The sequence below is a fragment of the Sminthopsis crassicaudata genome, chromosome 2 (genome assembly GCF_048593235.1).
Source record: "Sminthopsis crassicaudata isolate SCR6 chromosome 2, ASM4859323v1, whole genome shotgun sequence".
NCBI lineage: Eukaryota > Metazoa > Chordata > Mammalia > Dasyuromorphia > Dasyuridae > Sminthopsis > Sminthopsis crassicaudata.
In genome coordinates this window covers 360238017-360300354 of record NC_133618.1, presented here as the reverse complement: position 1 = coordinate 360300354, position 62338 = coordinate 360238017, and the positions used below count along the sequence as shown (strand labels likewise).

General features: G+C 36.1%; 1 protein-coding gene and 1 pseudogene across 2 annotated transcripts; one reads left to right on the top strand and one right to left on the bottom strand.

The window, feature by feature from the left end:
* Positions 1 to 3872: 3872 nt before the first annotated feature.
* On the bottom strand, positions 3873 to 35518 carry VDAC1 (voltage dependent anion channel 1). 2 transcript variants are annotated; one of them, XM_074290933.1, is made up of 10 exons: positions 35435 to 35491; positions 27937 to 28043; positions 19926 to 19995; positions 18851 to 18900; positions 14526 to 14678; positions 14377 to 14429; positions 11909 to 12136; positions 8443 to 8593; positions 7243 to 7300; positions 3873 to 4916 (listed from the first exon to the last, which is right to left on the bottom strand). In XM_074290933.1, exons 2-10 carry the CDS (start codon positions 28006 to 28008, stop codon positions 4825 to 4827), a joined length of 927 nt encoding a protein of 308 aa, XP_074147034.1. In that variant the 5' UTR covers positions 28009 to 28043; positions 35435 to 35491; the 3' UTR covers positions 3873 to 4824. The 2 variants fall into 2 exon arrangements, with proteins under 2 accessions (XP_074147034.1, XP_074147035.1); XM_074290934.1 differs by lacking the exon at positions 27937 to 28043 and having other exon boundaries at positions 35435 to 35518.
* On the top strand, positions 35079 to 57906 carry LOC141552845 (rRNA 2'-O-methyltransferase fibrillarin-like; annotated as a pseudogene).
* Positions 57907 to 62338: the final 4432 nt, after the last annotated feature.

Genomic DNA, 62338 nt, shown 5'->3' with positions numbered 1-62338 from the left:
AAATACATTAAAACTTAACAACAAAAAGTATTTATGAAATAATATGTGGAACATATAGAACAGTGCAAAGTGCAGGAATTAGAATTAAGAGAAGACTGAAATCCTGACTTCCACTTCCTGGCTGTCAACAGTAAAAACAACAGTTGTATTGAAAGGAAGCTCTACAAGGAGAAAGTAAAGTGGGAATGAGGGCACTATTAAGCATCAGAGAACACTTGTGTAATTCACTGAGAGGGAATATTGTGTCCTGCTACTAGGCCATTTGGACAAGAACACTGAATTTATAAAAATCATAGGAAATGGACTGGGAAGACAGGAAGCAGCTATATTGTAGGGGCATTTAAATGACAGGCTGAAGAGCTATCCTAGAGGTAAATTGGGAACTACTGAATTTCTAGGTGTGTACCATGATCAGACCTATTAAGGATAATGGTTCCAAGATAATATTAGTAGCTTATAATGTATTTCCAAACATTCAAAGTATTTTTGCATGTTTTCTCATTTGATCTCCATAACAATACTAGGAAATATGAATTACAAATATCCCAATTTTACAGTCAAAGAAACTGAGGCTAATTGGTATAAAATGATCATATGATTAGTAAATGGCATAGCTAAGATTTCATGTTTTACATCTCATAGAATAAACACTAGACACCTGGCACAACACTCACAATGGACCTATCTGGGAAGATTTGACATGTAAATGCTACTAAACATTTAAATGCAGTATGGAATGCTCACATCACAGCAGACTTTGCACTCTGCACAGCAGAACTGTAATAGCACAAAGAAAACATGAGATAGAAAATCTAGAAATATCCATCTCAAATGTGCAAACACTATTTGTGTCTAATCAGTAGAAGAGATCTTACTAAGATCTTACTGATCATTCATAGCTGAACATATTGTATCTTGACCCCAATGTTGAGAAGAGCAATTTACTAAATCAGTCTATACCATTCACAACATTAACTTTGGTCAGCCACAAACTAAGCAAGACCTCAAATCTGGCTAAATGGCCTAGACTCAACCTGGGTAGTTCAGAACAGGGGAGCAAAGTATGGAGTTTGCATTTTTAAACATGAAAAAACTAATTTAAAATGAAAATTTCATTCTTAACTTGTAAACCATATAAAAATAGGCAGCTGACTGCTGGCCCAGAATAGATTGATGGTTGCATAGTCATGGAAGATTCTCAAGTTCCCTTAATATATTCTAGCAATTAAGTACTCCATATTCCTCTTCACTGGAGATTCGGAAATCAATAGTATATTCTGGGGTTAGAACAAAGAAACCTTTCTACTTTCCCTAGGAAAAAAAAATAGCTCAGAGGAAACCAAATCCTATACTTCATCTCACCCCTGAGTAATTGTATGTTCTCATAAGGTAATATAACTGCTGACTGACATCAGGGTTTGGAAAAAATCCTGAGAATATAAGATAGCCTTATTAAAGTTTCCATAGTCCTAACACCAGAGGGGAATACAGAAATAGTTTCTCCTTCCAATTAAGTATATATTATCTATTTCCTATTTATGCCATTACAATATAATGTAAGCTCCTTGAAGGCAGGGACTGTTTTATTATCTTATAACTTGGCACAATGCTTTGGATACAAAAGGCATTTAAACGCTTGAGTTCCAAACTTAAATAACTTGCCCAAATTTATATAGGTAATAATTGGAAGAAACAGGATTTTAACCTAAGTCCAAGGTCAATAATCTTTCAAATATACCAAGAATATACCAAGTATATTCAAGAATATACTCATTTAAAAAATGTTGAATACTGTCACCAAAACCATTTGGTATTGGCTAAGAAATAGACTAGTTGATCAGTGACATTGGTTAGGTTCACAGGGCAAGATAGTGAATAAAAATAGCAATCTATTCTTTGACAAACCCAAAGATCCCAAATTTTGGGATAAGAATTCATTATTTGACAAAAACTGCTGGGAAAACTGGAAATTAGTATGGCAGAAACTATGCATGGACCCACATTTAACACCACATACTAAGATAAGATCAAAATGGGTCCAAGATTTAGGCATAAAGAATGAAATCAGAAATAAATTAGAGGAACATGGGATGGTTTACCTCTCAGACTTGTGGAGGAGGAAGGACTTTGTGTCCAAGGGAGAACTAGAGACCATTATTGATCACAAAATAGAAAATTTTGATTACACCAAATTAAAAAGTTTCTGCACAAATAAAACTAATGCAAACAAGATTAGAAAGGAAATAACAAATTGGGAAAACATTTTTACAGTTAAAGGTTCTGATAAAGGCCTCATCTCCAAAATATATAGAGAATTGACTTTATAAGAAATCAAGCCATTCTCCAATTGATAAATGGTCAAAGGATATGAACAGACAATTTTCAGATGATGTAAATTAAAACTATTTCCACTCATATGAAAGTGTTCCAAATCACTATTGATCAGAGAAATGCAAATTAAGACAACTCTGAGATATCATTACACACCTGTCAGATTGGCTAAGATGACAGGAACAAATAACGATGAATGTTAGAGGGGCTGTGGGAAAACTGGGACACTGATGCATTGTTGGTGGAGTTGTGAAAGAATCCAACCATTCTGGAGAGCAATCTGGAATTATGCCCAAAAAGTTATCAAAATGTGCACACCCTTTGACTCAGCCATACTACTCCTGGGCTTATATCCCAAGGAAATACTAAAGAAGGGAAAGGGACCTGTATGTGCCAAAATGTTTGTGGCAGCCCTTTTCATAGTGGCTAGAAGCTGGAAGATGAATGGATGCCCATCAATTGAAGAATGGTTGGGTAAATTATGGTATATGAAGGTTATGGAATATTATTGTTCTGTAAGAAATGACCAACAGGAGGAATACAGAGAGGCTTGGAGAGACTTACATCAACTGATGCTGAGTGAAACGAGCAGAACTAGGGGACCATTATACACTTCAACAATGATACTGTATGAGGATGTATTCTGATGGAAGTGGATATCTTCAACATAGAGAAGAGCTAATCCAATTCAATGATGGACAGAATCAGCTACATCCAGAAAAGGAACACTGGGAAATGAGTGTAAAATGTGAACATTGTTTTTTTTGTTTTGTTTTGTTTCTCTTCCCAGATTATTTTCACCTTGTGAATACAATCCTTCCTTTGCAACAACAACAAAATTCGGTCCTGCACATATATATTGTACCTAGGATATACTATAAAATATTTAATATGTATGGGAATGCCTGCCATCTAGGAGAGGGGGTAGAGGGAAGGAGGGGAAAAACTCGGAACAGAAGGGAGTACAAGGGATAATGTTGTAAAAAATTACCTATGCATATGTACTGTCAAAGAAAATGTTATAATTATAAAAATTAATTAAAAAAAAAAAAAGTTAAATATCTACTATGTGTAAGGTGTTATATTAACACCCAGGTAGACAAAACTAATATCAATAGTTTTAATAAACAAATCAAATGACTTACAAAGACTTTTCATGTTTATTATTTCATTTGATCCTACCAACAAACAACATGATGAAACCCTCATTTCGAAATCCCTTAAAAGAAAGAAAAAAAAAAAAAAAAAAAAACACAAGCTAGATTTATACCTACATAAACTGAGACATAGACAAATTACAACAAATACTGACATAGGTACTTTTTGATACTTGAGGCAGGACATGCTTTAGAACCAAAGGAAAAGCAGTACTCTTTTTGTCTGAAACCCATTTCAAACACATGTGTTTTTGAGTTTTCTTTTATATGACCTAAGATATATTTATGGAAAAAGGTCAAAAGTATTCAACATGTTTCTAAATCCAGTCACCTTTTTATTTCAGCTATGACATGTTAAATAAATTAATAAATACAAGGGGGAGAGAGGTTTCAATATTTTATTCAAGTTGTATTTTTAAGTGGTGGTAAGTACAGCATTTGGAGGGGAAGGTGTCTAATTCCACACAATATGGAAGACTCTAAAATGTATCCATTAATTGCTAAAAAAAAAAAAAAAAATTAGTGTGAGAATACAACAGAAGTCCAATTTTGATTCCAAGTGATGTCACTATGTGAGCACAATTATACAGACTCTTCCCTGCTTATAGTTCTGTGTCCTGGTAGCCTCTTTGTATGGAACTCAGCCAAAGTGAATGGAACCACAATGAGACTGGGAATTAAGTACTTACATTATTGGCTTAATCACATTAAACTGGCTCCACACCAAAATGGTACAAAGTAGACACCTAAAGGACTCTGCAGACGACTTTTGGCAGAAGTAACTAATCAAGACTGGAACAATTCATGAGAATGTGACTTAAAAAAAAAAAAAAAAAAAAAGAGTCCCCTTTTCATACTAGTTTTCACTCCATTAAGGAATGAGCCTCTTTCTATCCATTTAGGATAGATATGTAACCAAGTTGATTGCAATGGACCATGAATTCTCAGGAAGCCAAGATTTCATTCATTTAATCAGTCCACATTTACTAAATGCCTACATGTCATTGCCTTCCACTAGCAGCTATCTCTAAGATTAAAAAAAAGGTGGCTCAATGCACCCTTTCAATCCTTAGAGAATTCTGAAAGCTGTTGTGGGAATCATCACATATCCCCTCAAAAGCCTGGAGCTGAAAGGACCTTTTTTCTGAGTCGGGTTTCTTCTGTATCTCTGAAAGGATAACACTTTAAAGCTGCGTCATCTTTAACCTGGAGGTCTAACATGATTTGATACATAGCAATACTTGCGTCCCAGACATACAACATGAAAAGGTACACTAATTTCTGAAGGTAGCTATCCTGCAAAATATTTTAAAATTAAGTGATTGTACAACTTCTTTTATGCTTGAAATTCCAGTCCTAGACCAAGCTTGTGGCCACCAGCATTGACATTCTTGCCATCCAGCAAAGCTGATAATGTCAGTTTGATACCTACAAATGCAAACAATTGGTATAAGAAGATTTCATACATGAAAGATTAAATTATTTTGCAAAAATCATAAAAGATTCAGTATCTTTATCTTTTAGGAAGAATTCCAAATAATATCCTAACCAAGTTACACAAATATTTTCTTGTCAACATGTGTATACTACTATGTAATCAAGTGAGGAAGAAAAAAGTGAGAATTTATTTAAAACTTATGACAGGCAATGTCATTGGCATAAGGCAGCAGTTCTCAAAGTGTGGTCCTGGACTCATAGAGATCACCAAAACTCAGGAATTCTAACTAACATATCATTTACCCATTACAATGCCCCTCCTTTTCCCAACTACATTTTACATGAGAAAAGATTTTCTTTATATAGTTCTATCACAACAAAATATCACAAGAGATTGAATAGAGAAAAGGTTAAAAAAAATTAGCTATTTTCTATTAAACAAAAATGTGTAAAATGACTTAATTTTTGTTTTAAAAAGCAGCTGATTTTACACAAAAACTGTTCTTTGCATTAACATGTAATATATTATTTTAATCAATATTTTAAAAACATCAATTTTTATTTCTGATATGGTTTTATCAAGAGATAAAACACATATAAGCAAAAATTCTTTAGCACTCTAAATTTTGAGAGTGAAAAGAGATTTCAAGAACTAAAATTCTGAGAACTCCTTAATATAGGAAACTATAAAAATTCTCTCTATCAGTGCAGGTTTGTATCCTCTCAGGAACCTTAAGTCTTGGACAGTTGCCTACAACACTGAAAGGTTAATTATGTGCCTATGATAGTATATCAGAGATAAGCCTTGAATCTAAGTCTTCCTCTGATTTCAAGGCCAGGTTATATTGATTAAAGTATTATCAAACAAAAAGAAACTGCTGACTACAAATTAATTTAGAAAATCACAAATTAATGTTATCTGTGTTGTACTGTATTTTTATTTATTTTGTCAAACATTTCTCAATTACCTTTTAATCTAGTTTTAGTTGTACTAGAGTAGTGTTGGTCAAAGCTAATAATATTCAAATCAAAGAACGATCTCACTGATGAGGGGAATCCTGGTACAATGCAGATCACATCTTTTTGAAATCTGCACATCTTGTACAATTCTTGTCAAGGTACTATGTTATGTTCAGTACAATAAACTCACATTTGCCTGATACTTTACTATTTATTTGTCACTTAAACTTTCAAGCAGTTCTTTCTCCTCTGAGCTTATTTTCCTGGAATTCCCACTGGAATTTATCTTGCCTGGAACAATTAAGTGCACCAGGGTCCATTACTCCCTCTTCCCGCCTTCCCATGATCTATGTCCCAGAAATACATTTTAAGCAATGAGTATGAAGTATCCTATAACAACTAACTTCATGTTTTTCCCCACTTATTATTCCTTAATATATCTGGCACAGTAGAACTCATTACCAAGTCTTTGGATTTACCCTTATTGAATATGTAGAGGCAAGAACATTTTTAGACTCAGCAGATGTTGGCTCTAGTCTTGTTGCCATTGACTTATCGTGAGATTGAGCCCTCACCATTTCTGAGCCTATACTTCCTCATCTTCAAAAATGAAAGGATTAGACTAAATAATCTCTAAGGTCTTTTCCAACTTTGAATCTATTCCATAAATTTAGCATAAGAAGCAGAAATCAATCACATGTCTAACACTGATCAATTCCTTGAAAGAATTTTAAATGGTTCCTAAATCCAAATGGCTCAGCATTTTGATAATCAAAAAATTTAAGATTTGTACATAGGTAAAAGAAATTGAGTAAGGCTATCTTTTGCATTTCTGTTCTATAATAATGGGGATTACTTTTAGTCTAGTGGTAAAAATCAGAATTTGAAGGTTAGAAAACACAACCTGAAGAGTTGAAAGGGACCTTGGAGGTCAAATGTTATAACCTGAATTTACAATGAGGGCTACACTTTTTGAAACCCTGAAGAGGTGAGTCACAAAAGTAATGAGTATCAGAACCAAAATTCAAACACAATTCTCTGCTTCCAAATTCAGTGCCTTTTCAATTGCTCTATTCTGCCTCTCGAATGTCATTTAGCTTTATTATTATACCAATGGTGAAAATGAGAACCCAAATTGGGAAACAATTTGGCTTTAAGTTTCCCCATGAGTCAAGGGTAGAGTCAAGGGCAGAGCCAGAACTAGAGCCTCATTTTCTTAACTCTTAGCTTAAAGGTCTTTCAAACCAAACCTTAATACAAAATGTTACAGAAAAATCCCACAAGCTACAATATGCAAAATATTCTATAATTTTACGGCTGAGACAAAAAGTGGATTTTATCCACAAATATCTCTTACCTGGCTTTAGAGTCTGGGTGTAACCTAAGCCTATCAGGCTAGAGTTGTTCACTTTAGCCTATTTAGAGGAAAAAGAAAAGGGTTAAAAGTGTTATAAATAAAGTGAACTAAAATTCTTTAATCACCTTTTAATCACAAAACTCTGGGATTCAACATAGAATTGCTTCCTTCCCTCCTATGTTAAAGAACATAAATAATACAGAGTTCATGGAAACTTGAAGTGAATTATTAAGAGTGCAAAATGTATGCAAATGTTATGCTTAAACTGATATATAACAATCTTTGAAGATCTTATTTCCAAGGAAGGAGTCATAAATTTCTTGTTCTTAAAAATATAACTTCTGACAATCACCACATGAAGGATTAACTGTGTTTAAATTACTGTGGCCATTTTAAAAGGTTTAATTCCTTGTCAAAAATTTCTAAGTAGACATAACTTTAGATGGCCCAGGGAGATGATAATTCGTATCCATTCATTCCAAACTTATATACAAAACTAGTCACTTGGTGAAGTATAAAGAATTGATTAGAGGGCATAAGTAGAAGGCTGAAAGAAGGTGGGAAAAGGTATAGAAAGCACAATGACATTTGCTTTCCTTCTCTTTTTCCCTCACCTCCTGCCACCCTGAGGATACATGACTGGAATCATCTCTACTCACTCCAGAGAAGAGAGTTGCAAAGGATAGGAACTGTTAATAATAATGAGACATTTCACTAATAGTGATAAATGGGCAGCTATAAGGCTATCCATCAGAGGAGTGTGCTTTTTAAATACTTAAGGAGGGCTGTCCACTTTATTGGTTGGTTGATTTTGCTTAATTTTTTTCTTTTGTTATTCAGGAAGGTTCATAGGAAATAGAGAAGGTAAATCAAATAATGTGATCCAAAACCAAAACCAAAAATAATTAAATTTATTTTAAAAATAAAAGTGTATATATAAAATATAAAGTGTATATATATATATATATATATATATATATATATATATATATATATATATATATAAAATGAATAAATATATATATATATATAAGTGTATATATATATATATATATATGTGTGTATATATAAAACCCAATGCATGCTGAAGCTCATTATTGAAACCAAAGCACAGTGTTTCTGGAGCCCACAATAGCTAAATTTAAAAACAGCAAAAAGTTCTACATTTCCTTTCAAGCTTGTGAAGACACATGTACTCACAGAGAAAGAGGCATCAGGGTCAATCTGATATTTGGCTGCTATTCCAAAACGAGTGTTGCTATTTCCAGCTGTCCAGGCTAGGTTGACAGCAGTTTCCAACTTCTTGTTCACCTTCTGATAAATAGAGCCCCCAAATTCTGTGCCATCATTCCTAAAATCAAACACAGAAAACAAATAGTAAAATGGCACTGGAAGACAAATTCACAAAATGGAGAAGGCAGCACCACTTTATAAATACATATGAAATTGTATTGAAATTAATTTATTAAAAAGAACTTTTAAATAACATAATCTTTATCATACTTCACTAAAAAGGTATGAAATGATATCCTGCCAAAAACTGGACAGAAACATCAGGGAGGATCAGAGATTAAGAGAACTATTATTTCAGCCACTTGAAGACTGCTAAAGGATAGCAGAAATTTCTATAATGAAGTCAAATAGCCAAATGAACCAAAGCTATTATATAAAATGGTAAATAGTATGGGAGATAATGGGACAAAAGAGACACAAGAATCCTGTCTTGGCTATAGTTGACATTCTGAGGTATTATTTTCAGGTGTAGTGAGATTTCTGAATAGTTTTTAATGTTAGCTGCATGTCACCTCCGAAATAGATAGCTGCAATATGCTTTGAAGAGTGGCAATGAAATTATCTGAGGCTACCACTGAAGTAGTAGCAGTGAAGGAAGAAACTAATTCTTACTCCAAGCTAGTCAACACTTAGGCACAGAAAATGTAAGGGTGTGAATATCCAACCAGGATTTTCCATTTAAATAAGCTCCCACAGTTTTGAGACTCCTATATTTCAGGAATTTTTTGAACTATACTATTTTTCTGCTCTGTAAAACCCAAATGAAACTGGCTGCTGTTTTTAAAAGCCCTCCATAGCCTGATTCAATCTATTATCACCTACTGCTTTCAGAACATCCCTCAAACTTCTTTCCTCATTTTTGTCACACATTTGTTCTTTTTATTCATGTTGCTAAAAACTCACCTGCAAAACCTGCCCCACCCCTTCCTTCATTGATCTAATTTATAAACATTGTTCTATAAATTTCCAAAATTTCAAGAAGTTCATATTTCTAAACCCTTACTGCATTTCTAATTTGTTCTATAACTCATTACTGTTGCCCTTCCCACAAAAACATAGTCTCTACAAGGAGTGATAGAGAATGGCTCAAGATTAGGCTTTACAGCGCAGGACCGAAAATTTAGTACTGGAAGGGATCTTCCAGAACAGTTGTACACCCAACATTCACATTTTAAAGAAGAGAAAACTAAGATGTTAAGTGACTGGCCAAAATCACACAGGTAGTAAAGTGTGCCACAGAGAACCTAGGTCCCCTGACTCCAAATCATTCTTTCCACTGCTGCCAACTGGGAATTGCAGAAGCCAATTATCTGCCTAGTAAATTATCTAGCATTAGGCTTGTCCACATCTCATAACCTGAAAAATTTGGGTTACCTCTTATGACCTTATTGATTTTTATGAAATTGGAAGGAATTTCAGAAGAAATGTAGAGCTACCTGCTTTGAAAACCAAAGTGATTATTTCATTTCTCTAAGACACCCAAGAGATAAGAAAAAACTAGGGGAAGGGGGGAATCCTTCAAAGATAAAAAGAAAAAAACCCACATCCAAACCTTCATACTGAATTTCTCAATGTGAGTCTTCTCTTTATTTTTTTTATTCTTAATGTGATGGACCAAGCCAGTCCTTCACAGGCACCTGTGAGCTCTAATAGCTTGATCAATGTACTTTTCATCGACAGTGTAGTCCATTCTGGAAGATAAAGTATCATTGGGATACTGTCAAAGGTCTCAGCTAGAGGGGCTCAAAATCCATTTAGTCTGACTGAATTGACCTCATTTTATAAAAATGGAAATTGAGGCACAGTTAATGCTCAATAAATGCTTGTTGACGGATTTACTTCTCTCTTTCTCTACCAAAATATGAACGGTTGGGCAGCACCAGTCCTGAAGTCAGGAGGACCTGAATTCAAATCTGATTTTGGACACTTAACACTAGCTAGCTGTGGGACCCTGGGTAAGTCACTTAACCCCAATTACCTCAACAAAAAATAAGTAAAAATAGCTGTTCCCCCAAACTGGATGTTAATTTAATAAATTTAATTAGAAAGAAACATCCCAAAAAAAAAAAAAAAAGAAAAAAGAAAGATCCCACATTCATCATTCTGACATTCTTTACTATGTGACCCTGAGCAAGCCACAACCCCCATGAATTTCAGTTTCCTCAGTTATACTAGGCTGTTAATAACATCTGCAGTAACCACTTTAGGAGATTGTGATAATCAAAGAAGACAAATTAGAGAGCTTTGCAAACATTAAAGTGCTATGCAAATGTCAATTATTGTTAAAAATGTATACCTTTACTACAAAATCCTAACTACAATCACAAAAATTAAAAGCCCTCTATCAGTAAATGCCAAATTGTCAATATGGCTGAAAGAATTCCATTTAGAATTGTAGTCTATGAAATTTGGTAAAACTATGATATTTTGTCACAGAGACAAAAACTGAGTTCACTGAATTAGAAGCTAATTTATAACTTCCAAACATTTACATTTTCCCAGGCATTTTTTAATTTGAAAACTACTGACAGACAAATCCAGAGCTACTATATTTGGAGACAAGTGGGTCCAAATAGCAGGAGGAAACCACCAACTGATGTACCTTTTTGAGATCGAATGGGAAATGAGTTTTTCTAAAGCACAACTGGGAGAGTCTCATCACATGCCACTGGAGAGTTAAAATATTTCTCAAAGTCTGTTTCCAAATTTGTATTTTTGGTTTTTTTAAAATCTCAGAAAGAATTGGAAAAACCCTCCAAAAAATTTTGGCACTGAATTTGAAGAAAGGTACCTATGGGTCTGAAACACATAAACAAACAGTCTCCAATTATAATAAAAAGTCTAACTTCTGATGACTTCTACTGAAAAGGAAAAAACAGTTTGTGCTTACTTCCTACTACTTTTGCTATGGGTCTGAAACACATAAGCAAATAGTCTCCAATTATAATAAAAAAGGCTAACTTCTGGTGACTTCTACTGTAAAGGAAAAAACACTTTGTGCTTACTTCCTACTACCTTTGGTCAACTCAACTTCTGTAACAAGAGTCTGACACTTCATTCTTCCCTACACAAACTTCTTTCAAGGATAGTTTCTATTATTCAGGTCCTCCTTATTTACAATCTGTCTGGTGCTCTTGCAACCAATCTGTATTTACAAAGTAATATATTTGTTGTTCTTAGTTCATAAAGTACCGCCTAGAAATTTTATTTACACACACACACTAATTCTGAGACAAAAATCTTTTTCCAGTGTTAAATGAGTCCTTCACTCTCCATTATTTCCAACACTCAGGTACCTTCTCTGCTACAAATACCAGTGATGGGAAAGGAAGAGAAAGGACAGGACCAAAACTTCTTGTCTTTTCTGACTTACACATTGGTGTGCAGCTGGAATTCATCAGTCTTGTAGCCAACAGCAAAGTTGCTCTGAGTCACCCGAGATTTAGAAGTTTCAAAATTCATCTGGTACCCTGCCAACCAGCCTTCATAGCCAAGTACCACAGCTCCTCTTATTGATGGGCCAGAAATATCAAAATCCATGTCACAGCCAAGATTGATATGTTCCCGCTTATATCCTGACTTAATCTTAGCACTCTTTTTCCTGAAGAGAAAGAAAATATGGTCATTATCTTCACTATCATCAATTACACCAAATATACAGATTTCAGTGGATATATTACTATGTGAAATACAGTAATAACTAAGCTTTAGCATTTAAGGAAAAAGTAACAGTAGAGAGTAATAAACCCAGAAAAACATGGGTTCCAATCCAACCTCCACTACTCTACTATTATTAATAACTACTGCTCAGGATTATTGGAAGGATAGTTAGTCACAGAGATAGCTAGATAGCTCAGTGAATAGAAAGCTGGACCTGAGGTCAAGTAGATCTGACTTCAAATACAACCTCAGACAACAGCTGTACAACCCTGAGTAAGTAACTATTTAACTTGATCCACAGGAGAAGGAAATGGCAAATTCCTCTAATATCTTTGCCAAATGAAAAAAATTAATTTGAATACTGTACCATTTGGTTATTAATTTGTAATTAATTTATTTGTAATATCCCCTTCTGTCAAAAAGCTAGCTTAAAAAGAAGCCCCTCTCAGGAGAAAGAATGTCACAAGCATTTCAGATCCTCTTAAGGTCCCTGGGCTGGGTCCTACTCAAATGGGAATCTGATTTCTCTCTTCAGCATAAACAAGATGCAGTTTGAGTTAGCTCATTCTCAAGTGGAAAGAGCTTCTGTCCTTGTTCCCTTTAATTAATTTAGGACAACCTAGTTCATGAAAGAGAAACCAAAATAGAGAGAACATAACCAGGTGCCCATGTTACTAGTGAAGGGCTCATAACCAGGCAGACTTCTATAAAGAAGTGATTGGAAAGGGCTGAAGGCTCTTAGCCCACCTCCTCGTTCAATGTCCAATCAGGGTTGAGCTTCACTTGTCAGGAGATTTCACCGCCAGAAGAAACATATCTGATTTAAGTAGTTTCAGAGTCTCCCCTTGGCATTTTTGATTACCAAATCACTGACCATTAACATGTTGATCATTCAGGTTATTTAATAAATTTTCTTTTTATTACTTAGAATTTTTGTCTCCCAGAATTTTTACTTGCAACACAAAACCCATGAATAGCAATGGATGTCACAGAGTCTGTCATAACTGAACAATTATAAGCCTTAAGGTGTTACGTAAATGCTAATCAGCTCTGAGTACAATGTCCCTTAACTTTTCTGAACTTCAGTTTCTTTTCATCTCTAAAACAGGTTGTAGTTTGTAGTAACAAAATGATACATGAAAAGTGTGCCAAAACACAATAAAAGTGTCATGTTGTTCATAAAGAACATATGCCAAGATGGTCCTTAAGATAACATCAATTAAAATGCATATATTAAGCAGTCAGCAATCTTTAAGGTTGCTGAAATCTTCCAATTACTCAGTCTCACTGAGGGGGATCATTCCCCTAACTTGTGAAAATGGATGCTAAGATCTTAGTGATATAAACTGATCTGATAACCAGAAGAAACCAACAGACAAAAGCATTGATACAATAGCATTAATAACAACATTATCTCCAACAATAATGTAACACTTTATAGGGATTTTCTAATATGTTCATACTATGTACTCAATCTACTATGTATCCTATTGCTAAATAGTAACTAACTTTGGCATTTTGCACTTGTGTTTACTCTGCTTGATCTAATGTGTGTCTGGGAAACTATATTTGGAGACAATTTATCATTGTCTTCAACAATCTTGCCAAAATATTCTCTTCCCAGACTGAATATTCTCAGTTCCTTCAGCTAAAGAAATGGAGGTTTAGAGAGACATGAGTTGCCCATGACAATGCAAGTATTATCATCAATTTATAAATTTCTACTACACCACAACACCCATTATAGTCCACCTGCACATTAGTCTAGTTGTTTTATCTTGCAAAGTAATTGCTGAGCTACTTAATTCTTTGGAATTAACAAATTATACAGCATGAGTCTTCATTTAATACAGACTTTTAGATGTCAAGTTCATACAGATTTAACTTACAGAGATCAAACATTAATCAGTGATAAAATTAGTAATTTTCACAGATTATACTCCAATCTAAAAGATTGGAGTTATACACACATGCATGTGTGCATAGAGATATAACATCAAAACAATTTATTATACATAGCATTTCTTATATAGCACAAAAGAACTGAATACAAAACTGATCAATACATTGAAAGCCATTCAAAACAGAATCCTATACCCACCTTCTTCCCTAGTGTCTGCTCTTCTTCAGACATTATCACAAAACAGCCTTGTTACCCAATTCAACTAACTTAATTCTTACCCAGTATTAGGTGAGAAGGACGAATCAAAGGTCAGCTTCAGTCCACGTGCAAGCTAAACAGAAAAGAAATTCACAAGTTGCATTGTAGTTGCAAGGAAAGCCATGATACACAAAATGATAAAATGATGCCTCTTCAGGAATATAGTTACCTGATCCTCAACAGTAATTTCAGTACCCAATGTATTGTCTGTGTTCCATTTTTCTATGAATGTCAAGCCATATTCAGACCATTTGTATTTTGTTTCCAAACTGCCCGAAACTTTGCTGGTCTCAGTGTTTGCTGAACCTGAACTTGTAAATTCCTTTAGAAAAGAAAAGAACAGAACATCAGTTGAGGTGGGGAAGGAGGTACAAAATGATACGCAAATGACAAAATGGAGAATAATGACTATTTATTACCAAAAATGTTCAATACCTGGTGTTACACATTAAGTATCTGAAAGATTTCATGATGTAGTTGAAAGAATATTAGATTCTAAGAGAATGAGGTCAAGTCTTAGATTTATCTAACGCTGATTGTGTGACTTCTAGCAAGTTTCTTGACTTCTCAATGTTCGGTTTGTAGAATAGATGCTTTAACTAATGTTGTCCATAAATCAAAACATAAGCAGCTACTATTATTATTTGTAAAACTTGTTAGCTGTGTTCAAATGATATTTTCATAAAATGGATCTATATACTCAATATCACCAGGGGAACTCACAATTCTAAGTAATTTCACAGAGACTTAGTTTTCAAAGCAAAGAATCACCTCCCTCCGATTTGTTTTGTAACTTCCAATTTTCATAAAGGAAAAGTGGAAACAAATATTTATTAAGCACCCAGTATATATTAAACATTGTGCTTAGTATACCTACTTAAACTGCCTCCTTATTTTAGTCAGACTTAGCATGAAACGAGGTCCTGCTTTGTGTAACCTGCTTAAAACTGGCTTTGAGAGGAAGGCTTCAACTGAAAGCTTGTTCTCTCAGTACTACAGCTTGAAAAAGTTCTATTTCAGCTCTGCAAATTGGGAGAATCGGATTTAGATCAAAAGGGGACCATACAGGTCATCTAGACCAATTTCTTTACACAGCTGAGATAACTGATATCCAGAAAGGTTAAGTAGCTTCCTAAGGGAAGACAGGATTCAGACCTGGGTCCTTACTTTACCATGCTGATTCATACATTAAAAAAGCTAGTGGTTTCAGTTAATAGATCCATTAAGATTCATACAATTGGGACAGCTAGGTGGCAGAGTGGATAGAGCACCAGCCCTGAATTCAGGAGGATACGAGTTCAAATCTGCTCTCAGACATTTAACACTTCTTAGCTGTGTGACCCTGGGCAAGTCACTTAACCCCAGCCTCAGGAGAGAAAAAAAAAAAAAAAGATTCATACAATTTCAATTAAATTTTTTTTTTTTAAAAGTTCCTTGTTAAAATGTGGATAACCTGTTATCTCATCAAGGACAGAGTTAACTTGTCCATCCCCTCCCAATTTCAGAATTCTTTTCTATACCCTGCCATAAATCCTTCACAGAAAAGTCTGTCCATCATAACAGCAACCTTTCTTCTGCTCTCCAGCCCCTACATGGATACTATTTTAATGAGCAGGATATGCACTGAGTATCCCTTACATCTCTTGGGAAGAAATGAAAAGGAAATATCTAGGCTATTGCAAACTATAAACTAAAGCAAGGTAGACCTTTACAGTCTCACAACTGACAAAAAGAGTAAGTTGTTAGGTTTTAGCTATATGTAAAAAATCATAAAAGACTGTTTGAGCGACATTAAAGTAATTTAGATTAATAACCTAGTTTTCAAAAGTAAGAAGTCTAACAAAGGAACTGTTACCATCAATCAATCAACAAACATTATTATGCCCTTAATTTGTACCAGAGTGCTAAACACTGGGGATTAAAAAAAAAAAAAAAAATTAGCAAAGATACCATCTGCCACAGTAGAGATCAAAGATGGGGCTCTATGTTAGAATATGTAAAGAAACTCATTTTTATAATTTAAAAAAGAAAAAGAAGCCATCACTTTTCTGGCTAAATATTAATTAGCATCTAATGTAAAACACATTGATTAGTACAGACCACAACTGAAGATTCTTCCATCACAAGGGACACATGATATACAGGAAATGAAGCAGTAGTTATGACAATAATTTTTACTTGGTTTTGGAATGTATGATATTGGATATTAAGTTTGGTTTTTTTGTTTGATTTTTTTTTGGGGGGAGGGGGATTTTGTTTTGGTGTTTTTTACATGGTTTAAAACTTCTGAATTGTAAACTAATTGCATCGGTGTTTTCATATTCTCTGGGAAAAAAATCAATGGGGAGAAAAGGAGATCAAAAATATGGTAAAGAACCTGGGGAAGTCAGCCTAACATAGAAATTTTCCTGTAAATAATTCAAAAATTAGATGAAACTTTTTCTTGCTTTTCTTTTGTAATATGTGGCTAATATGGAAATGCTTTGCATGACTTCACATATGTAATATGTATCATATGTTTGCCTTCTCAAAGATTGAGAGGAAAATTTGAAAACTAAAAATTTTTTAAACAAATGTTAAAAAGAAATAAAAGTAGATGAGAATTGATTATTTTAGTACCTGTCCTCTCTCCTCCCCACTATGTCATGCAAACTAATCAAGAATTTCTAAAAATGTTATTTCTTCCAGTCTTTAACAAAAGTGTGGAAACAAAATTCCAAAAATGAAATCACCACATCTAATTCCCTACTGGACAAATCTATGTCTCTAGATCACTTTTAGCAAAGGAATAAAGAACAGAAGAGAAATGTTAGTCAACATTCTGCTAGAGGTCTAGACAATGTGAAAGAATACTTAGGCAGAGCATCTGGGTTCAAAACCCCCATTCATTACTTGTTATCTTTGAGTCTCTTATGGATCTTAGTTTCCTCATCTGTATAATAGAAGTGGATGGAATGGTCTCTTGAAATTAGATCGCCAAATCTAGATAAAAAATTCTATGTTCAGGGGCAGCTAAGTGGCACAATGAATAGAGCACCATCCCTGAAGTCAGGAGGACCTGAGTTCAAATCAGATCTCTAACACTTAACACTTCCTAACTGTGTTACTACTCTGGGCAAGTCAATTAACCCCAATTGCAAGGGGGGGGGGAGGGGGAGAAGTCAATGGTCTACATTTTTACCATGTATAACATATACTAGATTACTTGCAATCTAGGGAGAAGGGTTTTGCAAGGGTTAATGTTGAAAAAATATCCATGTATATCTTTTGAAAATTAAAAAGTTTTAAATAAAATATATATAATAAATTCAACACATCACTTTCAAAGTTAAAAAAAATTCTATGTTCTTATGATTATTATGGAATTTGTTATTTTACACATGGTTTTCAGAGAAAGAAGGGGCTGAGACCCAGACCCCGGAGTCAGGCCTCCCCAAAAGTTTAGTATAGAGAATCTAAACAATGAAAAATCTACTAAAATGTGAAAATGTCTACTATTTCTCCCTATCAAAGTTGTCTTCTCATGTTACAGCTGTCATTCATTATTCACATAGAAGGCAAACTCCTCAGTGTTTGACATCTGACAATATCTCTCAGCTCTAAAGAATAAATGAACCACAGTTCTATAGTCCAATAATTCAAAAGTCCTTCTTAATGTGGGCATAGCCCCCTTTAAGATTCCTTGTCTGATCTACCTTTGGGACTGATCTTTGATTTACAAGATCTGGTCAAAACCCCAAGGGGAGAGATTAGTATCTGAGACAGTTTGGGCTTGTACCCAACCCCCAACTATCTACTCAAGTTTCCCCAAAACAGTTTCTTCCTTATCTAAAAAGCCCGCCAAAAATCTGGCCTTCCAGGAATCAACCTGAGCTCCGCCCATACACTTCTTCAAGCAGATAAAAATAGCAAAGGTAGAATCGTCTTTTGTCAGAGTTGAAAGATGCCAGCTTTGCATCAGAGACTCTCTGTCCCACCGCTTTCAGCATATATCTTCCTCTATCTAATGCCTTTTACTAACCAGACTTTAACCTTGCTTCCAAACCTTGCAATAAATCTTGTTTTTACCCATCTAGGTTTTCGGGCCTGTAAATTCATTTACAGGGGGCTCTTGCCACCACTAGACCTTGCGCCGAATCCTCAGGGGTTGCAGGGGAGCTCCATGTGACTCCCTATACCCCAATCCTGCCACTAGACCTCAATTAATCCTATTGAGGTATATACTTCACCATTAGGTATTTACCTCAATTATTTAGTTCCCTGTTACCTCTTCACTTCCCATCTTCTTTTTAGTTCTATATTGATGCTGTCCCCACCCCAATAGCTGTTCAAAATGAAGGGACTAACATGATCTTGATATGGTAAATCTTCAGCTAATTCACTAAGCATTTGTGGGGACATGAAAGAGACAACTGAAATTGCCCATTAGAATTACAGATCCTTTCCAAAGTTCCATTTTTGATAATAGAGGGCTATAGAGACTGAAAGACTTACCAGTCCATTCTCAGATTTTGTTTTCAGATCCAGTTTTATTAAGCCAAATCCTAAAGGAAAAAGAATGGTATTAATAGGAGAGAAATACCTAGAAAAAACAATTATTTAAGTGACATTTTAGAGGTTCCTTTTAAAATAAGAGACAGAAAACCTGGGTTTTTCAATGCTTTATGCACTAGGCTTCTATTGTATGACAATTATTCAGGCCATCTCAGCTAATGGATTGTTAACAGAAAGTAATAGCCTTGGGAGGTTCCCTTACCCCATCCCAGCTTTTCCAAGTAGGTACAGGAGGAAGCTGGCACAGCTGTGCAACTATCTTTGAGCCTAGTATTCATAGGTTTAATGACTAGCTAAATTTAGAAAAAGGGGAAAAAAAATCTCCCTCTGGCAATGTTCATATAATGTCTTCAAGGCAAAGACAGATCTTACTTTTTTCCTCCAACTGAGTTCTGGCTGCCAGCTTCAAAAGCTTAGCCATAGAGCTTTGTGAATTAAGGAAAGGGTGAATATGTCAGAAACTTCCTAGTTAAACAACAGGAGGAATGCTTCTCACAGGTAGATAAAATCACTTCATTTGTTACCACCCATCTAATTCAATTCTTATTTTAATATTTGATATTAATCATCAGTAATATGCCCAATATTCAGGGTGTTTACACACATTATTTTCAAAACAAAGTGGTACAGGAAATAGAGGACATGGACATTCCTGTACCATCAGAAAAAAGGAGCTATCAGTCCTGTAAGAAGAATGGGAAGATGAACCTCTATTGAGGAATTATGTAAAGACATAGCCAAGAAATGCTTAGGAAGACATGGAAGGATTACAATTTATAGCAGAACAAGAAGTTGTTTCTCAATGAAAACATGGATCCAAAGAAGCAACTTATTTTAGGTAACTTTAGAAGCCTTTATAATTTTTCACTCAAGAAAAAAAGTGGATTAGGATAATAATTCTTAACTTTTTGAGCAGGTAAGTGTCTTATATGCTAAAATAAATGAAAATTTACATAATCGCTTAAGCCTCAGAAAGCCATTGACAGAAATGGCCCGGTTTCCAGAGAGAACTCACCATAACCCTTAGTAAACACATCCCTGGCAGATTTTCCAAGGTCAGCATAAGTAGGTGGCACAGCCATTTTCTGCAGGAACAAAAACAATCATGAGAATGTAAATGTTTTCTAGCTGAAGAAATCTATTTGGTTAATGGAAAATATAACAAAAATTAATAGAATGTAGTTTTCTATTAATGCTTCATATTTATATCTTTTCCAGTCCTGTCACTAGCTAACTATACCAGCAAATCTTTTCTCTCTATACTATATAGGATGAAAATATTATAGATTTAGAGCTGGAAGAGATTCCTCCATGTAAACTTATATATGTATATATTACATACTAGAATAAACTTTTACTTAAGAAGAGAAGAGAAAGGAAATTAATGAATAAAAGAATTTTCTTGCTGCATCGAGGGTCTCTCAGTTTAAGCTGAATGACATGAACTTTTATTTTTCCCGAGACAGATGGCTCTGTGACTTCCAACACCTCTCTTATTTAGTAGCAGGGAATAGAAGCAGGGGAGGCGGATGGTGGGAGTAATACAGGGATAAGTGATGAAAGGATAAGGGGGCAAAGAATCTGAGAGTAATCAACAAGGCATCAACATCCTTCACAAAACTGACATGGATATGTCAGTTCCTCTTGCTACGGCCTGAAAAACATGCTCCTTGAAGTTCCCTGATATCTAGTTACAATTAGATATTCCTAGGTATAACTTTTTCTTGCCCTTCCAAGAAGCAGTTGGTGATACAGTGGACAAAGCACTGGCCTGAAGCCAGAAAATCCTGACTCAAATCTGGCCTCAGATATTTACTACCTCTGTGAACTTAGGCAAGTCACTTAAATGGTTTACCTTAGTTCTGTTTATTCAAAAAATGAAGAAAATAATAACCATCTTGCAGAATTGTTGTGAGTCCTAAATTAGAAATTTTTATAAAAACACTTTGCAAGTGTCTGACATATATATAGCAGCACTATAAATGATTATTCCTTCCTACGTCCCACATTTGTGATGTGAGCTCTGATCCTGAAAAAGGGACCCCAAACTCTTTCTTTCTGTCTCTGACTTTGGGAATGAGCCATGAGGTAAAGCACTTGATGATACAAGAAGAAAATCTTCAACTCTGCCTCAGGGAAAGACCCGCCCCAGGGAAATCAGTTAAAGTGGTTTATATAGGTGGGGTTTGTTTAGTCCTAAACTAAAGAATTCCTACTCTATTCAATTCTAACTCCACTCACCAGCCTTACTGGGAGGGAGAGCAGGCCTAGCTTGTAGCCAAAGACTTCTATTATAAAAAGAGCCAACTTATTAGTCAATCCTTGCAGAGGTCCTAACATGCCATGCCATGCCAAGGAAACCTCTGCCCACTGGAATAATATTCTCTTCCAGTGCTACCCCTTTATCCTCACCTATTTCCCTAAGGAGAGTTTATGCTTCTCTTTCAGGATTTCTCTACTAGAAACTTAACTTCCCAATGCCTATAATAAACCTCTTTTATCAATCTGGGTTTTAGGATTTGTAAATTCTTTTACAGAGAACCTGTGACACCAGAAAGGGGTTCCCCAAAACTCGCTATCCTTGCACTGAATCCCAAGGGGGTGTAGGGAAGCCAAACTTCTTCATTTGGTCCCCAAACCTGCCACTAGACCTTATCATTTAACTCTCTGATCACCAGGAACCCTAATCTTATTTTGGTTCCCTAAATCTAGACCTCATCATTTGGTTCTCTGACAAAAGGGAACCCCAAAATCTAAACCTCATCAATCCTATTATTAGGTGGGAAGGAAAGGAAGGAGTTGATGGACCACATCAATACCTTTTCTTTACTGCCCTTACATCGCCCTCAATGCTTATTTGGGAGTTTCCAGTTAAGCAATATGAATTGGCCATCCCTTAAATGCCCTCATCTCACTGGCTTGGATCAGTCTATTTCTTTTCCAGAATCCCTTTAATACTAACAACAGCCCCAAACATCTCTGAGAATGTTTCTTGGAGCAAAGAACTTCTTCAATGATAACCTGACTTTTGCTTTCCTTACAAGTTAGCAAACATTTACTAATATATACAAGAGAGAGAGAAAGAATATATCAAGCATAATCAACAGTGGGAAGGCACTAATTTGATATTAGTAGGGGGATATTATTTTACATAATATTAGGATAATAATATTAGGGGGATAAGGAAAGCTTTCTTTTAGCAGGTGGGATTTTAGAAGGGAATTGAAAGTAAGGATAGTGAAAAGCAGAGATGAAGAAGATGGTACAAGGATTCTTTACACCTGAAGAAAGAGTAACTTGCCTAGACAGATGCCTAAGGGCTTCACTGCCAGAAATCTGAGTGAAATTCTGTCTTCTATAATTCTCTGAACTGTACCTTTTCTCCCCTCTTTCCCTGCCAAATGCCCCCAAAATACCACTTGTCCTCCCCTGAAATTCAGGGCATTATTAAGCCCAACTTCAGGAAAAAGCCAAGGTTAAGTTGATGCTTAAGGAGATGAATATCCAAATTTTCAGAAACAACAAAAAAGAGAAATAGACAATAAAGACCATGCCAGATCCTGGATCTTTCAGCCTTGGATCCCCTAGCTATTTAAATTTAACTTTTTTTCCAGGAAGTATTATTAATGAAATACAAGGAATCCAGACATTTCAGAAAACGAGGTCTCTTATTTCTTACCTGGCTGCAGCCCTTTGGACTTCTCATCATGTTCCCATACTGAGTACACTACCCTTCCCTTCTCCCCCTCCTTTTATAGGTAGTTTTCTTTTATTAGATTGTAAGCTCTAAAACCAAAGACTATCTTTTTTTCTATTTGTTTCCCTAGTGCTTAGCACAATGCCTGACAAATAGAAGGCACATGCAAAAATTTTAGACACCAAAATGATTTTATTTAAGCCTCTGGAATGGAAATGTTTTCAAAATGTATTATTATTGCCCTGAATTTTAAAGTCAAGTCTACAGAACATCCAAACATCTTACTGACTCAGAATCAATGTTGATATCTCTATTTTGGTCTTGTGCTACAACTCGAGTATGTTGAACAACAAAGCTATGGGAGGGAAGGGGGAGGGCGGGTTTGAGGATCATTCCCTTTCCACTAAATGTTGTACTTTTATCATTCACTTTATGGTTTGGTGTCTTTGCCTTTCATAATGATCACCTCTCTATTGTCAATGTATGGCTATGATATTCCCTTAACTCAAAAACATCCAGCAGCTTCCTGATGTCTATGGAATAAAATTCATGTATCTTAATCTGGTAAGATCAGTCACAAACTCTCACAGCTTTTTAAAAATCAACTTATTTTTACAATCATTTACTATCTCTTCTACTTACTGCCCTCTTCAATTAAACAAGGAAAAAAGAAAAAGAAAATATCATAAAATACACATAGTTCATTCAGCAAACCAAATTCCTATACTGCTCATTTTCAAAAATGCTTATGATATTCTGCATTTTAAATCCATCACCTCAATGAAAAGAGAGAAGCAGATTTTATCTCTAGTCCTTTGAATTCATAGTTTATCATTGCAATGATAAAGAGTTTTAAATCTTTCAAAGCTAATTTTCTTTATAATGCTGTTGTTTTATAAATTGTTCTATTTTTGTTCATATTGCATCAATTCATAGAGGTCTTCTAGTTTCCTGTAAAATTGGGTACTTTATAATTCCTTATGGCAAAATAATATTCCATTACATTCATATGCCATAATTTGTTCAGCTATTCCCCAATATGATATTCCCTCCCCCCATAGCTTATAAATTTTGGCTACTAAGAGCTACTATAAATATTTATATACATTTTTGTACAGTGTACAACTTTTTGCACATTTGTACATTTTCATCAATTTCTTTGAGCTGTACCTAGAAATGGTATGTATAAATGAAAGTTTAATAAATTGGAAGGCATGATTCCAGATTGTCTTCCTGAATAACTACACTAATTCAAAGTTTCACCAACAGTGCACCTATTTTCCTACATCCTACCATTTATCATTTTGCATTTTTGTTAATTTTTCCAATCTGACAGGTTTGCAATGGAAACACCAGCTTTAATTTGTATTTCTCAAGTTAATCATGATTTAGAACACTTCTTTATAAGGATTTCTTCCTTTGACTGAATATCTTATTTTCCCCAGTTACATATAAAAACAATTTTTTGCATTTGTTTCTAAAATTTTGAATTCCAGATTTTCTCTCTCCCTCTCTCTCAGTATCCTCCCAACTACCTATTGACAAAGCGCGTATGAAAGGGAGATTGGTTTAGTCTTATAAATTTGAATCAATTCCTTACACATTTTGGAAATAAGGCCTTAATCAGAAAATTTTGCTATAAAGAGGTCCCAGTTACCTTTTTTCTTTTTTTAAATTTTAATTACATTGAATGTTTATGTAAAAACTTTTTATATAGTCAAAATTATTCCTTTTATCTTGTTAACCTCTTCAATGGTTGTTTAGTAATGAATTCTCCAATCTATAGATCTAAAAGATAATTTCTTCCTTGTTCCTTTAATTTACTCATATTATTAATAAATGTCCTATACCTAATCTCTGCCAGTCTACTATGCAGATTTTTCATCAGTTTTTGTCAAATAATGAGGTTTTCCCCCCAGAAACTAGGACCTTTTGGGGGTATCAAAACTATGCTGTTTGTTTCTGCTATATTATACATTCAAGGTATTCTAAGCCCTCTTCCATCTTAATTTTTTCCATTACTATCCCTGACATTCTTCCATATGAATTTTATTGTTTTTTCTAGCTCTGAAAGAAATAATCTGTTGGTACTTTGGTATAGCCTGATGATACTGTCAATTTTATTATACTGATTCAACTTGCCCATAAGTAATTAATGGTTCTTGAATTATTTAGGTCTATCTTTATCTCTGCATGGGGTTCATATATTTCCTGAAAAAAATCTAAGTAGATAATACTCTCAAATATTCATGTTTTTGGTATTTATTTTAAATGGAATTTCTCTTTTTAGTTCCTCCCACTGGGTTTTATTGGCAATGTATAAAAATACTAACATTTTATGGATTTTATATGCCACATACTTTGCAGAAGATATTTCAATTAATATAATAGTAGGAGAAGGGAAATAATTGGAAAGAAGACTGGAAAGTGAAATGGAAATCACATTGTGAAGGGCTTTAAATGTCAGGCTGAGGCTATTCTATTTTACCCTGACAGGGAATGCTTGGACACACTGAGCAAGGAAGTTACAGTTTGATCTTTTTTGAAGGAATATCAATCTGACTACAAGATGAAGAACAGATTCAAAAGAAATAAAGGGCTACACTAGAACAATGTAGACAGAGGAAGGGGCACTATTGCAAAGATAGAAATCAGTAATACCTTGTAATATATTGGTACAATGTGAAGAGTGAGAGAAGGGGTAAGAGTTAAATGCTTCAGGGACTAAGTCACAGGTTACCCCTTTCATGAAGTTTCCTTGGATTCATATCCTCACAACTGACAGTATTCTCTCCTTTCCTTTTATAATATTCTACCTTGTCTCATACTTATTTAGATAACTCATAGTCCCCCTATAAGATTATAATCTCCTTAAAAGTAGTAGTTCACCTTTCATTATTCTGAACTAAGTTCACTTAGTGCTAAACACAATGTTTTGACAAGTGGGTGTTTAACAAATGTTTGTTCATAAAAATCTTATAAAAATGAATGTTGAAAACTATCTTTAAATGAATTCAAAAAACAATACTATTAAGTGGAAAAAATAGATGTTCCATATTGAAAAGATTGAGAAAGAATAATTAAAATCTAAATGTTTAAGAAAAAAAAAGTTCAAATGAAAAATCTAGTTGTAGAATTATAGAGTATAGATATGGAAAGGATTTTCCTTAGAGATCTTCTAATCCATTCCTTTTCACTTTGAGGGGGAAACTAAGGCCCAGACATTAGAAGCTCAAGTCCAAAAAATAAACAGAGCCAGGATTCATGCTCTCACTCTAAATCCTATTGCTATCTATCACACTATGCTGCATCAATATGTAAATGTGTATTAAACCTACAGACTCCTGGCCCCTTAGAGCTTTGTTAGGGAGACTGTAGAGCATCTGATCCAACCATTTCTTTTTACCCAGAAATAAACTGAGACCCAGAGAATGACAAATAACTTGCCTCTGGTCACATCCAAGTTTTTTGACTCCAACTGCAAGGCTCTTCCTATTGAACCACTAATCTGCTCTCCTTGAACAGCTCCTATAATAGCACAAAAATACCTGTACTTATGTTTAATTTATATGAAACTGCTTGCTGTTGTGGGGACTCTTCCCTTATTAGTTTCCCAGGGAAAAGAATAGAGTTGAAATAAACTTGAAAGACATTGGCATTATGAGTACAAAAGGAAGCAAGGATAGCATCAGTCAGTGGATAAGGCCTACATAATTATTTTCTGTTTGAAGGCATTCCCTGCACAATAAATAGCATGTTGCTAGTAACCTGAAATAAGTCACATAATCGCCATCTGCTGGCTCAAAAGTGGTATATAAAATGGCATCCCCACATTCCAATCTAAACTTAAAGGAGGGAGGCACTGCAGCTCTTGGCCTGTCTAAACTTATGTAACATAACAATTAAATCATCCCTGCAAATCTTATTGTGATACAATACATCCTCCCACAAATGGGGAGTTCATAACCCCCTATATTATATCCTTAACCTTCCTTAAATCCTTCGCAGAATTCCAGACAAGTTCCTCAACTCAGAGGATCTATTCTAAAAATATTTGTTCAAGTCCTTCCCCTTACCTCTGAGGCCTCAATGAAATAAAAATAAAATATCACTTTACAAAAACAAGTAGGGTTCTTATATATAAAATCAGTTAGGCATTGAAACAGAAAGTAAAACTGTACTGGGGGGACCTTGTCTTCCCCCTTCCAGAATTATAGAAATCTAACAACAACAGCAACAGCAACAACAACAAAACAATAAAGAAGTAGAGACAGACCCGTGGAGAACACTGAATGTGAATGGAAAGGAATATAGATCTTTCTCAGTACTATATGACACACAAAAATTTACTTGTAATAATAATAACTTAATATTTTCTTTCAACTGTTTTTTCAGCCAGTATGACTCCATTTGAGGTTTTATTAGCAAAGATACTACAGTATCAAACAGGGTTAAGTGACTTGCGCAGGGTCACATAGCTAGTGCCTGAGCCCAGATTTCAACTCATACTGTATGACTTAGCAATGTGCAGAGCTAAGTTAATTTAAATTTTTGCAAATTGAATCCAGTATTAAATCTCATAATTTATAGGAACCCTGCAATGATGTCATTTGTAAAGCAAATGATGATTTTATAAAGATAAATCTTTCCTCCTAATTGATAGACATCCTACATGCTCTATTAGTGCCCAAGTAACCTCAAGAGGTTTGATAATAAAGGTGTCAAACACACTGCTGCCAACATGTATGGTTTTAGTGTCAAGAAGAACTGAGTTCAACTTCTGCCTCAGACACTTGTTCTATCCAAATCATTTGACTTCTGGATCAGAATTTGCTCATTTTAAAATAAAGATAGTGATAGCACTGACCCCATAGAGTTACTGACAGGATCAATTGAGATAATACATATTAAGTGCTTTGCAAACCTTAAATGCTATATAAATGTCATAATCATTAGGAACTGAAGGTGACTATTTTATCTATAGATCTTTCTAAGGAAGATATGCAGGTGGTAAGAAGGAAGATCTTTAGAGATGAGAATGCTAAGTTTTTTCCTTGCATCGATATTTCAAAATGCCTGATTCCATAAATGTGCATCTTCCCTGTCACAAATACAGCTAATATTAGGGATTATGACAGTCACCTTGCAGGTGACTGTGCTTTCTGTCTTTTGCTTGTCTAAGAAGGAACATCCTAGAGAACAAGAATCATCAAAGGTTAGCACCAGTTTGAAGGGCTCCAGAGATCATTTAATCCAGCTTCTTCATTTTTACACAGGAGGATAGACACTATCCCCAAAAAAGACTTTTTTCAATTTTGGAAGACATTACCCTAGGTTCTCTTGAAGTAGTGTCTTCCACGATTTCAAGGGGCCTCAGCAAGGTATAAAAAAGAGCCAGCATTTCACCTACACAGATGTTGAGGCAGTTGAAGTTTCCTGGAAAGAATACTAGATTCAGAATCAGAGGATATGAGCTTAAATCAAAGTTCAGAATCTCATTATAAATGATCATAGTTCTCAATGGCCTCATATGAAAAATGGAACCAGCACTTGTACTACCCATTTAAAAGAGTTGTTGTATGGAAATGCTTTGTATAACTTCAAATATGCTTTCTTAACAGGGGAAGATGGGAGTGAGGATGGGGGGAGAGAATCTGAAACTCATAAATGTAAAATAGTTTTACATGTAACTGGGGAAAATACAAATATTAAATTAAAAAATAAAAGAGTTGTTGTAAGGTATATGAAACAATGAATGAAAAATGTTTTTTTTAATCATCAAGTCACATAACAGTATAGAAAGAGAATTGCATTTGGAATCAGAGGTCTTTGGGTCCCCCATTCATCTGGCTGTCTTCTTAGATACCAAGTGTTTCTGCCACTTAACTATCTTAGTTACTTACCATAGCCAAGTAACCTCTTAAGAGTCTGTTACCTCATCTGTAAAATGAGATTGGATTCAATGATCTCTAAGTTCCTTTCTAGTCCTAAATCTATGATCTTATGACATATGCAATAATTAACACAGAAGATCATATAACCAAAACATGTGAGGAATAGTGCCAATGAGTTGACAAAAACATTTTTCAAGGAAAATAATCTTAAAAGCTTCATTTCACTTCAACAAGCATTAAACTGTTTACTTTATACAAAGCATTTTGTTGGGAGATTTAAGAGTGATTCTTTTGAACTCCAGGAATTTAAATGAGAGGATTTCTGCCCTCACAGTACTCACAGTCCAGAAGAAACTTAAATTCAAATCCCTCTCATTATAACAGCTAAAGAACAATTTAATGCCGGTAGGGATGCTATGTTTTTCCTTCGGCAGCCCTGTATCTTTAAGAGGATAGAACAATACTGTACTGCCTAGGTTTGCCCCAGATTACAAATATCTTTCTCTTTTAGAAACCAAGATTCTTTCCTTCTCTAACCCACAGCAAAGTCTCTAGTCTCCATAAAGAGACCAAGTCTCCATTACAGGATAGGACAGCTCTCAATTGGTTATTTACTCCAGGATATAAAGCCTGCAATTCAAGTAAATGAAAAACAAGTAAACTCAGATATCTAGGGGTTAAAGCAGTTTCTACACTAAAATATATAGTCTGACCCTGAGATCAGAAAATAAATTGCTCAAAGGACTTTTTAAAAAGAGTATAATTGTGCAAATATGTATGGAAGAATTGTACATGTTTAATATATATTGGATTACTTGCCCACTAGGGTAGATGGTAGGGAGAAGGGAGAAAAAAAATTGGAACACAAGGTTTTGCAAGGGTAAATGTTCTTTTTTTTTTCCCTGAGGCTGGGGTTATGTGACTTGCCCAGAGTCACACAGCTATGAAGTGTTAAGTGTCTGAGACCAGATTTGAACTGGGGTCCTCCTGAATTCAGGGCTGGCACTCTAACCACTGCGCCACTTAGCTGCCCCCTGCAAGGGTAAATGTTGAAAACTATGTATATATATTTTGAAAATAAAAAGCTTTATAAACAAATTTTTTAAACTACAAAAAAAAAAAAAAAAGATAATGATGAAAATATTACTACCTTTAGAATCCAGAGAATTTGTTTTGAGCTAAAGGAACAAGATTTAATCTTTTAAATTGATTCTGCTATTTACTACCTGTGTGACTTAGGGCTAGTTAAATTATCCTTGCTAGCCTGGTTTCCCCATCTATAAAATGAGGGGTAACATTTAATGATTTCTCTTTTAAGGAGCTTTTTGCATACCTAAATGCTATAAATAATCCAATTTATTAAGCACCTGCTAGTCCACACTAACTTGTTGTCTATACTTTTGACAAACCTTAAAATTAATTAACTTTCCTCTCTGAGTACTGTTCAGAACCTATGAACCTTGACTTCTGCTCATTTCTTTTGTGACAAAAACATTTTTAGATTAGTCAAGAAACTCCTGGGCTTATGGGAGGGAAGCCACACCTAATGAATCATCTCCAACTGCAATGTGGGCTGTACTTCCAGGGCAAGGAGGAGATGGCTGTAATTATACATGCATATACATTCACACATTTACTCTCACTCTCTTCTCTCTCATTTTTGAATTCTATGTGAACACCCAAATGGATTTACATTACCAAACAACCTGGACTGCTCAAATCTATGGGTGTGTGGGCGCAAGGGTGCCTCCCCTTCCAGAATCAACTTAATTTAAAATGAAGGCTGAGCAGGCTGGTTGGTAACCACTGGCATTTCCAACAGAGGCAGCTGGGATGTGCCTCACCATAAAAGGCTTCCTCACATGCAAGCTGGGGATCATCCAGGCCTGCAGGGAACAGCATCTTCCCATTGCAAACTTCTACGACAAGCCACTGAAGAAACCCAATCTGGCAGCGTAGGTCTCCAGTTAGTAAGTTCAGCACAGCTAATACCACCTTTACAGAAACTCTGACCTAATCATTCAAGCAGGTCAAGCCTGGGAAAGCCAAGGGGGAAAGGGCAAGACATACTAATGGCTATAAATTTATACAGCCATGAGCCCACGATTGGTTCATGGTTCTAGGACTATTATGATACTGCCCAGAGCCACCAAATGACCATCCCTTCCACATGAACAATGAATAATTTTGGACAAGATGCTTCTACCTTAAAAACAACTTAGAAGCCAAGAACTAGTGATTATATTTCAATGTATACCGACTAGACAGGTGTCCATAAGGCTGTATGGAGATTTAGACTGAAAGGCTGGAAAGGATTTCATCTTAGTTAAATATCCAAGTCAAGCAAGTTAAATATCTACCATACCAGATAGCTGTACAAATCTTAATCCTTCTAGTGTCTTAGTACAAAGGGGGAAAAAAAAAAAGCAACCTGCTTAATCATTCCACCTTTCATCCATAAAGATATACCTCAAAATTAAAATACACTACCTCAGTCTGACATCTTAAGCGCTCTGCAATACAGCTGACTCTTAACTTTGTAGTCTAACATAATACTCCCTTTCACCCACTGTCTTCTTGTCAAACTGGTCTGTTAGCTAACTGTTCCTTGCAAATGATATTCCATCGCTAACCCCATCTCCTTTGTATAGGAATTTCCTCACCAAGTCAGGAATACACACTTCTAACCTCAAGGAATACCTAACTTCTTTCAAAACATAGTTGCCGTACCCTCTATTACAATGGCCCTTTCCTGATTCCCCCAGATAATAGTTTTCTTTTCTCCCAAAGTTACTTCATATGTGTATATCTATATGCAAATATAGATCTATCTGCATACATTGTGTTCTCCCCCCCCCCCACAATGTAAACTTTGAGAACAAAGATTTTTGTTTGTCTTTAATTCTATAGGACCTGGAATATAGTTTGCAGGAGGCACTCTATTTGTTGAACAATGTTCATTTGTCCATGAGAATACTTAGAATGCAAAAAAAAAAAAAAAAAAAAAAGGTGAAAAGTAGTAAAATAATAAGAAGCCATTCACTATTATCCTACCTAGCTTAGATATTTAAGGTTGATTTGAATACTTGTCCAATATCACAGTTTTTATCATTCCTGTGAAACAAACCAGGGTTTCCCCAATTTCTGATCTATATTTCTTCACTGTTTGCCAGCAAATATGTCATCCATGCTACCATTGAAACCTTTTTCTGAACAGAACACATTTTCATGAAGGCTGAATGGAATCAAGAAACAGTCTGAGGACTAAAGTGAAACTGCCTAACCAAAGTTGAGGGCCTTTTCTCATAGGCTCATAGATTATTATGGCTATGCAAGTGTCTAGTCCAGGGATCCTCAAACAACAATTCAAGAATCAATGCACCTGCAGAATGAACAAAAAGCTAAAAAAAAGTTTTTTTACATTTTTAAGTACAATAAAACTTTTACAATGTGAAAACTATTCTTAGCCTACAGCTATACATAAACAGCATGAGCCATAGTCTGCAGACTCCCACACCACCCTAAGCTGGGATATACTGTAAGTTTTAATGCACAATTTCAGTAATTGGTTTCTTTTGTAATATATGTGTTTTATTTCATGCATTTGTTTAAAAACATTACTCTATAAAGAGACCCCTAGATTTTACCAAATTGCCTGGGGATCCATGACACAAAAAAGAAACCATGGTCTCCAGTCCAACTCCAATATTTTACAAAGTAAGCTCAGAGATGGCAATGATTTAGCCAGACTCAAACTGTGAGTTATTGACAATTTTGTAAGTAGGAAGTTCTAATTATTCCAGCTTTACTTCTTCACCTATAGGGACAACTTTGGACAAAAATGTGAACCAAGTCACTGCTAAACTCACATTTTCAATAAAATCATATAAGTCGGGCTCATCAACCATTCTCTGATTTTCAAGTTTATATATATATATTTTAACACACGTTTATAAGCCCACAGTGGACTACAGAACATGAAAATATGCCTTTCCTGCCTAAAAACCAAATTGTCTGCAAAGAAATGGTCTAAGGGAATTGCAAATATCTAATAATTCATTGGTTTGATATTCTACATTCTAATTTGTCCCTGGATGTGGAACTGCTAGAAGAATACAGAGGCTGAGGCTGATGATGAAGCATCTTCCCCAGGGGTTTCCAAAGAGTAAAATGAGACTTTTTGCACAGGTTTTGCAAGAAGTTCCATTAAGATTACAAAACTAAAATATTTAAGTTCAATTCTGATCAGATTCTGAGAATATTATTATAAGAGATTCAAGCTACTAACAGAGTAAAGCAAAAAACACATTAAACTGGCACTCAGGAGACCTGGATCCTAGTCCTGACTTTTGTAAATTTACTGCAAGATGTTGAGCAAATAACTTACCTTCTGTGTGTAAAGATAATAATACTATGCTATATAACCAGATTAAGGAAAGAACAAGTTGGGGGAAAGGAAATATAGGCCAAGGACTTTAAAACTTGAATGCTTGGTTTTAAGAAGATTCAACTGAAAGATGCCAGGCCATCCAGGGTGGTTGAAAGATTTTCAAGTATACAAGAAACTTGGGAGAATAAAAAACCCAAACTCATTAGCCTCTTCCAAGTATAAGTTCCCCCACTGTGGCTGGGCCTGGAAAAGCCAAGGGAATTGGTGTTTCACTTTATTCAGAGATAATGTCAGGATGGGGGGAAAATATCTCCTATTTGTGAACAAAATTTTAGTTATTGGTATCATATTCAAAAGTACACATTTAATCTTGGTTGGCTATTCTTAGAGCTAAGGAAGACTCCTTCACCCTTGTAAGTCAGGACTTACAAAGACTCATGGGAGAAACTGGTGAATCATGGATCCTGCCATGGATCTTCAAAAACTCTGAAGAGGGGTTATGTATCACTAGTTCACTAACACTACAATTTGAGGAAGTATTCATAGAATCATGGAGTGTAGAAAGGGATCTTAAATGTAACAAAATCCAATATACTGGCTGAGGTCCAGGGAGGGCACTTGTTCAAGGTCATAAAATGGGCCAGTGTCAGCCCAGACTAATTTAAAGGTAGATTTTCTTTCAATATTTCTTACCACAACCACAAATATATAAATTAATTTGACCAAACAACAATTCATTTTAAATTTTCTATTGAAAATATATTTGGAATAAAGAGGCCAGAAATATTTTTTAAGTGCACCAGGCAGTCATCCACATACCCTTCTTTTTTGCACTTATTTTTTTCTTTCTTGCATTAGTTATTTGTGTAAAACTTTTTTCTCCTTAGACTGTTAACATTATTGACAATAACTTCATTTTATATTGGTCTTTACATCCTCAGTTCCAAGCACAGGATCTTGAGGGGGAGATACATACACATACAAGGAAGCACAGAGACCCACCAACTTCCTCTAGGAGATACCAAGAGTTTTTTTGTTTTTTTAAATGCCTTTCAAAGGACTTTTGGGGGCTTTTAGCAATTCTAACAGCAGCAACTGGAAGGCCGGAGCTACTCCTCCCAACCACCCAGCAGATATCACTCTAATAGGTTATCCTCATTAAGCAGGGGTGGGAGAAGGAAAGGGATGGGTGGGAGAAAGGGGGGGGGAGGAGAATGTGGCTTTGAGTAGTTATTTCCCCTAGAACATTCTCTCTCCTCCAGTTATATGCTTCAGTGAACCCGTAGAAGTGCTAGTAACTATGTAACTACTTCATAAAGCTAGAAAATGCTAGAATATTTAGATGAGCAAATCTTCCCTGGTAATTCTAGGAACTTGTTTCAAATTTTTTTAAAAATCACATTAGGCACAAGAACAGATTTTGATAAAAACAAATAGCCATGCACAGCAAGCCAGGCTGGAAGACTAAAAGTCCTGCTCAAAACGACAATGTGACCTTGGGCCAATTTTCTTTTTCCTTCTCCAGCCTGTTTCAACATCTGGGACCAAAGCGGGAGTTAAAAACTTTTATCTCTAGGAACCCTTTTCTCTCTAACACAGTATACATTGTGAGCTAAGGTATTCCAATTTCCGGAGGTGGAATTGCAGCCGGTCTCGCTGAAGGCCATGTGGCCTGCTATCTGTGAGGCAGGCGGTAGTGATAGGGCCCCTGTCATGTGCTGCTGCTACTCGGGGACAGCCTTAGAGAAAACCAGGCCAACCTAACATTAATTAATCCTAAGGCATATTTCAATCCAAGAAGAACCGTACAGTAGGCGATAGTGTGCAGACAACATAGGGAGACGAGGGTCTCTTCCACCAGGTGCTCTGAGTAACGGAATACTACTAGCAATAGAGGCCAAGTGCCGGTCGATTTTCGGCACCCGCAGCTGGGGATGTGCAAGAGAGGGGAAGCAACACGGTGAGAGCGCGGTGATCCAGAGGAGGCCTGGCTGGCAGCAAGGTCCGCACACGAGGCCCCGCAGTTCCCCGGCGGGAAGGTCACGTCCCCAACAGCGCGGCGTAGCGCCGCGCCTGGGCCTGCCACCCTTCTTCCTCTCCACTGCAGACCCCTACTCCGACAGCCCCAAGCTGAGTCACTCGGACCACGCGGGCAAGATTGAGTGATTCAAAAAACGGGGCGCCCGCATGGGCTCCTCCCTAACCCACCCCCACCCTGGGCGGCGGTTCCCAAGAGGGTACAGCACGGTCGGTCTGGTTCAGGCGCTGCAGCCCCACTCGTTCCCCATACCCCACTACCCTGGCCGGGTGGAGCTAGATTGTGCCTGGCTAGGCTGGGCTGAACTATGCTGAGATATGCCTGCAGCTCCCGCCTCAGACGGAGTCTCTAGGCCAGCTGTAGGGTCAGGGGCCCAGGTAGCGACAGCACAAAACCAAGCCGCCTCCCCGGGTCACTGTCCCAGCCCTCGCGCCTCCGGGCCCCGAGACAAGGATACTTAATGGGGATAGAAGGAAATGGGGGAAAGGAAGGGGGGAGTCCTTACCTTCTCCCAGCGGACACAGCAGGACCAGCAGCAGGCGGCGGACACAGAGGCAAAGGGGCGGCAGCTGCTGCGGGGGATTGGGGCGGGGCGCGGACCACGGCGGCGGCGCGGGCCCGCCCCCGGGTGCAGGCTCCTCTAGGCTCCGACCCAGTCTCCTCCCCCTCTTCCATTTTTTTCTTTCCCTCCTCCTGTCCCCACCCTTTGCTTCCCTTCCCCCTTCTCCCTTTCCGTTCCCCATCTGTCCCCTGACTCTTGTGGCCTATTAATATGGCTGCTTTTCTATGTGTGCATTTATGTACCTGCGCTTGTCCGTATGTGTCTTTCTACTCTGCTCCCATTTCCACAGCATTATGCAATTCACAGAGGACTTTCTTCACTCACAATCCCATGTAGAGGATTGGCAAGGATTATTTTCCTCCAATTTATAGATTAAGTTCAGAGAAATTGAATGTCTTCCCCCAAGGTTTCAAAGCAGTGGCAGTCTTTTTCCCCCAATCCAATTCTCGGATCAAATATTCTGTAGTCCAAATAATTCTTTTTTTTTTTTTAATCCCAAACTGCCTCTGTTATTCAGCAATGTACTAAAGTTATCCTAGGCCCAAATAAATCCAAAATAAATCAATCTCTAAATGAACAGAGAAAAAGCACTAGGCTAAAAGTCACTATTTAACTCTGAACTTTGTTATTTGCTTGCCTATATGACATCAGACAAATCACTAAACCTCACTAGGCCCCAGTTTCAACTTGAGTAAAAATGGAGATTTGGCCTAGATGATGCCTAAGGTTTTTTCTAACTTTAAATCTGCAAGAAAGAAATATGTTTTTTTCCAGGAAGCTTTCAAGATTCTGAGTCTTGATCTGTGTGATTTGTTCTTTGACAATTTAGTGACTCTAACCCTAAATGCCCCCCCCCTTTGGAAACCAAATTAAGTTGTGCTACTGTTGGTGCATCTGAGGACAAATAAAATAATCATAAATGTGATCAATCATTATTATGTCCTCCTGCAGCATATATTTTTGCTCTGTGCTTTACCAAATTCTAACTTTATATACCCTGTGATCATATACTTGGATTCCTCATGCTATAGAGCTTTGAAGAACTAGACTTTTCATAACATAAGATGGGTTAGGGTCATTGAATCATCATGGACATTGAGCTAGAAACCATTGTTCTGCCTTTGGGGTCTAATTTGAGAAATGGTCAACAAATCCTTCTTTGTCTAGTGAGGCTCTTTTTAAAGGTCCTTCAGGTTCTGAAGAATAATCATGTCCCAGGACTTAAGATATGAATGTAGAGAGTATAGGGGATAATAACAATAATGACTTGTATTTTATATTTCCTGATGGTACTGATAATGGGGGGTTGAGAGGGAAGAAACCCAAAACTCAGGATCAAAATACAATAAACAGGTTCCCTAAACAAAGATAAAATAAATACAGTCCATGCCTCATGGAATCACAATCAAAGATACATCTAAAATACATCATTTTAGCTTTTTAGGCAGAAAATATCCCTACAATGTATCTTCCATCTAATGCAAGAGGTAGAAATAGTATCTCTTCTTTGTTCTTACAGATATAATGTTTCTTGTTTCTATCCTAGCTCCTTATTACTCAGACAATCACAGATTGCCAGGGAAGAACAGGCATTAGAGATTTTTTAGTTCACCCTTTTCATTTGATGATTGTGAAACTAAAGCACTGAGGGGACTGACACTCAAAAACAGAAATAGAGTTAGTTGGAACTAGAACTCAGGTCTCTTGCCTCTTGGTCACTTTGTTTTCTTGTAAATAGTATTTTTTTTCAATTATATGTAAGATTTTAAATTCAAATTTTTCTTCCCCCCTATCTTCCTTCCCCCCTCTCCAAAATGACAAGTAATCTGATAAAGGTTATATATATATACAATCATATTAAATATTTCCACATTAGTTACGTTGTGAAAGAAGAAACAGAACAAAGGAACAAAAACCACTTCCCAAAAAAGTGAAAATAAGTATGCTTCAATCTACTTTCCGACTCCTGAAAGTTTTCTCTGGATATGGATAGCATTTTACGTCTGGAGTCTTTTGAAATTGTCTTAGATCATTGTAATTGCTGAGAGGAGCTAATTCTATCAAAGTTAATAATCTATACAATGTTGCTATTACTATATACAATGTTCTCCTTGTTCTACTCATTTCCCTCAGCATCAATTCATGTAAGTCTTTCCATGTTTTTCTGAAATCCACCTACTCATCATTTCTTAGAGCACAATAATATTCCATTCCATATACTTCAACTTGTAAAGCTGTTCCCTAATGGATGGGCATCCCCACGATTTCCATTTCTTTGTCACCTGGTCACCCTTAAAACTCAATAGGAAAGAAAGAAAAAAGAGTCTTTTCTGTGGCAATCTTAATTCTTTAGCCTCTAGGCACTCCTTAAAGTTGAAGTAAAATTTCTATATCTTAAAATGTTGTGTGAAATATAGCATGGTATAGTGGAAATGGCAGTGTCCTTAGTGTGAGAAAACCTGGATTTGAAGCTTACTAGCTTACTAGCCTGGGCTTCAGGTTTCTTCTCTGTAAAATAGTGATAATTATATTTGCAATGCCTGCCTCATGCCTTCCAAGAGTAGTAGAAAAGTACTTTGTAAATGTTAATGTACCTATAATAGAAGTGTACTGGCTTAGTCACTTCCAATAAACGCCATAGACAATGAGAACTTTTTTCAATATCATGGATTTCTAGTCCATGACTTCTTTCATTACTCAGACTCACTCTAGCTCAAATCAGCTATGGGCAAAACCCTTCCTCTCTGGGGAATCCTTGCTGTTTTAGAATCTGAGTAATTAGACTAAGCTAATATATATACATCAATTGTACATTTAGATTTTAGAGTTTAGATACTCAATTTTAGTGCAGGACTCCCTGATTTGGAACCAGAAAACTAATCCTTTCTCTCAAAGTATTCTCTCAGAGTAGTTTCCGCCATCATCTATAAAAGGATTAGAATAGATTGTCTTTATGGTCATTTCCATCTCCATATCTTATAAGCAAAAAAATAAATGACTCTTCAGTCTAACCATTTTAAATTGCTCTAATGCTAAGGAATTTAGTGATTTTATCACTGCTTTGTTCAACCAAATATACTCAACATACTCAAATGAATCTGTGATATCATGAAGATTTGTGAGTTCTCTTGGATGATACAACTAGAAATCCATCTATGCCTGAGAGTCTCATCCATTGGTATACCTAACCTTTGGCTCACTTGATCAATGGATTGAGAAGGATGATAAAGACAACTCCAGACTAGAATTTAAGGACATCTGTAAATCTTAAAAAGTATGATGGAAATTTATGAGCTAGATCATCTCATAAACCAAGCAGAAGAAATTTTTAAGTAAACTTTAAAATAATAGGAGGTAATGTTTTTTTTTTTTTTAATGTAAGTCTAATTCTTGATCTTATTCATAGATTGAAGTATTTGTGTTTGTTGCTATTTGTTCAATTCATAATTTTAAAAATATATGTTATTTTAAAAAGAAACCAATCTTCTTTGTGATTTCTACCTGCTGTTCCTAGTTCTGCCTGGCCAAGCAGAACAAGCCTTTTCCTCAACATTTTCTTCAAATACTTGAAGAGAATAGTTTGTTTTTCTCTTAAGTTTTCTCTTCTGTATACTAAATATTCCTAATTTCTTTTGATTAATTCTTGTATGTCATTATGTTAAGACACTCAAACTTAATTTCTAATAATCCTATTAATTTTATAACTTTCTTCAGGAATTAATTCTACTCAGAGAATAATGATCTTTGTCTCATACCTCACACAAAGACTTTGCCTTATAACTCTAATGTGCTTTATAATACAGTATTATAAGTTAAAGCCATCTGTATTGGTAGCTAATCATACTCCTAAACTGTAAATTCCATTTAGTACAAAGATTTGTCTTGTCAAAAAACCTTACCCTAGGGCTACATAAATAGTATACAGGAATGAATAGATCTTGTGATGAAGAGAGTCATTAACACCCAGAGAGTGGGAACTGAGATCACAACATAGCATTTTCACTTTTTGTTGTTGTTTGCTTGTATTTTGTTTTCTTTCTCATTTTTTTCCTTTTTGATTGTATTTTTCTTGTGCAGCATGATAATTGTATTAATATGTATATTGTACATGTTTAACATATATTTGACTATTTGCCATCTGGTGAAGGGATGAATGGAAGGGGGAGGAATTTGGAACACAAGGTTTTGCAAGGGTCAATATTGAAAAATTATCCAAATAAATTTTTAATCAAAAAAAATTATATGCAGAAAAAACATTTGATAAAATCCAACATCCATTCCTACTAAAAACGCTCGAGAGTATAGGAATAAATGGACTATTCCTTAAAATAATAAGGAGCATATATTTAAAACCTTCAGTAAACATCATATGTAATGGTGATAAACTAGAACTTTCCCTGTAAGATCAGGAGTGAAACAAGGTTGCCCACTATCACCATTACTATTCAATATAGTACTAGAAACTCTAGCCTCGGCAATAAGAGCCGAGAAAAAGATTCAAGGAATTAGAGTAGGAAATGAGGAAATCAAATTATCACTTTTTGCAGATGACATGATGGTATACTTAGAGAACACCAAAGACTCTGCTAAAAAGCTATTAGAAATCATTCAGAATTTTAGCAAAGTTGCAGGGTACAAAATAAATCCACATAAATCCTCAGCATTTTTATACATTACCAACACAATCCAACAGCAAGAGATACAAAGAGAAATTCCATTCAAAATAACAGTCGATAGTATAAAATATTTGGGAATATATCTACCAAAGGAGAGTCAGGAATTATATGAGAAAAATTACAAAACACTTGCCACAAAAATAAAGTCAGATTTAAATAATTGGAAAGATATTCAGTGCTCTTGGATAGGCCGAGCGAATATAATAAAGATGACAATCCCCAAACTAATCTATTTATTTAGTGCTATACCAATCAGACTTCCAAGAAACTATTTTAATGACTTAGAAAAAATAACAACAAAATTCATATGGAAGAATAAAAGGTCGAGAATTGCAAGGGAACTAATGAAAAAAAAGTCAGAGGAAGGTGGTCTAAGTGTATCTGATCTAAAGCTATATTATAAAGCAACAGTCACCAAAACCATTTGGTATTGGCTAAGAAATAGACTAGTTGATCAGTGGCATAGGTTAGGTTCACAGGGCAAGATAGTGAATAAAAATAGCAATCTATTCTTTGACAAACCCAAAGATCCCAAATTTTGGGATAAGAATTCATTATTTGACAAAAACTGCTGGGAAAACTGGAAATTAGTATGGCAGAAACTAGGCATGGACCCACATTTAACACCACATACTAAGATTAGATCAAAATGGGTCCAAGATTTAGGCATAAAGAACGAAATCATAAATAAATTGGAGGAACAGGGGATGGTTTACCTCTCAGACTTGTGGAGGAGGAAGGAGTTTGTGTCCAAGGGAGAACTAGAGACCATTATTGATCACAAAATAGAAAATTCTGATTACACCAAATTAAAAAGTTTCTGCACAAACAAAACTAATACAAACAAGATTAGAAGGGAAGTAACAAATTGGGAAAACATTTTTACAGTTAAAGGTTCTGATAAAGGCCTCATCTCCAAAATATACAGAGAATTGACTTTAATTTATAAGAAATCAAGCCATTCTCCAATTGATAAATGGTCAAAGGATATGAACAGACAATTTTCAGATGATGAAATTAAAACTATTTCCACTCATATGAAAGAGTGTTCCAAATCACTATTGATCAGAGAAATGCAAATTAAGACAACTCTGAGATACCACTACACACCTGTCAGACTGGCTAAGATGACAGGAACAAATAACGATGAATGTTGGAGGGGCTGTGGAAAAACTGGGACACTGATGCATTGTTGGTGGAGTTGTGAAAGAATCCAACCATTCTGGAGAGTAATCTGGAATTATGCCCAAAAAGTTATCAAAATGTGCATACCCTTTGACCCAGCCATACTACTCCTGGGCTTATATCCCAAGGAAATACTAAAGAAGGGAAAGGGACCTTTATGTGCCAAAATGTTTGTGGCAGCCCTTTTCATAGTGGCTAGAAGCTGGAAGATGAATGGATGTCCATCAATTGGAGAATGGTTGGGTAAATTATGGTATATGAATGTTATGGAATATTATTGTTCTATAAGAAATGACCAACAGGAGAAATACAGAGAGGCTTGGAGAGACTTAAATCAACTGATGCTAAGTGAAATGAGCAGAACCAGAAGATCATTATACACTTCATCAATGATACTGTACGAGGATATATGCTGATGGAAGTGGATATCTTCAACATAGAGAAGAGCTAATCCAATTCCAATTGATTAATGATGGACAGAATCAGCTACATCCAGAAAAGGAACACTGGGAAATGAGTGTAAACTGTTATTTTTACCTTCTGAATCCAATTCTTCCTGTGCAATAAAAAAATTAGGTTCTACACACATATATTGTATCTAGAATATACTGTAATATATTTAACATGTATAAGACTGCCTGCCATCTGGGGGAGGGGGTTGGGGGAGGAAGGGAAAAAATCTGAATAGAAGTAAGTGCAAGGGATAATGTTGTAAAAAATTACCCATGCATATGTACTGTCAAAAAAAAGTTATAATTATAAAATAAAATAAAAATTAAATAAAATTTAAAAAAAATTATATACTCAGCCCTAACTAGATCATGATTGTCTGTCAAATCCGCTGTTGGGCAAACAAAGAAAATTAAACCTACCATAACAGAAGCTGAGGATGAGGAAATAAGGAAAAGAGACAAAACTGGTAATCATCTTAGTCATTGTAATGGCATGTAAACAGGCAGTCCCAGGGAGAAGCCTATAGTATAGATATAAAGCTGGAAAAGTCCTTATGAGGTATCTAGTGTGGGACATGAAATAAAACTTATTACCAATCAGATAAAATCAATTCAGCCAAATGCATTTCATGCAGATAGAAATATATATAGAAATCCTTAATCTTATTACCTTTGGTATTTTATATTAGTCACATCTAAAATCCACAGTAGAATTATCAAGCATAGAGTAATTATATTCAATTAAAGAAATAATAATTACAATAGTCAACATCTACATAGTGCCTGCCATATGCCAGTCACTGTGCTAAACACTTCACAGTCACTATATGTAATGTTCTGTTGTCTCCAGAAACTGGCGATCGCTCTCTGGGAGGAGATCTGCTGTCTACACTGCCGCCAACTCTGACCTAAAGTAGAGACTTCTCTCCCTTGCTCAATGTTGCTTCTTTTATCCTCCCAAAGAATGGGAGTGGAATAACTCAGGGGCTTCTGGGAAAAAATACTTCATCCAATGAACTTGCTCCTCCTAAGCATGCAAGCTCCTCTCCAGAAGTTCAAAGGGGCAAAACTCCCCCCAAAGGCCAGAACTAGAGAATTGTTAAGTACCGACTTAGCACCTAGTAAGAACCTAATATCTCATTATCTCATTAGCACTTAGTAAGAACCTAACAACTATATCATTTTGGTGCTCATAATAACCATGGAAGGTGGATATGGTTATTATTTTTCTCTAAAGAGCAAATTGATTAGAAAACTGAAGCAAATAGATAATTTGCTTAAGATTACACAGCTAATAAATTTCTACAACAGTAGAGTGTAACATATTTCCCTGCATATTTCCAGTATCTTTTCCCCAGAACTTTTCTTTGAAACCTGATCTGAGATGAGAAGGATTAGAAAGTGAGGATTCTCTGAATTGGGGGTGTCACAGAAGATCTCTCAACTGGGGTGAGTGGGACTCAAGGGATTTCTGATTTTAAAAATATATTCTCTTTTTATAGTCAGAGGTGGCTATGAAGTGCAAATCATATGCCTATTTATTTTTCATCATTCTGGAACTACTTTCAAGCTAGTTGTCTTCCTTTATAACACTAAAATAATAGGTCTATAAATACACAGAGAAAACAATACCTAACTGCTTTTTTTCCCTAAAATTTTTACAAACTTTTATTTTTATGTTTTCCCTAAATCAAATTCTATAGAGTAGTACCCCAAACCTCATTAAGAAATTTCAACATATGTTAGGTGAAAATGATTAAGCTTCATACTCCTCAATGATTAGCCTCTAATCTCCTTAATCTCCAACATTTACTCAAATGAATTTAACAGTTCTGTGAGTTTTTATTATATGACTTTATTTCTGTAATTCCAACATGGCAAGGGCTAAATTAATAAGAAAGAAGAATTGTATCTTGTTGAGGTTTTTTCTTCTTTTCTTATAATCCAATGTCCTACTGAAAGCCTAGAGAGGAAATTAGTCCTGCTAATAAGAGATAACTGCTTTAAGTCTAAAGCTTCATTAATCTTTCCCAGCATTCAAAAATCTTTGGCTATAGACTTTTACTTTTTTTTTTTCTTGTTGGCTGCATTTTACCTTTTAAAATCTTACATTTTACAAAAGCACATAGAAAACTATAAGATATAAAAAGAAAACTTTTCCATTATTTTGTTCATTATATTGTTTCAATGATGATAAGACCTGAATGAGCTAAAAAGGAATTATCATTTGAATTTGCTACAGATTTATGTCAGATGTCACATATCTCAATTCCTTACTATTTATTCATTTCTGTAATTATTGAGAGTATCCCTTAGTCCCATGCTATCAAAACTCTATCCAAGAAAGAACCCACAGGTATCTTAATACTATTGAAACCCATCTTCTGCCATGACTTCTGAAAAATCCAAAACTTAACTGTAGACCACCTCATTCCATGGAATGAACCAAGCTGAAACCTAAACTTCTCCAATCCCTAGGATAATTCTAAATTTTCCCAATCTCAGAAGCAAATCTAATTTAACCCTAAACATCTCCAAACCCTAGGGCAACCTAAAACTTCCTGGGGAATAAAACAATCTTAAATTCCCCACTTTGGGGGGAACTCCTCTCCTAGGGAGAAAGGAGCCTAAAAAATCCAAATCTAAATTCCTCCAATCTCCTGATTAAAAAATCAAAATACCCTGAACCTCATCCAAGCTCAGAAGAAAATGAATTTGACTTCAGAAAGAGATTCCATAAGGAAAACCCCAAGGAACATTATTGCAAACCTTCAGAACTATAATCTCAAGGAAAAAATATTGCAAGCTGCCAGACAAAAACAATTCAAATATCAAGGAGAAAAAGTCAGGATTACCAAGGATCTGGCAGATTCTACAATAAAGAATCAGGGGGTCTGGAATACCATATTCTGGAAGGCAAAGGGCCTAAGACTAAAACCAAAAATTAACTACCCAAAGAGACTTAGCATCATCTTTCAAGGGAGGCAGTGGATCTTCAATGAAATAAGAGACTTTCAATCATTTCTACTGAAAAAGAAATACAGAAATAAACTGAAAATGAATTTGAGATCAATTCTGGAAACATCCTTCTGGAGGGAGGGAGGAGGGGAGGAAAAAGGTCCCTCAGTGAGAAATTAACCAGAGATCTCTAGGGAAATTTTTCAGCTGAGGTCCAAGTCCTGACTCAACATAGCATGGTTCAAGAAAAACTAGAGTGAATGAAAGATGAAATGATGAAAAAAACAGTTTGATCTGAGTGTATTAGTTTATTAAATAATGCATGCAAACTGCCCAAGAAACTGGAACCAAAGCTCTTCAGCTTAATCCTGGGTCCCAAATATAGAAGAGGACTTACTTTTATACACCAAATACAATTATTCAAATAACATCAATTAATTAAAAGGAAACAATATAACATTATGTAATCTAATTGGATGGTAATCTAGGTAATTTCTAATTGGATGAAAGATTAGGAATTTTTCAAGATGAGAGGGGGAGAGCAAATAGGTACAATTCTCTGAATTAAGAAAAAAAAAGTATCCCACTCCTCAGAGTATCTTGAAACTATTAAAGAAATATGTAATTGATAACTTGTCATTGCAAAGCTAGTGTTTAGACATATAGGTTTCTTGAAATATACAATTATGAGAAAACTTCTTGCATCAATCTTTGGATCTGACTAGATTTCTGGTTAGCCTAACTTAGCTCCTTTGTCACTAAGGTCTTTAAGACCTTAGTCTTAGATGGTCCAGCTTCCCACTCACATAAGAATACTTTCAAATAATGCAATAGTTTTCTCCCAAATCCCATAATTAAATAAATTTTTCTCACAAGATGAAAATTGGACTAAACCCATAGGTGAATAAAAATTAAGCAAGCTCCAAAATTGAATCACAAGATGGAGTTAACTACTTGGTATCCTAATTTCCTCACCTGACTACAGATTCAACAAAGTAGACTGAGAAGGAAGAGTCCCACAAATAGGAGGAGTCCCAACAAAGAATAGTTATACACACATACATACACACACACACACACACACACACACACACACACACATACAAAGAGAAAAAAGTATTAAGAACACTGTTCAACAGTGTTATAGACTGCAAAGAAACCAAAAGGATAAAGATTGAAAAAACTCCTTTAGAATTAATAACTAAGAGATCATTAATAACTTTGGTAAAAGCAGTCAGTTTCAGTTGAATGATGAGAATGGAAACCAGACTACAAAGAGTTAAAAAGAGTAAAAAGGGAAAAGGAAATGGATGCAACAGTTGTATATGACCACAAGAAAACCACAAAAAAGAGGCAAGATATAATGATAATTCAAGTGAGAAAGATTATATACTATAACAAGGTTGGATTGTACCAGGAATAGAGGTTTGATTCAGCATAAGGAATACTACAAATATAATAAATCATGTTAAGAAAATAAAAATATGATATTATCAATAGATTGAAAACACTTTTGAAAAAATCCAGGGAGGATTCTGGCCGGATTGTTGGATAAGGCACAAAATTACTTGGTTCTCCTAAATTCCACCACAAACAATGTAAAATAATGCCTTAAAATGAACTTTGAGCCTCAGAAATAATTACAAGTCAGGATAAAACAGATTTCCCTCTAAGACAAATTGGAAATTAGGGAAGACTGGAAGAAGAGAGGTTAGAGAAAGTTTGATTCAATTGAAGTACAAATAGCTCTGGGCATTTACCAACAAATCAACAAACAAGCCAGAAGGGCAATTATGTCAGGTGGTAGCCTCAGCTTCATGAACTTTCACCTCATACAAAGATAATTCAGGGGTTAGTAAATCAAAAGGAAAATTGCACAGCCCTCCACCAGTGCTGAGTGCTGGCCTTCAATATGCTAATCTGACAGAGTCTCAGGTTCTGGATGAAGAAGAGTGAGCACATGTTGGTGAGTGCAGTGACAGAGGGCAGGGACTATACAGGCTGTGGACACTCAGGGAGTCCCTGGTTTTGGCTTCAGGGCAGAGGGGTGAACTAAAGCTTGAAGATCTGGGAGATCAGTGTTGCAAGAGGCCCTATTATGCCTCATAAATGAAGAAGGATACCTGAAATCAGGCCTCTAGACAGAGCTCAGAAAACACAGCACAAACAACCTGAAGCTTGAGATATTATTTCCCACACTTCAGAAATAGAATCTGACTTTAACACAAAGTTAACACAAGAAATAAGTCACTTTTAAAATCTGAGTAAGCAAAAGAGAAAAGACCCATCCATACATAAATACTATAGTGATAAAGAAAATATAGGTTCAAATGCAGAAGAAGAGAATAAAGGTAAAACATCTACTTACATCTCAAAGAAAAAACCAAAATAGTCACAAAACCAAAAAAAGGGTTTTTGAAAGAGCTTTAAAAGAACTTTAAAAATCAAATGAAGGGGCAGCTAGGTGGCGCAGTGGATAGAGCACCAGCCTTGAATTCAGGAGTACTCGAGTTCAAATCTGGTCTCAGACACTTAACACTTCCTAGCTGTGTGACCCTGGGCAAGTCACTTAACCCCAGCCTCAGGGGGGGAAAAAAATCAAAGGAGGGGGGGTGGAGCCAAGATGGCAGAAAAGATACACTCGAATTTGTAAGCTCCTTTCTTCCCTCAATACCAACTAGTTAAATCAGCCTCAAAGATCACACTGGACTGATAAAAACCACAAGGATTAGAAGCACAAGAGAATCAGGAATTTCAACAGAAAAGGTCGGTTCCAAAGGGAGGAAAAAAAAAAGATCAGCACAGACAGGGTTGGACTAAGAGCTAGCACATTGTGCCAAATGGGCTGGGATCAGAGAAGCCACTGAGATAGAGGAATCTGGCACAGGCTGATAGCTCTACTCTGCTTATAAAACAGCAGATCAGAAGAGAAATCAAGCTACTTTAAAATATAAAATCAGATCCTAGAACCACCCCAATCAGGAAGTGACCTAATACCGATCTCAGCACAGCTGTGCAGCCACCTTCTGCTGTCCAGGGCTTCTCCTTGGGGCAATTAAGAAACTGAACAGCAGGGGACACAGCCCAGGACAGCCTCCAATCCACACAGTTTGGTGCTCAGCCTGAAGCAGTGGAACTCTAGCAGCACTGGAACTCCCAGAGAAGCGGAACCTCTGAAGCAGGGACTCTATTTTCCAGGCAGACACTTCCGGTTTGAGCACAGGGACTTTTCCCATCAGCTGCTAATATCCACAGCCCACAGGAGGCTTTGGCTGGAGTTTGTGACGCTTTCACTGTTCAGCCTTAAACATCAAGGCAATTGGGAGTCCTTCACTGGGCACTCCTCCCAGTGCAGCTGTGCTAAACACCTCTGAGGCATTTCCAGGGAGGGGGGAGTGTAACTCTCTCCCAAAGCTCTCTCTTAGCCCAGACACAAGACTGTGGCATCCATCCAGTCTGGGAGGAAGCTGATAAATTTCTTACCCCAAGGGCAGACCCCCCACAGAGTGTTAACAATGAGTAAGAAGCTGAAGAGAACGACTGACACCTTCTATACAGAGAAAGAGCGGGTATCCAACCCTGAGGAGGCTAACAGCAGAGAGTCTCCAGATAACACCCTAAAGGAGAATGACACCTGTCCCCCATCACATGACTCTCTCCTAGAAGAGACTATTAAAAAGTTAAAGAGAGTTTGAAGAAAAATGGGGAAAGGAAAGAGAAACTATGATAATAACAATGTCCTGAAATTTGAGTTGGAAAAAATAAAGAATTCACAGGAGGTACAGGGAAACAAAATTTGTGAAGTAGACAAAGTTTAAAAATCACAGGAAAGTAGGATTTTTGAATTGGAAAAGATAAAAAATTCCCAAGAAACTAAAAACAAAAAATTAATGAAATGGAAAAAAATTCAACAGAGCAAAATAATTCATTTAAAAACTCAATTGGACATATACAAAAATAACTACAAAATATGAATGAAGAAAATAACTCATTAAAAATCAGGACTGAACAAATAGAAATGAATGATTCATTGAGAAACCAATAATCAGTCAAACAAAACAAAACAAAAAAAAATTAAAAGCTGGAGAATAATGTCAAATATTTACTGGGAATATCTATAGACTTGGAAAATAGATCGAGGAGAGATAATCTGAGGATCATTGGACTTCCCAAAAATTATGATGAAAAAAAGAGCCTAAATACTATTTTACAGGAAATCATCAAAGAGAACTGTGCAGAGATAATAGAAACAGAAGGGAAAATAGGCATTGAAAGAATTCATCAAACACCTTCTGAAAAGGACCCCAAAAAAAAGAACTCCAGGGAACATTGTGGCTAAGCTGAAGAACTACCAAACTAAGGAAAAAATATTGCAAGCAGCTAGGAAAAAATAATTCAAATATCAAGGTGCCATAATAAGAGTCACACAAGATCTGGCTGCCTCCACATTAAAGGATCGAAGGGCCTGGAACCTGATATTCCGAAAGACAAAAGAACAAGGATTGCAACCAAGAATAAACTACCCAGCTAAGTTTAGCATTTTCTTCCATGGAAGAAGATGGTCATTTAATGAAATGGAGGAATTCCATTTGTTTCTAAGAAAAAAAAAACCAGACTTAAACAAAAAAAATTGATCTACATCCACAAAACTCGAGAGAAGCAGAAAAAGGTAAAAAGAACTCTTGAGAACTGTATCTCTGTTGTGGATAGACAGAAAGTCCACATGAATAATTTTATTTTACTGATATAACATAAAAAAGGGAAGTAGTAAAGGGAAGAGGATAGTATCAGAAAAAGGGAAAGGAGAGATAAAAAGAGGGAAACTACATCCCAGGAAGAGGCATAGAAAATCTACCACATCTGAGGGAATTTAGAGAGGAGGAGAAACATTGTGTGAATCTTACTCTCAGAGTAGGCTCAAAGAGTAAATAATTGACATATTTGTTTTTCAGAGAATTCTCTCTCACCTCATTATAAGGGGGGAAGAGGAAAAGGGAAAAGGAAAAGGGGAATAAGGGAAGGGTACAAGAAAGGGGAAGGGACTTATAAAGAGGGGGAGGGATACTAAAAAGGGAGGGCTGTGTGTCACAAGTGGGGTCCATAAATTAAATACTGGGGAAGGGGTTCAGAGGGGACAAGGGAAAAAAAATAATCAGGGGATAATATGATGGCAGGAAATACAGAATTAGTAATTTTAACTGTAAATGTGAATGGGATGAACTCTCCCATTAAAAGGAGGCAGATAGCAGACTGGATCAAAAGTCAGAATCCTACAATATGTTGTTTACAGGAAACACACTTAAAGCAAGGAGATACATACAGAGTAAAGGTAAAAGGTTGGAGCAGAATCTATTATGCTTCAGGTGAAGCCAAAAAAGCAGGGGTAGCCAAAGACTCTGCTAAAAAGCTATTAGAAATAATTCAGAATTTTAGCAAAGTGGCAGGATACAAAATAAATCCACATAAATCCTCAGCATTCTTATATATCACCAACAAAACGCAACAGCAAGAGATACAAAGAGAACTTCCATTCCAAACAAATGTTGAGAGTATAAAGTATTTGGGAATCCATCTACCAAAGAATAGTCAGGAATTATATGAGAAAAATTACAAAACACTTGCCACAAAAATAAAGTCAGATTTAAATAATTGGAAAGACATTCAGTGCTCTTGGATAGGCCGAGCGAATATAATAAAGATCACAATACTCCCCAAACTAATCTATTTATTTAGTGCTATACCAATCAGACTCCCAAGAAACTATTTTAATGACCTAGAAAAAATAACAACAAAATTCATATGGAAGAATAAAAGGTCGAGAATTGCAAGGGAACTAATGAAAAAAAAGTCAGAGGAAGGTGGTCTAAGTGTATCTGATCTAAAGCTATATTATATAGCAGCAGTCACCAAAACCATTTGGTACTGGCTAAGAAATAGAATGGTAGATCAGTGGAACAGATTAGATACAAAGGACAAAAAAAGGGTACATCTATAGCAATCTAATCTTTGACAAACCCAAAGATACCAACATTAGGGACAAAAATTCATTATTTGGAAAAAACTGTTGGGAAAACTGGAAATTAGTATGGCAGAAATTAGATATGGATCCACACTAAACACCATATACCAAGATAAGATCAGAATGGGTCCATGATTTAGGCATAAAGAATGAGATAATAAATAGATTAGAGGAACAGAGAATAGTCTACCTCTCAGACCTGTGGAGGAGGAAGGAATTTATGACCAGAGGAGAACTAGAGATCATTATTGATCACAAAATAGAAGATTTTGATTACATCAAACTAAAAAGTTTCTGTACAAACAATACTAATGCAAACAAGATTAGAAGGGAAGTAACAAATTGGGAAAATATTTTTAAAAGTAAAGGTTCTGACAAAGGTCTCATTTCCAAAATATATAGAGAACTGACCCTAATTTATAGGAAACCATTCTCCAATTGATAAATGGTCAAGGGATATGAACAGATAATTCTCAGATGATGAAATTGAAACTATTTCCACTCATATGAAAGAGTGTTCCAAATCACTACTGATCAGAGAAATACAAATTAAGACAACTCTGAGATACCCCTACACACCTGTCAGATTGGCTAAGATGACAGGAACAAATAATGATGAATGTTGGAGGGGATGTGGGAAAACTGGGACACTGATACATTGTTGGTGGAGTTGTGAAAGAATCCAGCCATTCTGGAGAGCAATTTGGAGCTATGCCCAAAAAGTTATCAAATTGTGCATACCCTTTGACCCAGCATTGCTGTTATTGGGATTATATCCCAAAGAAATACTAAAGTTGAGAAAGGGACTTATATGTGCCAAAATGTTTGTGGCAGCTCTTTTTGTAGTGGCTAGAAACTGGAAGATGAATGGATGTCCATCAATTGGAGAATGGTTGAGTAAATTATGGTATATGAATGTTATGGAATATTATTGCTCTGTAAGAAATGACCAGCAGGATGAATACAGAGAAGTTTGGAGAGATTTATATGAACTGATGCTGAGTGAAATGAGCAGAACCAAAAGATCACTATACACTTCAGCAACAATACTGTATGAAGATATATTCTAACTGAAGTGGATATCTTCAACATAAAGAAGATCCAACTCACTTACAATTGATCAATGATGGTCAGAAACAACTACACCCAGAGAAGGAACACTGGGAATTGAATGTAAACTGTTAGCACTACTGTCTTTCTACCCAGGTTACTTATACCTTCGGAATCCAATTCTTAATGTGCAACAAGAAAATTGGATTTACACACATATATTGTACCTAGGTTATACTGTAACACATTTAATATGTATGGGATTGCCTGTCATCTATGGGAGGGAGTAGAGGAAGGGAAGGGAAAATTGGAAAAATGAATACAAGGGATAATGTTATAAAAAAAAATTACTCATGCATATGTACTGGCAAAAAAAAAATTATAATTATAAAATTAATTTTAAAAAATCAAATTAAAGAGGTTGAAAAAAATTAGGGGGGATAATAAGAGCAATACAAGAGAAAATTGTAAAAACTGGGAAAAAATTTAATTAATCAAAAAGAGATCCAAAAACTAACAGAAGAAAATAACTCCTTAAAAAAATAAAATTGGGCAAGTGGAACTTAATGACATCTGAAGACCTCAAAAAATGATAAGATGAAATCAAAAGAATAAAAAGAAGAGAATAAGAAATATCTCATTAGAGAAATAACTGATCTAGAGAACAGATTGAGGAGAAACAATGTAAGAATTGTTGTATTATTTTAAAGTTACAATCAAAAAAGATTTTACATACTATATTTCAAGAGATTATTATGGAAAATTGCCGTGGTGTTTTACAAATGAGAGGGGAATATAGAAATAGAAAAGAAAATTCATTTATCACTACCTGAAAGAGATCCCAAGATGAAAACTCATAGGAACAGCATAGCAAAGTTTCAAAGCTCCCAGTTCAAAGAGAAAACATTACAAGCAACTAGGGAGAAAAAAATTAAATACTGTGGATCCCTAGTTATTGGTATAACACTTCAATGTTATAAGCAACTTCAATGTTAAAAGACTGAAGGTAATGAAATAATAAATTTCCAAGAGCAAAAGGACTGGGCTTGCAACCAAAAATAACTCCCTCAGCAAACTTGCATGTTATCCTGAATAGAGGGCGAAATAAATATTTAATGAACCAAAAAGCTTTTAGGTTTTTGTGAAGAAAAGACCAAAGTGAAAATTTGACTTATCAGGAGAAACATGTGAAGGTAATTTTTAAAAAACCATTATTATACCTTTTTATTTACAAAGATATACATGAATTAGGGTTACATGGTGATCCCTCACCATTTCCGTACCACACAGTAGTAAGGAGAACATCATACATAGTAACAAGAGTATGTGATGATCAACTATGATGTACTCAATTCTTCTCAACAATGCAGTGATTCAAGACAATTTCAATAGACTTGGAATGGAAAATACCATCTATATCTGGAAAGAGAACTCTGGAAACTGAATGTGGATCGAAGCATAGTATTTTGACCTTTTTGTTTGTTTGTTCTTTCTCATGGCTTTTTTTTCCCCTTTTTGGTGTGATTTTTCTTATTCAAATATGGAAATATGTTTAAAAGGACTGCACATATTTAATGTATATCAGAGTATACTGTCTTGAAGAGGGAGGAGGCTAGAGAAAGAATCCCAAATTTTACAAAAATGAATATTGAAAAATATCTTTACATGTATTTGGAAAAATACATACTATTGAGAGAAAAAATGTATGCTGCTCACCTAATTGTACATGATGAAATTGCACATAATTGGCAAAACTGGGCAACCAAGGCTATAGCCTCTTCATATCCTCAGCCTACACAATTGTTACTTTCACTTTTCCCTTATCAACCTCAACTAACTAGTATAGAAGAACAGTTCCTTTCTATTAGATCAAGCCACAGAAATGGAAAAAGAGGGTTTAAAGAGTGTCAAAATGTCTTTTATGATGAGGTAATAGGGAACCTCAAAATGATGAGGTAACTTGAACCAAATCATGAGATAAATACTTAATAATGAGGTATATACCTCAATAGGATTAAGTGATCTAGTGGCAGGATTCGGGGTACAGGGAGTCACATGGAGCTCCCCTGCAACCCCCTTAGGATTCGCGCAAATCAGGTCTAGTGGCAGCGAGAGTCCCCTGTAAATGAATTTACAGGCCCGAAAACCTAGATGGGTAAAAGATGTTTATTGCAGGGTTTGGAAGCAAAGTTAAAGTCTGGTTAGTAAAAGGCATTAGATAGAGGAAGAAATACACCGAAAGCGGCGGGGACAGAGAATCTCTGATGCAAGCATCTTGGCTGGCATCTTTCAAATCTCTGAACCAAAGATGGTTCTAGCTTTGCTCTTTTTATCTGCTTGAAGAAGTAATAGGCGGAGCTCAGGTTAATTCCTAGAAGGCCAGATTTTTGGTGGGTTTTATCCAAGCCAGCTCAGATCCAGTGGGGGGCTGGGTACAAGGTCCAAGTCCCAAAGGAAGTTGGAGATCAAACAAGGAACATCAAGGGGCTACCGCCCTCAACATTTTACACCCAGATCTATGCAGAACACTGCTTGGTTGCCTGATGAGAGAAATATTATTTTGTTACTATATTAATAATCAAATATTAAAATGAAATCCAGACTTTTCTCCTCAATTTTTCCATTAAGGCAAACTTCTAGTCAGTTTCTGAAGGACATGATTGATTAAGGCAATTAGCCTAACCCTCAAGGAACCTGCAGTTCCTTGGGCAGGACCCTATTCAACCAGAATACTTAATTTCTGTTTAGAGTATAAACAGAATCCAGTCTGGGTGAGTTCTTATCTTGGGGAAAGGAGCTGGGGTCCTTGTATCCCTCCATTAGACTTTAGGGTAGCCCAGCTCAAGAAAGAGAAAACCAACAAGAGTGGTGTGGATGGAGATGATTCCCTTGTCCAGATTGCTAGAGAAGCTTAGTCTTTGATCAAGCCACATTGTCAGCAGAAGGTGAATACTTCTGGTCTCCTCACTAAATGTCCATCAATCAGGATTAATTTTCATTTGTCAGGGCCAATCTCTTTTTAAAAAAGGGGGGTGGGGATGGGAGGGCATCTAGGTTGCCCAGTGGATAGAGAACCATCCCTGAATTCAGGAGGACCTGAATTCAAATGTGATCTCACACTTAACACTTTCTAGCTGTGTGATCCTGGGTAAGTCACTTAACCTCAATTACCTCAGCAAAAACAAAAAAACAAAAAACTACATAACCTAAACTCAAATGACGTACGTTATGAGAATCCCAGTATGCCCACCACTTATATTTTCTTATACAAATCTCCATTTCACTGTCAAATTATTGTCCAATATTGATAAAGTCTATGAAAATCTTATAAAAAACCTTATAAAAACTCACATATACTAAGAATATTACCAACAGTCTTTGATGAACAACCTCAATTCCTGCACCTGATAATTTGGTGCATGTCAAAATGAAGAAAGAAGAAACCACAATGGAAAGAACTCCATGAATCAAACCAAGATTTCAGGGGCAGCCACCTAGCTGAACACTTTCAACATTCCAAAGAACTTTAAAATAAAGTCTCAAATCAGTCTAAAAAAAATCAAAGTGAGATATTTTTGCAGTCTAAAAACCTTAAAAGATAGGCAAGAAGTCTGTAACATGTGAAGGGAGATCTAATGGAGCTCTGTCTACAGTCCAAACATGCAACAGTGGCTAGCAGGAACTTTGAGAGTTCTCTCCTCAGAGGGGGTCAAAAAATTGATCAGAAAAAGATTACAGGGTTCCCTTCACTGACACTGGGTATGGCTAGTGCTGATTAACAACATTATTGCCCATTTGCAGTACTGGATCATAGTTCAGAGCTGAAAGATAGGAAAAGGTTTTCTGGGCACATTATCATAGAAGAGAGTGAATTGCTAATACATGCAGCTGCAGGGGAGCAGGGGCCCTTTCTTGGTAAAAATAGAGTGCAGACCAGACCAGTAATCATATTTTTCCCAGGACACATTGGAACTACTAAAAACTTGCAGACTTCCAGAATTAACTGTGAAAACAGCAGGAAAAAAAAAGCCTGAAGTTTGGCAAAGTGCCTCCCCAAATCCAGGAGAGTAAAGCCTAACTTTAACATAAAATTCAAGGTAAAAAAAAAATAGGCTGGAAAATGAGCAAACAACCAGAAAGAGAATTTGACTATAAAAAGCTAGTACAATGACAGGGAAGGCCAAAAGATAAAGGAAACAACAGTGTGAGAAGGAAGTGAGAAGATCATTGTGCATAGTAACAGCAATGTAGTGATAATAATTAATTGAGTCTTGGATACTCAGATCAATACAATGATCAAGGATAATTCCAAAGGACTCATGTTGAAAATGGCACAGTAGTTTCACTGTATTCACATACTAAGATATTTTAAATTTTATTTTATTATTTTAAAAATAATAAGCACTTGTTTTCTCTCTTCCCAACCTTCCCCAATTAACCAAAAGAAAAATCCTTATATATTTACAAATAAAGAGTCAGATTCTAATAGACTTGAAATGGAAAATGGAATGGAATTTCCAGAGAGAGAACTATGGAGACTGATTGTGGATCAAAGCATTTTATTTTCACCTTTTTGTGTTTGTTTGCTTTTTTCTCTGTAATGGTTTTTCCTCTTTTGTTCTGATTTTACTTGTACAACATGACAAATATGGAACTATATTTAAAAGGATTGTACATGTTTGACTTATGTCAGATTGTTTGCTGTCTTGGGGAGCTGGAAAGTAAAGGAGGAAAGGAGAAAATTTTGGAATATAAAAGCTTACAAAAATGAAACTATATGCATTTTGGGGAAAATAAAATTCTTTTGACAAATATATATGTTGGGTTCATGTTGGTCACATTCAAAAGTTTATTTCTCATTATGTATTTTGAGTGTATTATCTTTCTACTGATAGATGAATAGCATGCTTCATCTTCATTCCTCTGGAATTGTTTTGTTTTTTGTTTTTAAATTTCATTGATTAGAGATTTTGAGTCTTTCAAATTTGTTTTTCCTTATAATATCATTGTGTAAATCGCTGTTCTGGTTTTATTCACTTCATTCTGCATCAGTTTAAACATATATTCCCAAGTTTCTCTAAAAACCATCCTCTTTTTCATTTCTTATGGTGAAAAACCCCATAATTTTTCCTCCACCCAGTGAGCATGCCATGAAGACAGGATTCAGACCCCGAGGCTGGGTTTGGGGTGGGGGTGGGGGGGTGAAGTTGGAGAGCAAGGAAGAGGTCATGGCTAATGAGGCTCAGGGGCTAAGGCAACTTTGGAGGCTGTAGAAGTGGTGGTTTAGGAGATCAAGGGGGTCGAGGAGGATTCCATTCACCTGGTGGTCTGGACAGAGGCAACTTTCCCCAAGGTTAAAGACGGATATAGAGAAGGCTTCTAAGGAGGAAATAAAATGACTGTGGATCCTCATCACGTGAGAGAGTGTTTATTTGTTGAGGAAAGGAAGATACCTGGTCCCAAAGAACATGGTGTGGTGGGAGGTAGTCTATGGGCAGAAGAGAGTCAATATGGAGAACGTGAGGTGAAGATGGGGGACTGAGCTTGTAACCCCTTCCAATCAAAACTGGTGGTGGCCATCTTGGGGGAGATGGATCAGATCTACATCTGACTTGGGGTCAAAGCAACATAGGGCACTACAGTCTAGCTTGTCTCAAACACTGCAGGCTCTGAAGGTCTGGTCTAGGCTGTCCAGTTTTCTCATAAATCAGGCTAAGATCTCATCAACTTGGCCAAGAAGACAAACATCATTCCTGTCATTGTGGATGCAGGAAGACCTCTATAATAACCAAATGCTCCTTGGGGTGGTGGATGTGATTTCTGCTGATGTGGCTTAGCCAGACCAGTCCTGAGTCGTGGCTCTCTATGCCCACAATTTCCTGTGCAATTATGATCTCCATTAAGGCCAACTGCATAGATTCCACAATCTCCCCTGAAGTTGTGTTCTCCTCAGAAGTCAAGAAAATGTAGCAAGAAAACATGAAGCTCACCTTGGAGCCCTATGAGCAATATCTGGCAGTGGTAGTAGGCATGTACACACTTCTCCTCCAGCAGAAAGAAGTAGCTGCCAAGTAGCTGTCACCCTCTCTTCTCAGCCATGTCCCTCTCTTTTTCTATTCTAGTTGTTTTGCGTCAGATCTTTGTATATTCTATTAAAAGGTGTGACCCCCCAAAAAAATGGCTAGACCAACTCACAATTTCAACAATAGTACATTAATGTGCCTATTTTCATTCAGCCCTTTCTACATTTATTACTTTCTGTTTTTGTCATCTTTGTCAATACAACAGATATGAGGTAGAATTTCTAAGTTACTTTAATTTTAATTTCTCAATTAGTGACTTTATCATAAACTTGGATCAGTTCTTTATATATTTTGCATAAAGTTCTGAAAATCTAGAGAGCTAGTTCAGGGGGGAAAAAAAAGTGGGGAGAATTGGTACCATAAATCAGAAAATACTTACTGAGTGCCTACTGTGTACAATCTACTATACTAGATTGTAAAGGTTAGAGATTAGCTAAACCATAGTCCCCCTTTTTATAAAGCTCATAGACTCTCCTACAAGTGTGTCCTCCAACAATCCAGATTCTCCTCATATTTTCTCATCCTCTCTGGTTGTCCATTAGTACCCATATATTCTTTTCTTTTTTTTCCCCTGAGGCAATTGGGGCTAAGTGACTTGCCCAGGACCACACAGCTAGGAAGCAGTAAATATCTGAGGTCGGATTTGAACTCACATCCTCTTGACTTCAGGATTGGTGTTCTATCCACTGTGCCACCTAGCTGCCCTGCCCCCATATATTCTTTATAGAGGAGCTACCCTTCAGATTTTTAACCATCCTGTGGGAAACACAGGATCACATTGATGTGGATTGTGCTCCCTTTAAGACACTAATCCTTTCAGATTCCCAGCCCCTCCTAGCTGAGGTATTATCAATTAAAAAAACTAGGATCTTTGATTCACAAATCAAAAGCATCCCTTTTGAATTCCAATAGGAGATCTGGGCTTGTCCCAACCCCCACCAGATCTGAGCCAACTACAGGCCCTTTTAGCTATAAAAGAGCCAAGCTGCAGTTCTTTCTTTGCAGAGGTTCCTAACATAGCAGCCTTACTCCTGGCTGCCAAGGATCTCTGTCCACTGGAATCCTATTTCTGGTGCCTTTATCTTTACCTTTACCTTTTACTAACTAGACTTTAACTTCCAAACCCCATAATAAACCTCCTTTATCAATCTAGGTTTTCGGGTCTGTAAATTCCTTCACAAGGGACTCTTGTGTCGCTACTAGGCCTCATTTAACTCCGTATCCTTGCGCTGAATCCAAAGGGGTTGCAGGGGAGCTCCATTTGACTCCTTGTAGCCCGAACCTGCCACTAGTCCTCAATTAAACCTAATTTCATTCTAAACCTCATCAGTATGGAATATCTGTCATGTCTAGATTTTACTGTATGCCTAGTCCATATTCTTTTTCATTAATAAATGTCCTAGATGATACTTTTTCTTTTAAAAAATAATTTTACAGATAATTTTTATTACATTAAACTAAAAAGGTTTTGTAAAAACAAGACCAATGCAGTCAAGAGTGGAAAGGAAGCTGGAAGCTGAGGGAAAAATTTTTACAGCTAGTGTTTCTGATAAAGGCCTCATTTCAAAAATATAGAGAGAATTGGCTCAAATTTATAAGAATATAAGCCATTCTCCAATTGATAAAAGAAAAGTCAAAAGATATAAACAAACAATTTTAAAATGAAGAATTTAAAGCCATAAAGAAAAAATGCTCTAAATCACTATTGATTAGAGAAATGCAAATTAAGACAACTCTGGGATACCATTTCATACCTCTCAGATTGGCTAAAATGACAGGAAAAGATAATTATAAGTATTGGAGGGTATATGGGAAAATAGGGACATTCTAATACATTGTTGGTAGAACTATGAAATGATTCAACAGTTCTGAAGAACAATTTGGAACAATTATGGTCAAAGTTCTGACATAGGAAAAGTTTTTAACTGCCACATCAAAAAAAAAAACAAAAAAAAAAAAACCCACTGACATTTCTGTGGACCTAGAACTGGCCAATTTAGGTCTTCAGAAACAGTTAAAATTATAGAACTGCTAAAACATTTTAATAGATTCTAGAGTTTCTGAGATTAAGTTTTAAGTTGCTTGGCTTTATCCCTCAGTCGCCTAACTTGAATTATTCTATTGCATTTTTAAGTAGATCTAATTTACATGACTAAAAGCAGAGACTTATAGGGAAAAAAAAAAAAAACTGCAAAAAGGAAAAAAAAAAACTGCCCTCTTCTGAGATTTTTTGTCATGCTTCTCTTCCTTGCAGAGGCCTGTGAAATCCATCGTGGCTAAAGTGGTGTTCCTCACTGGCCTGGATTCTTCTGGGGTTTGCACTGGTGCCCCAACATCTTCAACATGCTCTCCTGTCCCCCTGGGGAATTTCTGGCATGGAGGGTAGACTAATCACTGGGCCACCAACCTGCAGTTGGACACCTAGGTCCAAAATTTGACTTGAAAGGGAAGTTTTCTGCCACCTTAAATTTAGGGGCTGTATTTAAATTGGAATTCTGATTCTGAAATTGTATGAGATAATTACTATTAACTAAGTATGTGCTAAAATTGTAAACTTGTTTATTCTGGTATTGATGAGGTTTGTAGTCCCTTTAAGACTAGTCCTTTCAGATTGATTTTTTTCCTTTCTGATTCCCAACCCCTCATAGCTGAAGAAGGTAGGACTTTTGATTCACAAATCCTGGTCAAAAGCACCCTTTGAATTCCAATAGGAGATTTCCCCCATCGGATCTGAGCCAGCTTGGGCTGTCCCATTCTAATGATCTGCTCAGGTTTCCCAACCCCCACCTAGCAAATTCTAGCCCTCAAAACACATCAAGGAACCAACTTGGGATTCCACCCATAGGCCCCTTTAGCTAAATCTCTCCTTATAAAAGAGCCAAGCTGGAGTCCTCTCTTTAAAGAGGTTCCAAACATGCTAGCACCATGCCTGGTAACCCAAGGACTCTCTGCCCACTGGAATCCTATTTCTAGTGCTCTTTTTATCTCTACCTTCATCTTTCACTAACAAGACTTTAACTTTATTTCCAAACCCCATAATAAACCTCTTTTATCAATGTAGGTTTTTAAGTCTGTAAGTTCCTTTACAGAGGACTCTTGTGCCACTACTAGACCTCATTTAACTCTGTATCCTTGTGCTGAATCCAAAGGGGTTGCAGGGGAGCTCTATTTGACTTGAACCTGCCTTTGTACCCTGAACCTGCCACTAGACCTCAATTAACCCTAATTTCATTTAGTAACCCCATATTTAGATCTCATCAGTATAAGATTTTAGCAATATGTGTGCATTAATAATAAGTATTACTATTAGAAATTTAAATCTGTATTTGATTTGATTCCAAGTTTAAAAATTTGGTTCTCTGGTAACTTACCTAAAAAGATCATATGTTTGTATCTCCTAATTAGAACATGTTGCTTTCTAAATTGTATATTGGATAATTTATAAAAATGGCATGAGCTGTGTTTTAATATTTTGTCAGCCCTGCTGGATATGTGGTATAAAAATTTTGTGAAATTTGGTCCAAAGTTATTTAGATATTACCTATATTCTGAATCTTAAGGTTTGTCTTTCTTTCTCCCTTTAAAGAAGTAAAAGCAAGAAAATTTGATATATAAGGGATGTGTGTAATTGTAGAATAAATTATAACTGAAAAGTAGGAATGTCTAAAGATAAATAAGAAGGCAGTGAGGAAGTGTCCTGCAATGTTCTTTGTTTCAGTTTTCTTGGGAATCTCTGGGGGCAGCCTTCTTTTCAGTTCAGTAATCACCACAAGAACAGCCAGGTGTTAAAGTCCAGATAATTTATCATCTCCTTCCTGATGCTGGACAGCTTTCTGGAGAGCCTTTTAGACCCATCTTGGTCTCAGTGGAGAAATGCAGGAGGAGAGCCTGCTACCAGGAACCTGACCAAAGGTAGAAATGAATTTCTGTCTTCTTGGCTAGGAGAGCTTAAGCTCCTGCCTCTAGTCCTTTGTCTTCTCTGTCTCTCCAACCTTGGCTGAGTTTGTCCAAGCTTATATGCTCTCTTATCATAAGTGAATCTTGAAGAACTATATTAAGTACTAAGTACATGTACTGAATTAGAGAACTATTAAGCACCATGCTAAACTAGATAACCATTGTCTCATCATTTCCACTGACTTAGCACCTTGTAAGAAACCATTTTTCAAGTTCAGAGTTCTGGCCCCTAACAGTGGTCCTCCAGCAGAAAGGAGCCTCATTCCAAAATATTAAAGTTAGGTTTTAATGAATTGACACCAGTAGGTAAATGAGGTAGAGCAGACCATTCTATAGGATAGGTGGAAGCTTGCCCTGAGCTCTGATGCTTTAAGAGGGGTTAGTGGAATAACATTGGAACAAATTGTATCTAAGTATGGATTAGTAGAAACTATTGGTTCTGATAAAGGAACATATTTTTGACTTCT

Coding starts and splice junctions, on each gene's coding strand:
- VDAC1 (XM_074290933.1), bottom strand. CDS start 28,008: ATGCTGGCTCTTTTTTATACCTTGCTGAGGCCCCTTGAAATCGTGGAA. Junction 18,901..19,925: donor TGTGTTTACTAAGGGTTATG/GTGAGTTCTCTC, acceptor TTTTTCCTTTAG/GATTTGGCTTAATAAAACTG. Junction 14,430..14,525: donor AAATTACTGTTGAGGATCAG/GTAACTATATTC, acceptor TTTTCTGTTTAG/CTTGCACGTGGACTGAAGCT.